Source organism: Artemia sp. Qi Xiang Cuo, chromosome 7 (genome assembly GCF_049724085.1).
Source record: "Artemia sp. Qi Xiang Cuo chromosome 7, ASM4972408v1, whole genome shotgun sequence".
Lineage (NCBI taxonomy): Eukaryota > Metazoa > Arthropoda > Branchiopoda > Anostraca > Artemiidae > Artemia > Artemia sp. Qi Xiang Cuo.
Window position 1 is genome coordinate 43666579 of NC_142800.1, and position 72089 is coordinate 43738667.

At 36.0% G+C, this 72089-nt stretch overlaps 1 protein-coding gene across 1 annotated transcript; it reads left to right on the top strand.

Annotated features, from left to right (window-relative positions):
- Window positions 1–9402: 9402 nt before the first annotated feature.
- LOC148950308 (leucine-rich repeat-containing protein 58) lies at window positions 9403–53638 on the top strand. The gene is made up of 6 exons (XM_089091550.1): window positions 9403–9540; window positions 21060–21624; window positions 24054–24270; window positions 29108–29297; window positions 38042–38242; window positions 53567–53638. The coding sequence occupies exons 2-5, from the start codon at window positions 21083–21085 to the stop codon at window positions 38221–38223; spliced, it is 1131 nt and encodes a 376-aa protein (XP_088947676.1). The 5' UTR covers window positions 9403–9540; window positions 21060–21082; the 3' UTR covers window positions 38224–38242; window positions 53567–53638.
- The last annotated feature ends 18451 nt before the right edge of the window (window positions 53639–72089 follow it).

A 72089-nucleotide genomic window follows, 5' to 3' on the forward strand; every position in this document is an offset into this window, starting at 1 on the left:
TTTTAATCGAATGAGCTCTTTTTGAAGTTTCTACGACAACGCGTTCTATAAAAACCTTAAATGCCCCCAGGGCATAACTTACAACCCTTGCCCTGAGGGCTTTTGGGGGGGGGGGGGTCATCCTCAAAAACCTAATTTCCGAAAATTAAAACTACGTTGAATAAAATAGCTATCTCAAAACTTTGATTGGATGTGTTTGGGGAAAAGGTGGGAGTGAGAGGGGAACCTTTGCCCTGAGGGATATGGGGGAGTGTCCTCCTCAAAAACATATTTTCTATTTGGAAATCAACTACGCTGAACAAAATGTGATTGGATGTGTATGGGGGAATGATGGGCAGGGGGGGGGGCTAGTTGCCCTCCAATCACTTTCGACTATTAATAAGGGCACTAGCTCTTTGAATTTCTAATCGAATGAGACTTTTTTGAACTTTTTATGACAACGCCGTCTCTATAAACCGTATTTGCCCCCAGCCTGTAGAATATGGCCCTATACTTAAGGGCTGCGGGTGATCTTATACCTACAGACCAAATTTTATACTTATACTTTGACTACGGTGAAGAAAATTGCTATCTCAAAATTTTGATTGGGTGTGTTCGAGGTAAGGATGGGTGGGGGGGTAGTTTCTCTCCAATCACTTTCGACTATTAAAAAGGGCACTAGAACTCTCGATTTCCAATTGAATGAGCCCCCTTTGAAGTTTCTGTGACGACACCTTCCATATGAAGTGCCTCTGGGGAAAAAAAATAATAATAATAAAACATCGGAGCCGTATGGCCTTTACTATAGGCAACGCTATAGCGTTGCCTCTGATTTGAAAAGTAGTCAGAAAATGAGGAAACCTATAGGGATTTTGGTATCGAAAATGGGAATTTCTAGGGATTTCCCACTTGCCTTTTAGGGATTTAAAAAAATATGAAGTGGAAACACTGAAGCTCAGTGTAACATCAACCAGGGAGAATTTTGCTCTTATTGGCAGGTCTAGTGCATGAAATACATTATAGTGAGAAACAAGTTCGACTGTTTTCAGTATCTGAATCAGGTTATGGTATGTTAATTTTACATTTTAAGCTAGATTAAGCAATTGTTTGATACTTGGTCTAGGCCATCCCATAGGGCAGTGCCGAAGGAATTCAGACCTACAGAGGTCTAAGAACCTAAAATCCCGTGCAGTGGCAGATCTAGGTGGGGGCGCGCGCCCCCCTAACGCAATGGCATATTTTGGGTTGGGGCTGGAACCACTCGCTCCGGTTGGAGTTGGGACACTGTAACATTTTAATTTAATTTTTTTTTTGTAGTTGGTTTTTAATATTTGAGTTATAAATAAGTTTTTAATTGTTAAGACTGTTTCTTTTTCTAAACAAGCTCGAAACAAAGTTTCAGTTACTTTTGTGTGGTCTCTATTAGATTTTACTGATGACGCATACCACCTAAAAGTATTTCATTAAATTTAGATTTATCACGAGAATCTGTCCATATTACCACCAAAGCCAACTGGGAGGTGAAAATATTTATTTTGTATTAAAAAGAAGAGAAAACTTAAAATCGTAACTTCTTTAGGTTGTTAAAATAATATTTCAGGATTGTGCTGTCACAAAAGGGCTGAAAAAAATAATATTTAAACTTCTCTTTACTGTTATAGATTTGTTTTCGATTCTTGTTATGGCACAGAGGCGAAGAAATTGATGTTACTTTTTTAGCAGGCATAAAATTTGGGTTTGCTTTTTTTTGCAAAGCGGGGTGGTTTTTACAACATTGTTGCTTTTGGGGGATGTGTATACTACTACTACAACTAACAACTCATCGCAGCACCAAGCCGCCTGAGGCCAACACAGCTACGCACGCTCCTCCTCCACCCCAATCGATTCAAAGCCTCCCTTTTTACACCCGCCCACGAAGTTCCCATTTCCTTTAAATCTTTCTTTATGACGTCCTCCCACCCTAGACGGGGACGACCTGCTTTCCGTTTAGCCCTAGATGGTTGGCGAAAAAGAACAATCTTCGGCAATATGTCATCCTTCATCCGCACAACATGCCCTAACCACCTCAACCTTTCTTTCATTATAGACCTAGAAAGCGGTATTGAACCACATTTTTCGTATAGCCTATTGTTTGAAATACGGTCAGTCAGCCGGGTACCCAGAACAATCCTTAAGCAATTTCTCTGGAAAACACCTAGCAAATCTTCATCCGCTTTTCGGAGCGTCCATGCTTCAGAGCCATATTGGACCACTGTCATCACTGTAGCTTCTAAGATTCTAATCTTGGTTTGCAGACTTATCTTCCTATTCTTCCAAACTTTTTTTAACTGTGAAAAAACACTCTGAGCCTTGACTTTTTTACATTTAACATCTTCACTGCTCCCACCATCTTTACTAATAATACTACCTAGGTAAGTGAAGCTGTCCACCTGATCGAGCTTTTCATTACCCAACGTCACCTTTTCATCTTCACTTATTCATAGCCATAGTGACTTAGTCTTCCTAACATTAATTTTCAAACCAATTCTAGCACCCTAAACTCACAAAACCTCTAAAACTTCATTCATTTTGCTCACACTTTCATCTAGGAGGCTTAAATCATCAGCATAATCTAAGTCCAGTAAACTTTTTCCTCCCCATTTGATTCCGTGGTCTCCCATTGCCTTTCCTGTGCTCCTTAAGACAAATTCCATCAAAATAATCCATAAAAAGGGGGATAAAACACAACCCTGCTTAACTCCTCATTTAATACCAAACTGTTCACCTCATTTCCTACCTCAACCACAACAGTGTTATTCTCGTACACAGCCCTAATCACTTTAATGTATTTGTCTGGTATACCATACAAGGATAAATCCTTTACTAAAGCTCCTCTATCAACAGAATCGAACGCTTGCTCATAATCTATAAAACTGAGGACCAAAGGTGTTTGAAAACTTAGGCACTTCTCAATTATTAACCTAAGAGTGAAAATTTGGTCAACACATCCTCTACCTTTTCTAAAACCGCACTGCTCTTCTCTTAAAACTTTGTCTACGGCATCTCTCAGTCTAAAAAGTATCATATTACTAAGTAATTTGCTACCTACAGAGAACAAACTAATGCCTCGATAATAACGAAATTCCCTCTTATCACCTTTCTTATACAGTGGTTTAATTATATTTTTCCTAAAATCGTTAAGTGGTTCCCTTTTTTCAAAATCATATTCATAATCTTCAATAACTTATTTTTAACATCAGAGACATCATATTTAAGAAACTCATTTATCACCCAATCAGCACCTGGAGCCTTATTATTTTTAATCCTTTTAGTACTGTTGCTAATTCCTCCTCACAAAACAAATCTTCCTTCACATCCTAGGTATTACAAACTTTTTCATTTTCCTCTATATTTTTTCCTGCAACTCTATCTCGGTTAAGCAAGTTCTCAAAATGTTCGGTCCATCTCGCTTTAGCTGTTTCCTTATCGCTAATTCCCACCCCATTCCTATCTTTAACTGGGACAAGTCCGGATTGACTACTTCCTCTAAATTTGTTAACGTGCCAGTACAATATTTTACTATTATGCCGTCTAGCTGGATCTTCTAAATCATAGGCAATTTTATACATGTCCTCCACTTCACACCTCCTTCGTTCATATTTCAATGCTTTCTCCACTTTCTTTACATTTCTTTGGTTTTCATGCGATCTATCACTCAGATAATTCTTCTACAAGTCCTTTCTCCTTTCTATTAAACATAAAGCTGTTTCATTAATATTATTAGCTGAAGTTCTGTATTTCTTCACTAATACACCTTCAGCAAATTCACAGATTATTTTTCTAAAATTATTCCAACCATCTTCCACATTATAAAATTTTAAACTCTCAAGTTTAGTATTCAACTGTTCCTGGAGAGTTTCTCTCAAATTCTCATCCTGGAGTCTACTAACATCATAACTTCCCGGGAGGTAATTACCCTTCCGATATTTCAGCTTTAAATTAACCCTTGACACTACTAGATGGTGATCTTTACTTTTAACATCAATAACAGCACTCCTATATACCCTAGTTTCTTTTAATGATCCTGCCAGTCTTCGCTTTACTATAACATAATCAATAAGGTTTGCTGTCTTACCATCACGTGAATACCATGTTAGCTTATGAGCCATTTTATGACCAAACACCGTATTGGTTATAACTAGATTTTTATACCTACAAAATTGCAAAAGTCTGTATCCATTACTGTTTTCTTTTCCTACACCAAATTTACCTAAGCTGGGAAACCATCTATCCTTATTTCTACAAACCTGGGCGTTAAAATCTCCGAGAAATAACGTCATATTTCTACCTGGGACCTTGTCTATTTGCTCCTGTAACTGTAAGTAAAATTCATCTGAGTCACTAGTATCTCCGTCAGTTGGTTCTACAGGGGCATATACTACAATAACTGATACCCTGAACTTTCTAGTCATAAAATGAGCAATTAGTATTCTATTATTAATATCTTCCCAGCCTAAACAAGATTTAGCGGCATCCTCATTCATCATGAGCCCTGCTCCCTGTCTGCGCACTCCATCCTTCCTGCCTGAGTAAGCAAATTATATACCGCCTAATGTCGTGCTGTCTACCCCTGGGATATGAGTTTCTGATATTCCTAATAAATCCAGTTCGAATCGTCTGAATTTGTCAGTCAAAATGTCGGTACGATAGTCATTTTTTAATGTCGTAACATTCCAACTTCCAATTTTCATGTTCTTTAAATCATTGAAATTTTTTTCGCCTCAGGAAAAAGGCGAAAAAGGGGATTTGTATAGTAGAAAGTAAATGCATAAGAAGTGCAAAGATATTATTAATTTACATTTTGGATTTTGATTAGCAAATAGTGGCCACTTTACTGCCTATTTTCATCTGATTAAAGCTCTGTGTTATATGACATATCACCGCCTCTGTTCACCTTAAAACATTAAAATAAAGGCCAAACTCTGTAGAAATATACTGAACTTTAATAAAGGTTCGAGTAAGTATGCACTTAAAACTAAGTATATGATTCGAAATACTCTTTCAAATGTCGAAGTAATCATTTAAGAAAAATAGATTTAAAAAAAAAATTGTTTATAAAAGAGGGCAAATTATTATGTGTTTATTTTTTTATCTAGCCGGTATAGATGGGTCTCTGAATTTCCAGTTTAAATCGGTGGAATAGCATCGATTTTTTTCAAACATTTACTAATGAAATATTGAAAAAAAGAGGAAATTCACCACTTGAGTTCACAACAGAAACGGAATTCAATTACAATATTATTTCAGAATTTCTCACCTTCTCAATACCAACCAGTCACAAAATATAGTTATGTTTATGTATATGAACTGCATATATTTGTCCATGAAATTGTATATACTGCTATATATACAGCTGAGGATTTTAATACTTATTTTGGTACATGCCATCCTACCATTTTTCCACGATTAGTTGTCTATAAATCAACGTTTTTTCAGGACTGTTTTCTTACTTAATGCTAAATTTGAACCGAATATCATATTTTTATTTTTGTGCTCAACAGAAATATCGAGATTTAAACGTTTGAATTGAATATTTAAAATTTTAAAACATTCTAATTAAAAATTTACCACGGCCTGAAACCATGAGAATTGTAGTCACCGATCTATACCCATCAAATACAAAAATAACAAACACATAATTATTAAAATACGTTCTAAGACCACACTGGCTATACATGATGTATGAAATCAAGAAAGAAAAGGATATAATAAATGAAAAATAAAATCAAATAGGTGAAAAAACGAGGATTTTGTCAGCCAGTAGCAAAATATGAAGACGAAAAGCAAGCAAACATTTCGACAAGGACGTCCGCCAAGTCGTCCTCAGTACTCAAAAGGAAAAAAAAATCAAACCTTTCGAAGTGAATTGACAAGAGGAGAAAAGATACTGAATAAAAAAAAAATAATCGTCAGAAAATTATGAACTCTAATATTCAATGAAATATCTCCTGTATCTCTATTTATAGCCAAATTTCTGTTTATATATATATTTTTTTATCTCAATTACCTATTGTGGTAGGCCATTTACGGAAGATATTAAAGTTGCCTCTTCAAAAGGAACTAAATGTTCAGGATTTTCAAAAAAGGCAGTACAACCATTGCCTCTCTGGAGTATGTGGTAAGTTCTGAATTCCTGTTCTAACCTCCCAGGGAGCGCCTCCTTATCACCAGGTCAAAGTAATGTAAGATTAACAGAGTTAGAAGAAAATGTTTTTAATCTGGAAAAAGTTTTTGATGTTGAAATTAGTAATGAATCAGTTGTAAATTTCCTAGAAGCCGATATGAAGAGGTATGTAACGTTACTAAGAGACACTCTGACTCTCAGGTCACTGTTCTCAAGCTTAACTGTCAAGGGTTGTGCTCTTCGTTTTCTGATGTGACGTATTTTTGCCAACAGCTGTAGTTACATGTAGTGAGGATTTGCAAAAATTATCAAACGAGACACACTGATACCCTTTTAGAATTACCTGGTTATTCTTCCCAATTCCTGAACAGATTTACAATGAATAGAGGAGGATTGGCTATTTACACGTATCAAGAATACTCATCCTGCATCAATAAGGAATTAATCCGGAATATCGAAGGAGTTTATGAATCTCTCTCCTTGGAAATAATTTTACCTTCGCAGAAGAAAATAGCACTCGAAGAAGTATACCTTCTACCGGCAGGATCTGTCTCTTCGTTCTTGAGAATCTTAGGTCAAATATCTGATCTCCTGGAGAGACAGGGGAATGAAGCCATCTTGATTGGGGACTTAAACACCAATCTAGCTCTTCCTCTATCATCGGGTGCGATAAATCTTCTCAGTATAATGTCTGCTTAGAACATGTACCCCTCAACTACGATACTTATTCGAGTAACTACCACCTCCCACTCATTGATTGACAACATTTTTTCGACGCTGCATCCAATATCAGTCTCGGTCTTGCTATCTGACACTTCTGATCGCTCCCCTCTGCTTAGGAATTTTAAAATACAGCACAAAGGTCCTAAGTCCAATGCTACGCCTACGTAAATGGGAATGCTACATCGGGGCCAAAAAACGTTGCACATGCACTGGGATCATTTCTTGCAGAGGTGGGGGAAAAAAAAGTAAATTCCGTTGAAAACCCCAGTGAAGAGTTTTAAAGATTACCTAGGCCCAGCATGCACCAAGTCAATGGCTCTCGCTCCTGTCTCTTCACCTGAAATTCTGTTGATTATACGAAAAATAAGAGGAAATTCTGCTTCTGGATCTGACCAAGTGCACACTAATGTGTTAAAAGCAGTTGCTTCGTCAATCATAGACCCTCTTACTTACCTGATCAATTTCTTTCTGCAAAAGGGTACTTTCTCAGAACGGCTGGAGAAAGCTAGAATAGTTTCTTTGCATAAAGGAGGTTCTCGAGGTGACCCTCCGAATTATAGACCTATTTCCATTCTTTCAGTTTTTTCAAAGGTTTTTGAAAAACCCATGCAGCAGCAGCTACTCCAGTTTCTGGAAAAATAAATGAGTTTCTTAATATTCATCAGTTTGTTTTTAGACCAGGACACTCCACCCAAGATACACAAACCACTTTGAGTTTATGGATCAGCAAAGTTCTGGATTCTGGCCTTCTACAAACAGCTGTCCTGATTGATATCAGAAAAGCATTTGATAGTGTGTACCTTCCTACTCTCCTCGGGAAACTGGAGCATATAGGAATAAGAGGCGAAATTCTGGATTGGTTCAGATCGTACTTAAGGGACCCCAGGATTTATTTGGGAGAAGACCGAGGATCCGCAATAATTTCTTACCGCTATCGTTTGTCCACTGATGCTGAAATTGGTTTCCGAAATCGGCTACGTGTGCCCAACCCTTAAATTCTAACTATTACACTAGTTTTGACTTTTTCTCCATTTTGCAGTCAATGAATCTAAGAAATGTAAAGTATTTTAGACAACCTTACTAATTCTTGACTTAAGCGGCGTTCACAAGCGTGTCTAGCTATAATCCCATGTCTAGCCAGAATTCAATGTCTAGGCAACGACCGTTCACAAGTAAAATTCGGCGCTTAGCTAGACACGCTAGACAAGGCGCTTGGCTAGACATTGAGTTCTTGACTCTAGAACTCAATGTCTAGGATTGTCGATTACAACCAATCAGAATGTTTCAAGTTCCACTATTTTAATCATTTATGTTTACATTTTTAAACTGAAATTTAATCTTTGTTCTCTCATTCATTGTTTTTTTCATTTTAGTCAAATAAGCAGCACCAGACATAATAGTGAAACACACTATGGCAATTGTTTCGCTTATCTCATCCATTATCTTGTGAAAGTAAAAATAGGGATTATAATTTTGAAAATTTTGCCCGCATAAGCTCTCTTGATTGGCCAGAAATAACAATTTGAAACTACATTTGTAGTTTCAGCTCAGCACCGAATTTTACTTGTGAACGGTCGTTGCCTAGACATTGGATTCTGGCTAGACACGTGTCTAGACATGGGATTCTAGCTAGACACGCTTGTGAACGCCACTTTATGGTTCGTTTACACATTGCGGAAATCCTTCCGTTTCTGTTCGAAATAAGGCTAAAATAACGCTGCGCTTTAAGGCAAAGATTTCAAATTATTGCAACAGCGTAATGTATGTTCTTACCCTCTTCTGAAAGCTGTTGAGGAATAGAAAGCCATATGAAACCCTTTTTCTTAGTTTTCTTACAGCCTGGGTGCGCAGGATCATACAAGCTTGGGTAGCCTTTAAACAAAGTTATAAGATCGTGTAGTTTTTGATATTCCGTACTCATGGTTTTATTCATTTAAAAATCTTGCCATGATTCCGTCCTGATTTGACCAAAACGTTGTGGAAAGCTAGAGATATTTTCTAGCACGAAAATGGACGGAATTTCCGCATACATTGCTAATGGTTCGTCTACACATTGCGAAAATTCATGCGGATTTAGCAATCCGTGCGGAAATTCCGTCCGTTTTCGTGCTAGAAAAAATCTCTAGCTTTCCGCAACGTTTTGGTCAAATCAGGACGGAATCTTGGAAAGATTTTTAAATGAATAAATCATGAGTATGGATTATCATAAACTACGCGATCTTATAACTTTGGTTCAAGGCTACCCAAAATTCTATGATCCTGCGCACCCAGGCTATAAGAAAACGAAGAATAATGGTGTCATTTGGCTCTCTATTGCTCAACAGCTTTCAGAAGATGGTAAGAACATAGGTCACGCTGTTGCAATAATTTGAAATCTTTGCCTTAAAATGCAGCGTTATTTTAGCCATAGTTCGAACAGAAACGGACAGATTTCCGCAATGTGTAAACGAACCATAAATCCGCATGAATTTCCGCAATGTGTAAACCAACCATTAATGACTGACGCTGGTTCAGTCCCCGCACGGCATCTTGGCCGTAAGCTCTTTAGAACGGCACAATATTCAAAATGTGTATCTCGTTGAAAGTTTTACTGTTAAATAATCAGTTGTAGGAAAAGGGTCGCAAGGGCATCAGTGTCAAGACGAGACCAAAATCAACGACAGCAGTCTTAGAAGGTACTTTATTTGGTAAAATTCTACTTTTGACTATCTTAGAAAGGGGTTAGGTTAGGAAAATTAAACTTTCAGGGATGGGTCTACAGGCTAAAATATGTCCTGCGAAGATATTTTGAAGTAACTACCCCCACTACTTCTCCCTCTAGAGGGTCCTGACCTTTAAAAATCTAAGAGCTATAGAAGTGAAACCTTGCAAAATAGATCTTCTGCTTAAATGAAGTACAACAAAATTGTTTTCAGCTTCACAACTTTGCTAAATCCCAATTTATAATGTTTTAAAGATATACAAATACATTTCCTAAATTTTGAAATAAAGTATTGATAGGACTATGGCTTAAAATTCTGCTCAAATATCTGAAATTGCATTTTTAGAGCTAAAGCCAGAGAAAAAGAAACTGATAGGCTAGGCTAACTGAAAATTAAGGTAAAATGTTGGGTAAAATTCTACTTTGGCTGTCTTAGAAAGTGGTTAGGTTAGGAAAATGAAACTTTCTAGGATGGGTCAACGGGCTAAAGTATGTCCCAGGAAGGTAATTTGAAGTACCTAACTCCACTCCCTCTCCCTCTAGAGGGTCCTTAAATTTGCCTACAATACCTATTGAAATTTTGACAAAACAATATTTTACACTTATTTTCAGCAATCAGTTTCTTTTTTCTCTGGCTTTAGTTCTAAAATGCAATTCCTGTTATTTGGTAGAATTTTAAGCCATATAGATATTTTTTTTTCAAAATTTTGGAAATGTATTTGCATATCTTTAAAACCTTATAAATTGGGATTAAGCAAAGTTGTGAAGCTGAAAATAATTTTCTTGTACTTCATTTAAGCAGAAGATCTATTTTGCAAGGTTTCACTTGTATAGCACATATATTCTTAAAGGTCATCAAAGATCAGGACCCTCTAGAGGGAGAAGGAATGGAGGTATGTACTTCAAAATACCTTCCTGGGACATACTTTAGCTTGTATACCCATCCCTGAAAGTTTCATTTTCCTAACCTAACCCCTTTCCAAGATAGCCAAAAGTAGCTAAAGTAGAATTTTACCTATAATTTAGCTAGGATAAAAGTGAAAAAATCATTTGATGCTTTTTTATGCTCTTTTGTAATTTATATAAAATGGAGTACTTATGCATTATTTGGTACACAACACTATATACTGTATAGGGAAATGCTAAAGGAAAACATTCAAAGGAGGATTTGCAATAGGTAAATGGATTGCAAAGCATAGTTTGTCTTTGTGTTTACAATATTTAAACTATTGTTTTTGGTGTTTAGGGGAAAAAAAGGTACCTAGGTTAGGTTAGGATATTTTCATCCTATTTTATTTCATTAGCATGAACCTAACTTGACTTCTTTTGTGTGTACCATATAATGCACAAGTACCTAAAATACTGTTGGGGCCCCTTTAAGGGCTCAACATGCAATAAACCCCAGAAGCAATTATTGATTTATGAAAGAGCATAAAAAAAAGGCATCAAATGACATTTTCACTTTCATCATAGCTAAATTATATGACCCACTAAAAATTTACCTTTGCTGATTGAGAAAACTAGAAAAACAAAGTTTTTATTAAGGTTTATTATGGGGCTGATTATGGGGCAGAAATCAGATAGCCCTAGACTAGAAATAAGTAGTAGGCTTGTCATTAGGTGCTCCTTTCAATCCTCTTTCTAAGTATAACAATCACTGATGTTGCAATCTCACCCTCCCATCCCCTAATGAGGCCATGTATAGCCCTAAACTAGGCTATACACTAATATATTTTTAGTTTTCTTAGGCCTAGTTGTTTTGTTAGCTGAAAAATTAACACATCACTAGATACATTTTTGATAAAATTGCAACTGGGAAGTTCTTCTGAAGGAAACATGCCAATAAAATAAAACTGTTACTGTTAGATCCCTTATTTTATGCTTTTTCCTAATTTTATGGTCAAATTCATAACAATACCCCCCTCCCCCTCACACACACAAGAGTACCTGATATAGCTTTTGAATGTATAAAAATTTAAAGAAAATATTGAAACCCTTATCTTATATTATGCATCATCTTTGTATTAATTATATTTTTGTGTTTCCTTCCATTGTTCTCCACATTTTAAAATCATTTAAATATCCATAATTCTGTTTTAGTCACTCAGATGAACCTGGATTCTATTAAGTTGAGAATCTGGTTACCAATTATGTGATACATCACAAGATGAAAAAACAACAAAGAAATACATACTGTAAGGATATATACAGAACCATCAGGGGCTGCATTGGCAGAAAATCAACCATGATATTTAGAAAAAGCATCACATAAGGAATCTAAATATACTACTTTTATATTATTAGAATGTTTCCATCAGAAGAGCTGTTCAACTGTAATTTTAGTGCTCTTTTTATGATGTTCCCAAATATACCCTGCTAATCATTACTGTTGCAAATTCCATTTTGAGTCCTTGGTAAAAGTCTAGAAGAGCATCATCAGGGCCTCAAATTAAAAGAAAGGATACATAGATAAATGTTAGCATAAAGGTAGTCATTTTAAATCTTGTTGCCAGTCACTCATAACATCTGTCAATACCTAATTGTCCAGGGATTTTTTGTAAGGGAAAGAGTGGTTTTACACATTATTGGAGTTAAGATCTTTCAAGGATTTTTAACCTGTATAATTGAAGAGATGCAAGTAAGGAGATAGGGTCTAAGGTGTCTGCTCCCCTTTCACACTCTGCCCATCTTTATACACAGGGCTGTTCCTAGGGTTGGTGGTGCACAGGCAAAATTAATTATGGTCCCCCTCCCAACTCAAACATAAATAAAAAAATCCCCAGGGTGGCTTGCCCAAGTCCCTCCCCCTTGAATGGCCCTGTGTATACACATGGATACACAACTTTTTTCAGTATGATAGTTTTTACTGCACAAATTATGTGTTGACTGCTAATTACCCAACTATTTTTTTCATGACTTCTCTAATTACCCTGCTCCTAATACTATTATTCTGACCAGAACCATTCTCTAGTTGTCATATTCTTTACCAAATGTTTCTATCATGGCTGTTCCTAGCATGATCATATAGAAAGCAAAATTCCATTTTATGCTCATTAAGAAAATCAGGATAATAAACAAGTATGGCCAGCTTCAATTTTGTGAAATCATAGAGTTGGGTTTACAGGATTAATTTATTATAGAATAAGGATTTAATTTTTAAATATAAAAAATGACTTACTTTGGAGCAATAGCCTTTTCGACTCAATTGTGAAACAAATTTAAACAATGCCTCTTCTAATTCTGAAGCTAAAATAAAAAATAATTGAACAGTTTTTTTTTTCTATGAGACCCTTATTAAGAACATGTGCAAACCAGAAAAATTTCAACCTCACTGCAATCTGTATGTCCTAAACATCAGTAAATGGAATTGAAGTTTGTTTAAAAAGGCACTTAAATATAAACTCATTCACTAGCCAAGATCAAGGATATATCAAACAGTTTGTGATAAAAACTGTAAGAAGTCAGCAACCTGGCTCAATAGTAACCAAAACTCTAAAAAACAGAATTTTGATACCAATAGATACATCAAAAGAATCGGATTTTTATGCTGATTTTAAATATTAAGTTTTATGAAGTTTAGTCTTACCCACAGTTTATATAATTATCCAGTAAGTTTATCGCAGATCATTTCTGGTCTTCATTCTCGGTACGAACAAAAAGCTCCTCCCACCTCTTTCTGCATTAGCGGGTTAGTCTGTTTCCGATTGTTTCCAACAAAGTGCATTATTCGTAATAGCAGGTTTCCATTTGTTTCTGATTAGATCACAGTCTGACTTGTCTACCCGTGAAAAGATCTGATTCCGCTTATCAGGGCTGTATCCAGGTTTTTTGTTCAGGGGTGTTTTACTAATTTTTGACTTTTTTTTTGGGGGGGGGTTTACATAATACGGCCTTGCCGCTTATGTTTCTATCTGCGAAAACGTTCTCTGGAGCACTCGCACCTTGGTCCGGGTTTTATAATGGGTGAGATAGGAAAAGATCATACTGGATAATTATATAAACTGTGGTCTTACCCATCAAAAGTTTTAAGCCTGAGAAAATGTGCCTTATTTAAAAAAAAATGGGGAAACACCCCCTGAAAGTCATATAATCTTAATGAAAATCACACCATCAGATTCAGCATATTAGAGATACCCTATTCAAGCTCCTATCTGCAAAAATGTAGAATTTTGTATTTTTTGCCAGAAGAAAGATCATGTATATGTGTTCATTTATTTTTCTTTTTCCTAGGGGTGATTGTATTGATCCAGTGGTCCTAGAATGTTGTGAGAGAGCCCATTAAATGGAAATTAAATTTTCTAGTGCCCTTTTTAAGTGACCAAAAAATTGGAGGGCAACTAGGTCCCCTCCCAAGCTTATTATTTTCTCAAAGTCACTGGAACAAAATTTTGAGATACCCATTTTGTTCAGCATAGTAAAAAAATCTAATAACTATGTCTTTGAGGACAACTTAATCCCCCACAGGCTGCAAGTTATGAACTTTGCCCATTGTTTACATATGGTATTGGTTATTGGGAAGTGTACATACATTTCAGGGGGGATTTTTTTCTGGTGGGTGGTGGGGGGAGGGGGTTACATGGGAGGATCTTTTCATGGGGGAAGAGAATTTTCATGAAGGGGGCACTGGATTTTTTAACATTATTAAAAAAACAATCAGAAATTAAATAAAAAACAAGTTTTTTCAACTGAAAGTAAGGAGCAACATTAAAACTTAAAACAAACAGAAATTATTACATAAATGATGGGGTTCATCCCTTCCTCAATACCTTGCTCTTTACGCTAAAGTATTTTTAGTAATTTCAAAAGAGCTATTTATTCTAATTAAATGGCCTTTGTGATTCAGGGGTCATTCTTAAAGAATTGGAAACTTTTAAAAGAGGTCATTATTCTAATTAAATATCCTTTGTTATTAAGGAGTCATTCTTAAACAACTGGAACAAAAATCAAACTTAGGTTACTATAAGGTTATTATTAGTTAAAAAATAAGTAAAGTTATTACGCTAATCTCATATTAATTATTTGTGTACGGTGAGCCAAATTTAAAACCTGCATTAATTCGAAAACGTTTGGAGATATAAAAAAAGTTTTTTTTTTAACTGAAAGTAAGGAGCCACATTAAAACTTAAAACAAACATAAATTATTCTGTATATGAAAGGAGCTGTCCCCTCCTCAACGCCCTGCTCTTTACGCTAAAGTTTGGCTCTTTCTAACACCTCTACTTTTTAAAACAAGCTGCGTATATTTACTACAAATAAAAACGTTTGTAAATAAAATTAAAAGTTCAAGTGCCTTTTTTAAGTAACCAAACAAATGGAGTGCAACTAGGCCCCCTCCCCCATCCCTTTTTCTCATAATCGTCTGATCAAAATTTTGAGAAAGCCATTTAGCCACAAAAAAGTAAAATTAATATGCAAATTTTGTTTAATTATTCATCTATGGTGAGCCAAAATCAAAACCTGCATTAAATTCAAAAACGTTCAGAAATTAAATATAAAAAAAACAAGTTTTTTTAATCGAAAGTAAGGAGCGACATTAAACCTTAAAACAAAATGAAATTATTCCGTATATGAAAGGGGCTGTCGCCTCCTCAACACCCCGCTCTTTACGCTGAAGTTTTTTATTGTTTTAAAATGTAGAGTTGTGAGAAAGAGTCAAACTTTCATAAAAGCTTTCATAAAAGTCCCCTCCTCAACGCCTTGCTCTTTACGCTTAGGCCTAAGTTTTTTATTGTTTTAAAATGTAGAGTTGTGAGAAAGAGTCAAACTTAAGCGTAAAGAGCAAGGCGTTGAGGAGGGGACAACCCCTTTCATATATGGAATAATTTCTGTTCGTTTCAAGTTTTAATGTTGCTCCCTACTTTGAGTTAAAAAAACTTGTTTTTTCTTATTTAATAAAAAACTTGAAACCATCAAGCACAAAAACCTAAGTCTTTTTATTTTTGTACCTATCTTTTACTTGTATTTTGTAATGGATTAGAAATGAATTCCTGATGAAAATTACACCATAAACTTCAGTATACCAGAAAACCCCTTTACAGAGTTTTTAAGACCTTGTTTATAGAAATTAAATTTGCGTTTTTTTTTTCAGAATAATGTGTAATGAGCCGCGTTTATACATTTGTTTGTTTCCCCCCCAAGAGGTGATAATATCAAGTCAATAGTTCTAGAAAATCATCAGAAAAATCTATGAGGCTTGATAAATTGGTTGCCTTGCAACTCAACCCTGTTGAACTCGAGCCTTATTCATCTCAACTCTCTGCATCCAAACTTCCATACAAATAAACTCCATTCAAATCAACCTCTTACAATCCAACCGCATTCAACTCAAACCTATGAACTTAGCCTCATCCATCTGATCCTTCATTCAAAACAACATCCATTTAGCTCAACTCCCATGAAACTAAGCCCCATGTATCTCACTGCCATTAATCTCAGCCCCTGGAAATCATTATCTATAACTCAATTCAACTCTTCCTGATACACAACTCCAATTCAAATCTAACTTCCTTAACTCAACAATAGAACTGAAAAAGGTAACTCAGCCTATTTGATCAGAAGTTTGACCCAAATGAAATGATTTTGTTCATTGGTCAATTCTGGTTTTCTGGCCTTGTTTTATCCAAGACAGGTACAGAGGAATGTTTTAACTAATATGTTTATATGATCATGAATAAGAAAACTATATTTGATGAAATGAAGCCACTTTTTGTCATTAATTTAAAAAAGGCCTATTTGTATATCATAGGCCATATACAAAACTTTGCTGACATTGTTGGTTTGCATTATTTTTTAATATATATTTCTTATCAACAGTTGTTTTACAATGCAAAAAAAAGAAATAGTAACATTTTGCTTATGGCCTTGGGCTATTTCCAGCCATTAGGGAATTGGGAAAGCAACTGTTATGAATGGGAAGAGTGTTGTATTTCTATCTATCAGGTAGCAAATTAATCAGAACTTTGATAAATGTACCAGCGAATGGCTAATCTAATCAGTGCTCTTATCAGCTTTTATTCAGGACTGGTTCCAACTTATTCAAAGGCCGGTCATTGTTGGCTGGAGTGTATACCCATCCCCCCAACTGATGCCACTGGATTGAGTTGCATGGGATTAGATTGGATTCGGTTGGAGTTGAAAAGGATTGAGTTGAATAGAGTTGATTTGAGTGGAGAATAAGCTGCATGAGTTGAATCAAATGGGGGTCGAATTAAGCGGGATTTGAGTTAAATGGGGTTGAGTTGCAAGGGGGTTGAGATGGATGGTATGAAGTTGACGGGGGTTTGAATTGTACAGGGTTGAATTAAATTGGGGTTGAGTACCATATATACTGATAAAATTATGTTTCTAAATATCCATGAGTCTTGGGATGAACACAAAAGGTGTCTGTTTTTTAGGGATGAGCAAGGAGTAAATTAGTCCCTAATCTCCCGTCATTCATGGGAATATTTTTTGATTCAGCCTATATATATATATATATATATATATATATATATATATATATATATATATATATATATATATATATATATATATATATATATATATATATATATATATATATATATATATATATATATATATATATATATATATATATATATATATATACAGGAAGGTGGCCCATGCTGGGCATAGGTGCATAGTGAGTCATTGAGCTTAACTGCCATCTATTCAGGTGGAAACAAGTTGCCTGATCCATGTGATGTTGCTTACAATTCGGTTTACTTCGTTATCCTTCTTTGAAGATAATTTACAAGCTTGGTTTTTGCTAACTATTTTTAAAGTTTTTGCTATGCCCTAGAAAAATATTTTGTGCCCATAATTTTTCATTTATCTCTATTTCGATTGATCCAAGAAGAGCTTTAATTGACTTCTTAGAATCCTTGATGATCAGACATTGTAAGTAGCTCCATCGTTTCCTTTTGTAATCAGCAAATCTCATCAGATTTTGGTTTTAGTGGCTAGAGAGCGGGTGGTGAATACTGCGCCAGTGAAAGGTGGTACATAGTGAGCTACTAGCTCACTAAGTACCATAGCATTATTTACCCTCTAAAATTTATTCTTGCCTTCTGTACCTAACAAATTGCTCAGCAAAAGATTAAGAAAACAAGAAAAAACAAACAAAAGTACTCCCGCAAAAATTACCCACGTCTATAAAGAACTTAGACTTTTAAGCCTGTCCCAGTCCCTATCATCAGCCGTTCTCAAAATAAGGCAGATATGATCATTTGATGACCTGGACATCCTGATAACCCGTGACAAATGTCATAAAATAGTCTGCAAAGTTACTTCAGCCGAACGAGGACCTCTAATGATAGGAACAGTTGCTTTGAGTGGAAATTTCTTACTGCCTTATCTTGTCTTTCCAAGAAAGAACTTCCATCCCCACATGCGAAATGGGAGTCCAAATGGGTCAGCTGCTGGAGCAAACCCGTCTGGATGGATATCAAACCGTCTGGATGGATATCAAACCCGTCTGGATGGAAGGATTCGACCCCGATTAGCGTGCTCCTAGGTGATACTGTGGTGAGCTCAAAGCCATCTCTCACTTACCTTGGACTGCCGATCGCTTCAGATCTGCGGTCTACTCGTGAAGCACTGGTTGAGCATTTTTCAGAAAAGGCACGCAAAGCATACGGACTACTTCTACCCTGCAAACGTATGTATAACCGCCGTATACTCGGAAGGCTTTATTCCGTGTTCGTTATCCCGCATGTTCTGTCACTCTCGCCATTTTGGTCTCTTTTCACCGAATCAGATAAGCGTTCAGTCCGTCAGGTTTACTATAAGTATGCAAAATATCTGTTAAGTGTTACGCCATGGAAGAGAAATTCAAGAGTTTCGAAAAATTACAGCGTTGCGGACCCGACTACTGCAGCTACTGAGCGAATCGTCCGATTTCGGTGTTCGCTCAATCCTGATCATGATATGTACCAAGCTATCGTAGGCTAGTTTGATTACGAGTTTAGTATGCTGTATATAGATTGTTATTGAAGTCTTGTTGTTTCTCTTATTGCGTTTTCTTTTTCTCTTTTTTTTCTTTTTTTCATTACTCCGTTGTGTAACCTTGTGTTATTTATGATGGGAAATAAAAACCATTCATTCATTCAAAAAAGCTACTGATTCTCGATAATAATGAATCACATGCTCCAGTAAGCGCTATGAACATAGCAAAGGAAAATGGCATTGTCCTTCTTATCATTCCTCCTCATAGAAGCCGTAGGGTACAACCACTAGACTTCAGTGTTTTTTCCCATTCAAAGCTCACTACAACAGAGTGATGGATCGTTGGATGCTAAGCACTCCGGGAAAACGAATACCATCTACAATATAGCAGGATTGGTTGGTTTGTCCTCCCCATGTGCATTCACCCCTTCCAATATCCAGAGTTGATTTGCCAATTCTGGTATTTGGCATTTCAACCCTGACGTCTTTACTAAGGAAGATTTTTGTCCTTGTATGTAAATGACAGACCAAGCATGTCGTTTAATCATATGGCTAACGAAAATGACAAAGACGAACCTCAAGAACGAAAATGTCAAAGACGCATACTTGGGCAGCCTAAAAATGGGTATTACAGGCTTTACTGGTAGTGAACAACCTTCTTTTCCATTATCACTCCAGTACAAGTCAGAACTTTTGCAAAAGTTGTTCCTAGAAAACAATCTACGAGGGAAAGGAAGTCTGGCTCAACCAAAGTATCAATTGATACTTCATAAAAAAACAAATTGAAGCTGAAGAGAACGATAAAAAGGGGGAAAGAAGCAAAGTTGCAAGGCCAAAAGTAGTCCAGCAAGTAGTGGTGAAAAAATATTGCAATATGATCTGCAGTGATCAAAGTTTTTCAATGAATGAATTTCAATTAATCTCTTCACCTAGGACAGGAATAAAGTGAGGACAATTCTAAAATCTTAAAAAAGAAAACCAAAAGTTTGAAGCTTAGGAGATATTGTTGTTAGAAATCGGGCTTGCTTTAATAATCAAATACCTTTGAAAAGACTTTAATATGAAAAAACAGCAAATTGTTTGCGGACTTGCTTTAATTACAAAAATCTTTGAAAAGACACAGTATGAACAAACAGCAAATTGTCTCAAATTGTCTGCAGACTTGCTTTAATTACAAAAATCTTTGAAAAGACACAGTATGAAAAGGCAGCAAATTGTCTCAAACTGTCTCCGGTTAGAAGACAAGCAACAATGAGAATCCATATTTAGAAGTCTGCTGCATAACGAGTACCAGGGCCCGGTATAATATATATATGTATATATATATATATATATATATATATATATATATATATATATATATATATATATATATATATATATATATATATATATATATATATATATATATACTATCTTTATAAGTGAGTAATAATCAAGGAGGCACACTTGTGCCTCTTTAAAGAGGCGACCCACCACTATGTTAAGCAATTTCCGGTCCTAGCGGCCGCAGAGAGATGGTGGTGATCGCATTTTGTAGCCTAAACTCAAACTAAGAAACATACAAAAGTTCACCCCCCTCCGACTTTATCTTCATGGGGGAAAGTGGGCTAGAAGTTTCGACCCTCCCACCACAGCCCCCCTTTAAGGTTGTCCAATCGGGCAGAAATTTAGAGGATAGGCTTTCCTGGGGCCTGGGAGCTTATCCTCAAAATTTCAGCTCAATCCGATCACTCCTTCCCTGTTTTCCAAAAACTAAATATAGCCACTTAATGTATATCAAGTTATTTTTTTTATTAGCCACGCCTACAGGCCACAGTTGGCAACGGATCCGGGTGAATGAGGACTCATTCGAAGCGGAATTCGACCTGTTAGGGCCTTTTGATATTTTCAGACCAAAAAAATTATCCCCCGAATTTACATTTACAAAAAACCTCGTTTTCCCCTAAGAGCCCATGTTAATTTTTGAAATTCCTAAAAGCATAGTATTTCATTATTAAATTAGATCAAAATAACCTGAAAAGACCGACTGCAAGCTTCCAAAAATTCCAGCTTCCTCCTGTGGGAAAAATAGTATAAAGCATGCAAAAAAACTGTGTTTTTCTAAGATTTTTTTTTTGGTTCGTTCAGAATTATGGAGCTTTAAGAGCAGTACCACGTTTTTTGTCAGTGTTTCTGGGTTCAACAGGGACCTAAAGAAGCAAAGTGGATCGATTAAATTTGGCAATGCTTTTCATCCGCAAAACAATAATTTTGACTTAATCAAAGCCAAAATGTCGTCAATCAAAGATTTGAGAACTATTGAAAGGGTATGTTGTTTATTTAGCCTTTCAGTCTCAGAAGAAATACTGGCGTGCAGTATACCAGTCATCCCTAAGAATATAGCTCATAAAAATAAATCGTTACTGTAGACTGTTTATCAAATTAAACTAATGGATGTAGAGTATGGGTATATTTGGAAATTATCTACAGGGGGTACCAGGGAGTATTTGTTTGCAGCTATGAAGTTAATTCTTTGTTTGATTTACTTCTCTTTTATCTTTGCAGGAAAGTCAGTTAGTCCCATTCTGATGGCCTCTATATATTCATCCGACAGTAGTGATACTCAGGAACCAAAGACACCAAACCGTAGTCTTGATTTGTCGTATCTTCGTCTAGATAATCTTGCTATGGGGAGAACAATGGAACAAATAGCCTTAGTTCCTAATGAATCTCCTGAGCCATCTGAATGTCAAACTCAGCTAGTATCAGAGAAAACAGGATTATATGAAACACTCCTACTGCTCCACAATGATTTAGTTACAATGCCAGTAGAAGTCTTGTACTTCCATAATTTGAGACTTCTTGATCTAAGCTCAAATTGCTTAACTTTCTTACCGGGTGTGATCATCGAGTTGAAGCATCTTACCTCTTTGATAATCAAGAATAATTGTTTGGATGAGAATGGCCTACCCAAAAACTTTGGTCAGCTTAGGCTAAGAGAACTCAACTTGAGTGGAAATCATTTCGCCAGGTTTCCAGAACAGGTCTATGATATGACTACTTTGAAGTATTTGTATATTGGAGGAGGCAGTATAACTGGATTTTCTGGAAGAATTGCCAAACTGCAAAGGTTTTACATATTCTTTATATATAATTAATATATTTTTTCAGCAATAATGAAGAAAGACTTTCATTAGGATGCTTTATATAAAACAGTTGATTTGTCATGCTCACTAGTCAGTACAAAATCATTTACCTTTAATCTTTGTTACAAATTGTGCTCCAGATATTGAAATTAAATTTAGCTGTACTTAAATGTATTGCTGACGACTACCAGAATCTTTTCAAGATTAAAGTAGCCTACTTTTATTTTAGGCATTGCATAATGTATGTACTAGTTCCTGGCGACTAAAAACTTTGTTTTGATGTTAAATAGATTGTTTGACTCACAGTCTATTGATATTTAAAAACAGAATACCATTGTAATATGCACTCATTGAAAACTTATAGAATTAAGATTTCTACATAAGAAAAAATGCCATCCCATTTTTAAGCGTCCTGAAGTAGATGTTTTCGCTGGACAGGCAAACACTAAAAGCTCCAAAAAAAAAACTGAAGGTTCTATATAGGTAACCAATGATTTAAAAAAAAAAGGTAAAGATGGTAGATGTAGTAAAGATGTTAAAAGCAGAAAAGCCGAGGCCGGGGGTGTTTTTTCGCAATTAAAAAAGTTTAGAAGAACAGGAAGGCATGTCTATGAACCATGGTTATAATATTGGAAGCTACAGTGGTCAAGTATGGCTGTGAAACGTGGACGCTTCGAAAGACAAAGCAGTATTTATTAGATGTTTTCCAGGGGAATTGTCTACGGATTGTTTTGGAACCCGTCTGACTGACCGTATTTCAAACAATGTTCTGTACGATTTTTTTTCCATCCCACTTTCTTGACATATAATGAGAGAAAGGTCGACATGGCTAGGACACGTCTCGTGGATGAAGGATGACAGATTGTAAAGGATTTTCCTTTTCCGCCATCCTTCTAGGGCCAAGCGGAAAGCAGATCGTCCACGCATTTTGTGGGAAGATGTCGTAAGGAAAGGTTTAAAAGAAATTGGAAGATTTTGGAAGGGTGAAGAGGGAAGCTTTGAATGGATTAGGATGGAGGAGAAGTGTGCGCAGCTATTTTGGCCTTGGGCGGATTAGTGCTGCAGTGAGCTGTTAGTAGTAATTGCAGTAAAATTGTAAGCAAGGAAAAGGGCATGACATAGCCTACTTACATAGTTCTTCCTTGGCCATATCTGGCGCATAGTACGTTAAAAAAAACTTGCAGACAAATAGCATGACAGCTGTGGCGTGGACATCTTCCCACTGTGATGTGAGTGACTAATGTGCTCATCGGAGATCATGGTAGTATGTGCGACTAAGATTATATTTTGGCCTCCCTCTCTGTTAACGCCTACATGGCTGTCATTGCTCTTGTTCAAGATAAGTCCATTTTTGACAGCTTTGACATCTGGAAGATAGAATTGTCCTACTGATTAAAGACCTAAATTTAGATGGAAACATCTAAAAAAAAGACAAAGCAAAAATATAAACATTCGCAATGACAACACCTTGTGGTGGTAACCGTAATTAAAATGCCGTTTTGTATTTTTACTAATTTTTTATTATTATTTGCTGTGAAACTGAGATCCATAGCCCATTCCCTTTGGTTGAGCTTGCTTGATCGACTGGTCTAAAATATTTCAGTATAAACAATTTAGCCATCAAGGTATTTAGCCCTCAAGAACTTTTAGCGTTTGCCCTAATGTGTCTGCTTCGCCTTAGAAACATAAAAAAGCCTGTTTATGAAAATAATTGATTGTCACTGATAGCCTGCTATTACACTCTTAAAAAATGTAGTGTTCTGGCACCTAAGATCGACACACTGGCGAACACTTTTTCATCACACCCTATTCAGAGCTTCTACTTTAACCACCTTGCCTTTTTTTTGTAATCTCCTCCCAGTAAACCAATGAATAGACCAAACCTGTTCTTATTTTTCTTATCTTGTGTAAAGTTGAAGGTGTAACATGAATCCTTTTGGTTAAATCAGCAGAGTAGGTTCTATTCTATAAACGAAGTGATTGAAAGATGACTCTTATCCTTGGACCTAGATTCTCAAATCCCTAAAACTTCCGTTTTTTATTGATAAATAAGTGCTAGTCTTTGTTATATCATGAGAAGAGTATCAGATCTGAGCAAGGGCTTAATTCAGTCCCTTAATACTAGTAAACAAGGCTAAGAAAAATAGATATTGACAATAAATAATAACTTCTGAGGTTTATAAGAAAAGAAAAAAGGTAAGCGAAAAGCAAAAATTCAGAATCATGCTCAATTATCAAATAAATTTACGTAGGTATAATTCTTATGATATAAATTTACGTAGCTGTGCCAAAATTACCATAACTAAAAGAATTGTCAATAATTTGAAGGCTAATTTCATATTTTTCTTCGTAAACTTGTTGAAGTTTGAAAAAGTTCATATTTTCCCGAGTTTGATGTTTATTCTTTCCACAGACTTCAGATTCTTTACCTGGGTGGTAATCAACTCCAGGAAATACCAGCTCAAGTGGGTCTTTTGTCTCACCTGCAGGTACTAAACCTGAGTGAAAATCATCTAGAAAGTCTACCAACATCTATTGCAGCATTGAAGCAACTCAAATCTTTACTCCTACACAAAAACAGGTTGACAACATTACCTCAAGAAATTGCCAAGCTTGGTGGTCTGATGGAGGTATGGTTTCTTCTTTTTTCTTTTAACATCCTTTTATTTAGTGTACAGCAATTGGATACATCCAAGTTGGTGGTAAGTATAATAAAAATGATTATGGATGTGCAAGGCCGTATCCTGGGGGGGGGGGTTTACCCGGTTTGAACCCCCCCCCCAAAAAAAAAATTTTTGACCGAGTCGAAAATAAGTTGACAATTAGTAAAACCTAGGTAAAAATCAGTAAAATTAGTCAAAAACTGAGTCAAAAATTAGTACCCCCCTCCTCCCAAAAAAAAGTCAAAAATTAGTAACCCCCCCCCCCCCTGAACAAAAATCCTGGATACGGCCCTGTGGATGTGTAGATCTTTAAAACTAGGCATTTGCATTTGTTTAAAACATGGAACCTTCCTAAAATAAGCACTTGGTGGAAGCGGGGGGGGGGGGTCGCTTACCTTTATGTCTCTTCACTTTTCCCTTAATCTAATGCGCAAAGAGAATAAAAAAGTTAAAAATCACAATAATGGCACAAGCACACAGTTTGAAGTATTAAATTTGTTTATTTCACAAATTAATTGTCATGAAGCAAAATAGCCTTTTTAAATTAATAAATTGCGATTTTTTGGCTGTGCTAAGGTTTTTTTTTGCAGTGCGATAGTCTTCTGTGTGTGTCTGTGGGGGAGGGGTATTTCAGAATCCGGTGTACTGTCTTTCTTTCTTGTGGGTACGGTACTCCTGTAAGTGTATAATTCTGCACTTTATGCTCATGTATTTTAAGTGGGTCAGTGGAGGGATGGAATAAGTTTGTTCGTTGACAGATTCACTGGCAAAATCATAACAATTATCAAATTGTTCGTAGTAATGAACGGTAACTACAAGGGCAATCATTGTCAATGGTGATCGAAATTGTCAAAGACAGGAGTTTGAAAAGAAAGAACATATAAAATCAAGCCACTTTTTGTACTGACTCCGAATATAAAATATACTAAGCTTGAAGTCAGCTTTCAAACTTGGTTAGCATATCAAAATTTGCTTACTTTTAGAAAAAGGAGGAAAGGCACCCCAAAAGGAGTGCTATCTTGATGTTGAAAATTACAATATTAATTTCAAAATGTCAGACCTCAGCCTTCGTATGTATAAAAGTACATTTTTTTTAATGATACGGCCACATTTATCTAGAAGGGGATGTGGATATTTTTTAGATTATATGGATGGTTATGTGTCTTCTGCATCTAGCTCAGTCGTGAATACTTATAATGTGTTTGGTTAATTTGGTGGGGGAGGGAGAAAGTAAGGATGGCTGGTAGTGAGTGAGTAAGTAGGGTTTAAAAGGTGACGTTTATTCGCACAAGTTTCTAAATTTTTGGTCTGTTGTTAATTTGTTTATTTAATAAACCCCTTTTGTATATATTAAAAAAAAATGTGAATTTCTATTTTCTGTTGTTTTTTTTCTCGCAGGATATCGTAACTTGTTTTTCCCAAAGAAAATCTGAAGCCCCCGCCTTTTTTTAAATTAACAGATTATACCCCGCCCTAACGAACTCTCGATTCGTTTTTGTCCTTGCTGCGCCACAAAACAGCAATTTTAGCCTGGATAGGGATAATATACTATTGATCATCAGTTACTATCAAAAAGTGTTGTATAGTACCTCTGTTTTTCTGATGGCAGACTTCAGTGGGGTAATAAAATCGTCTCTAAATATATCAGTCGTCTTTTTTTTATTTTATAACGCGTCCCCTGCAGAATATTAGCTTGAGGTAAACGATTTTTAAGTTTTTCATCTATAAAGCTTTTGTTCATGCCTTTTCAGCTATGAAATGTGTCCGAGGGACAGAAAACTAATTGGTGAAGGCATTAATATGATTTTGTCAGGTTATTATTTCTTAGTTTTTACAGGTCTCTATATTAGACGGGAAAAAGCCTATACATGATTGTTTTCAGGGTAGGGTAAATCAGATAGGGGGGTCTAATCACTTCGGTGGCTAATTCGACCGATTCATTAAGAGACAATAAAGATAGATTGTAGGGAAGTCTAACTCAAAAACGTAAATATGCAGGGAATGGGCTATGGAATGAGATGGCTAATGTGTGCAGTCCGTTTCAAATAACCGGTTTGTTTAGACAGTTATTCGTAAGGTTCATTTGCCTAAGTTAGTTCATTTTTTGATTTTTTTTGGTTTTTTTTTATTATTATTTAAAGTATTGAACACTCGCTAACTATTAGAAGAGGTCAGCGAGTTTTTCTGTATTAAGAGAGTGCCGAAGCCTCAAAAAGTGTACTTTTGTGTTCAAACTCTCCAAATCTCGGCGAAAGGTTCTTCAGATATATATGGAGGGGATAATATATCCCATAAACTCTCTTCTTTTGATGGGATATGTTTGGACTAAGCGTTCAATATGGTTGCCGACGAGGCGAGAGTTCCTTTTTCATTGTGGAATGATTCTAAGTGTCATACGGAACACTGCATTTATAGGACACCCAAAAGAGAGGGACCCCCCTTCCCTCAAGAGCAAGCTTTGTCAAAAGAACCCACAATCCCTTGAAGAATTGAAAAAATCAAAGCCTGGAAATTCAGTTTTGATATTTCAGGCTCTCTCTTCTCCAGAATTGTTAACAAATTAAAAAGAGACAGAAAAAGATTTTCGTATGAAATGAAGAGTGTCGTTAGAACTTGAAGTAAATAGGTATAACCATAAAATGAGCGTGGTTGCCATACCCTTGAAACCCTTAATGATTTCGCCAAGTTTCATTTGCGCTTTACTGAAAAGTTAGTATGGTTTAAAAAATAGAGCCTGTTGAAAATTGATAATGTTTTATTTATCTATGGTCTATCAAAAATTTAGACTAAAAATTCTCCCGTTTCAAATCTTCGGAAAACCCTATTTTTATACCAAGTTAAACAGTCAAATAAGTATCTTCGTTAACAAAAAACAAGAAACAGATTTCCAATTCAGATTCCGAGCTAGTCACTTTACAGATTATGCTTGCGCAACTTTCTTAAATTTCATTCATTCGGCAACAGATTCTGGTCTTATAATCGCAAGTTTATTTTTGGATGTTCATAAGGCTTTTTATTCTTTGATCCATCAGATTCTTCTTTGGAAACTGTCGCATATTGGTATTAGGCCAAACACCTTCTCCTAGTTCTAATCATATCAATACTGCGGTCACTTTCTGCCAGGCATAATAAGAACGGCGACTGGTTATGGACAACAACTGCACCTCAAAACCGCTCCTAAGACTACAGTCTATCTACATTCTTTCTCAAAGTTAGTATGATTTAGTCTACTAACTAAATCATACTAAGATAGTATGATAGTATGAATAGTATTCAGAAGATAAAAAAATCTTCGGAAAACCCAATTTTTATAGCAAGTTAAACAGTCAAATCTTCGTTCTTGTAATATTGTGATAAAGAGCAGAGATTTGTACCAAAGTGCGAGTTAAATTTGAGCATAAAAAGCAGGGGATATGAGGTTAGCTGCAGCCCTTCTCTTCTCTCATATTTGAGTCATTTTTGTTCATTTTAAGATTTAACGCTGATCGTTTCTTTGACGTTAAAAATTAGTAAATTATTTTAAATTAAAAGTAAAGACAAAAATAGAAGTCAGTTTTACGAAACGGAATTTAGGAATTGAATGCTTTGTTAAAACAGTAGAATAAATTAACAAGGAATAATTCCCTCTCTTTACTTTGCTTGTAAAATTGAGAAATTAATTTTAGATAGTGAAACCGGTGATATGTAATGGCTTCAGTGGGGGTAGGGAGTGCAATGCTCCCCTCCCCTTGATTTTGAAAAATGCATCTTATTTGTGTTTTCATTGAAAAATTGAAAAAACATGAAAAATCTAGCCATGCCCCTAGATATTGAAAAGCAAATTTTAACCCCCCCCCCCGTCCTAGGTTTTCATGAATTGACGCTAGTGGTGATATTTTACAAGAGGAAGGTTTTGTTTGAAAAAGTGTTCTGGAAACGTCCCCACTGTTGCCATAAAGCTTAAAATCTCTTTTGTTTTGCTCATAAAGGTTCACTGAAAGTATTTTGGGTTTCTCTAAGCTAGCAAGTCATAATTTGTGAAAGTGGTTTTCCGACATATAGTTGAAATTATTGCTCAATCTCTCCTTAGAATTTTTCTCTGAAATATTTTCAGTGGGGTGACTAGTAGTTCATTAGCATGTACTATTGTGTGGTCTACTGTGTACTACATATTTGTGCATTTATATGCACTGGAACTATTGGAGTGAATCATTGGGCGGTCGAAACGTATTAGAATAATAATGATTTAAAGGTGCTTATTAGGTTTTTAAAATTACATCACAGGATTTTCTATATAGTTTGAAATCATGCAGAATTTTGTTGTTTTGTTAACGTCATATTATATTGGTAAATTCGGCAACTTTTGAAATAGATCTGCCCATGGAGAGAAAATTCCTCTCAAAAGTTTAATACCTTCGCTGTTTTTGATTTGCCCAAAGTTTAAGATGTTTTAATAGAGATAAAGCTTAAGTAGTAAGCCAGTGTAGTTTCTAAATATTTAAGACTGTAGGAAGTACTATTCGGACTTTCAAAGTTGTCCCTCAAAGAAGGGGGGTGTTGGTTCTGTCTGCTGGTAAGTTAGAAACATTGTGGACAACCTGCAACTAATTTTGGGATTGTAAAGCAAATTACTCAACTGCCTAGAACCTAGTTATAGGGGTAATGGTATACTGGTAGAACTTAATTATATTGATACTGATCATAAAAAGTATCATTTTAGACTTTCAGATCTATTATACATGATATCATGAAAGAGCCTAGTCTTTAACATCTCTCCTCATGCGTCTATCAGGCTTCTTAACAATTCTAGTTATTTTATTTTTAGCTTAGTCTTCGAGATAATCCCTTAGTTGTCAGATTTGTTCGTGAAATGATCTACAGCCCTCCTTCGCTCATGGAGATAGCAGCTAGAATTGTCAAAGTAAAGAATATTCCTTTTAATATGGATGATATTCCCTCACATCTGAAAGATTATTTGCAAAGTGCACATCACTGTGTGAACCCAAAGTGTAAAGGCAAGTTTCCTTTTTATTTATTCTCACGCTATGAATTCTGCTACTGACCTTCCAAGGTAAAAATAATCAATGATTTACTGCGGACGTCAGTTTAAGGGTGTGCCATGACTTATTCTCTGTTGAATCTGTGCTGTTGTGTTATAAGCCTCTTCTGTTTACTGTTCAAATTTAATAGGGGGAAAGGGATCCTGCAAATCAGATGTTGTGGGATTATGAACCGCTTTGGGACAATTTAAGGACCAAAAATACGCGTTATACGGAAATTGGTGTTAAAATTGGACCTTTAAAAACACATGTATGGACAGGAAAACTGGCAAGTTTTGGTTTAAACAATACTCGAGAAAATGGGAATCGCCATTGCCCTTGCATAAAAACATTACAACTTTCCTCTGAATTTTTAGTTGTCTTTTACAAGCTTTGATGAAGCCAATGAAACATATATATATGTATATATATATATATATATATATATATATATATATATATATATATATATATATATATATATATATATATATATATATATATATATATATATATATATATATATATATATATATATATGTGTGTGTGTGTATAGATAGACCCCGCCGCCGCGCCGATGAGGCAAGACCGGTGGCGGCGGGGCCAAAAAAGGCATCGGTGGCGCGCCACTCGCGCGATCAATTTTGACCGCAAACATTAATGTTTTCATCAGTCTTTCTCAAATCACAGCTTAAATTTTACTTTCTTTACACATTGACAGTAAACTTTCATAGGATACTCCACCTAGTAGCTACTGGTAGCAACCAAACTGTCATATTCTTGTAAAAGTTTCTTACCTGCCATCACACTCCCTTTTGTATTTTTTTTAAGCATTCATAAAATGTTCTGTGTGACCCATCTATTCTTTGAATTAAAGAAAATAATCGACTTCTTGGCATCCCTGCTTTCAATAAAAAATTCAAGATATTATCAATTAAATATTATATTTCCCTACCCCCCCCCCCCTCTGGATACCACCTTGATAGGATACCGTCTGTGCTGTAAATTAAAAATATAATAAATTTTTTGGCATCCCTGCTTTAAAAAATAAATAAATTTGAGATATGACGATAAAATGAAAGTTCGAAATATTAATAAAATCCTATTTAATAGACAGTGTGTAATATGCTTCATAAAAAATATCAGATATTTCGGCCACATATGTAATGACCGTCATCAGTAGTAAAACTGAACTAAAACAATTGAGAACAAAAGTTTATATACAAAGCAATATTCTTGAATAAGATTTTCTTTATTTCAAGAGTTTCACGAAAATTTTGCTTTAAACCCCGACACCTAGAAATCAAAGAGACATTCTCGAACAAAATAAAATGGTCTGGAAAATTGAAATTATGTTCTGAAAGAGGTTAAGTAAAATCTTCAGAATTAGAATCTTGCTTTAAAGCCGAAGAAATAGAATCTTTATGTTGTAATAATCTCATTTCCAAACTCTGGTTAGTACGTCCCACATATGAGCTTTCGCAAGTACATGGGATCTGATAAACCCCACTTTATTGCCGCAATGAAGTTAGATCCTTCCCAGAATTTAGAAAACTACCCAAAGTATTATTACTCTTTAAAGCTACCCTTAGACCATTGCTTTGTAAAATTCTTTTAAGTTTTTCACTTAGCCCGGGTACATATGTTAAAGAACAAAAAACATCCTTTTCCCGAGTTGTCTCCAAGACTTCTTTAGAAGTCTTTAGAAAGCTTTTTCTTCTTCTTGAAAAAGTCTGATTAATTTACCATTCTGGATACCTGTTGCTTATTAATTTCCTTAGAAAAGACAACTCCTCAACAAATTTTGGAGAGCAAATTCTTCTTTTGAAAAATCAAAATAGTCTGGATTTTAAAATTTACAGAAACCGACAAATAACAATAGATTTATGTCTTCTAGTTCCGGTCACGCTCACCAAGTAAAAATTGGTTTGATCATTTCTTTAACTGATCGGATCTTTAGTATATGCTCTCCAAAATTTGTTGAGGAGGAGTTGTCTTTTCTAAGGAAAATACTAATAAGCAACATGTATCCAGAATGGTTAATTAACCAGACTTTTTCAAAAAGAAGAAAAAGGTTTCTAGAGATTTCTAAGGAAGTCTTGGAGAAAACTCGGGAGAAGGATGTTTTTTGTTCCTTAACATATGTACCAGGGCTAAGTGAAAAACTTAAAAGAATTTTACAAAGCAATGATCTAAGGGTAGCTTTAAAGAGTAATAATACTTTGGGTAGTTTTCTAAATTCTGGGAAGGATCTAACTTCATTGGGGCAACAAAGTGGGGTTTATCAGATCCCATGTACTAGTGGAAGCTCATATGTGGGACGTACTAACCAGAGTTTGGAAATGAGATTATTACAACATAAAGATTCTTTTGCTTCAGCTCTAATGGAAGATTCGAAGTTTAAAGATTTTACTTCAGCCCTTTCAGAACATATTGTTAATTCCTCAGACCATTTTATTTTTTTGGATAATTTCCCTTTGATTTCAAGGGATCGAGGTTAAAAGCCAAATTTTCGTCAAACACTTGAAATAAAGAAAATCTTATTCAAGAGTATTGCTTTGAATCGGGATACAGGTGAATATGGGCTGAACTTTATCTATGATAATTTATTAAAATCTGACAGAGTAAACTTCAATTCACTCAATGTAGTTGATCTCTGTCCAAATGTTATATCATTGAACGCTAATGAACCGAATCCAAGAAGGTCAAGGAGGCTAGCTTCCGCCTTTGCTTAGAAAAGAATTAGAAATTTAAACAATATGTAGTTTTATTTGATTTAGTATATAAACTTTTGTTTTAAATTGTTTTAGTTTAGTTTTACTACTGATGGCGGTCATTGTATATGTGACCGAAATATCTAGTATTTTTTGTGAAATTTATTATACACTGTCTATTAAAAAGGATTTTATCCCTATTTTGAACTTTTATTTTATCGTCATGGAAAGGCTGTGTGGTCTCCAAAATAATCTACCTCATATTTATGGGGATGATTTGATCGAAATTGTTTATAAATATATAAACACTTAGAAAAAACATGCAAATGTTAACAACCAACGAGTTTTTCTTCTACGGTGTATGAAGCTGAGAATCGCGACATCATCTAGAAACTCCAATGGACATTTGAACCCTTTCAAGGAAGAAAAGTTTGAACGAAGCTTACATTTCAAAACTTTAAATCACATTCTTAAGGATAAAAGTTGAAAAGAGCTTTAATAGTGAGAGATAAACTTTCCCTGGAAAATCTTACATAAAAAAAGGTTAGTGTAAGGGACTTTTGTTTTATTCAACAAACAGGAAAAAAATCACTTCAATCATGACTTTCGCCTTTCCAGAGAAAGATTGCTAAAAAAGTTTTTGAAATTATCAACAAATAATGCGGTAATACCTTTGTCAATTCTTGGACCAGGTGTGGTTATTTTTTCATGAAGAACTGTAGCGATGCAAGAACAATCGGTGGTTAAAAGACGTCCGAAATTTTGTTTTAAACCAGATAAAGCCCCCGTGGAAGATATTATCTCTTCAACAGAAACATATTTGCATAAAAACGCAAACCTAACAAAAGATGTTAGCTTAGTAAGAACTTCTACCGTAAAACCCCTGTCTAATTTTGTATAGAAACTGGAATTTCCTATTACGACCATCAAAGATATTAGAAATCTTAACAGCTTGAAAAAGGATGGTCCAATTACCATTACAAGAGCAGATAAGAGTAATACTTTAGTTGTGATAAATACTGAGGACTACGGATAAAAATTAAAAAGTTTGCTATATTATGAAAAAATATACACGACGCCATCGTATAATCCGACAGACTCTTTTACGGATAGGTTTAATAGCGAAGTAAAGTGTTTAAGTGATGAAGGAAAAATTACGCTTCAGCTATATTACACAACACTGCTAAGCAGTTTCTTGTGCGCTAAATTATATGGACTTCCCAAAATTCATAAGCCTAACCTACCATTATGACCAATTGTGCCAAGTACAAGGTCACTAACAAGTGTTTCGAGCAAATGGTTAGTGTCAATCTGTAAACCACTTTTGTCTACACAAATATCATATATGATATTTATGTATATTCATGTTAATGTATTCATGTTAATGTGTGTTTGTAATTTGCTCTGTTGTAATTTTTCTATTTTCATATTTTTTGTGTGTATATGGCTCTTGGGCTTTTTGAAATACACGATCTATCTATCTATCTATATTAAGAATTCTTCGAATTTGGTTGAAAAACTGAAAAAAGTAGAAATTTCTTCGAGTTCTTTGCTTTCAATCTTCGACATTGCATCAATGTACACAAATACTGATGTAGAAGCAGCCGAAACTCTTCTAGAAGGAAAGCTGTTACGAAATTTGGATTTGATCAGTGGCAAAACAGATTTGGAAGTTTCTGTAATTATGTATTTAGTAAGGTGTTGCAATAAGTTCTCTTATTTTTTTTCAATTTAGAGGGGAGTATTTCGAACAAATAAATGGTTTACCTATGGGGGCCCCTTTATCCCCTTTATTAGCTAATATTTTTGTGGAGAATATTGAAACAATTGCGTTAGATTCATATTTGTTAAAACATATTTTCTGGGGCCGGTATATGGATGACATTATTTCAGTATTTGATTATGGGGAGGAGGAATTACAAGGACTTTTTGAGCATCTTAATTGTTTGGGGGGGGATTGAAATTTTACTTTTAAATTCAAAGAGAAAGGGAAAACTTTCTTTTCTTGATGTTATTATTTTGAAAAATCAAAATAGTCTGTATTTTAAAATTTATAGAAAACCGACAAATAACAATAGATTTTAGTCTTATAGTTCCGGTCACGCTCGCCAAGTAAAAATTGGTTTGATCATTTCTTTAACTGATCGGATCTTTAGAATTTGCTCTCCAAAATTTGTTGAGGAGGAGCTGTCTTTTCTAAGGAAAATACTAATAAGCAACATGTATCCAGAATGGTTAATTAACCAGACTTTTTCAAAAATAAGAAAGAGGTTTCTAGAGATTTCTAAGGAAGTCTTGGAGACAACTCGGGAGAAGGATGTTTTTTGTTCCTTACCAAATGTACCCGGGCTAAGTGAAAAAATTAAAAGAATTTTACAAAGCAATTGTCTAAGGGTAGCTTTAAAGAGTAATAATACTTTGGGTAGTTTTCTAAATTCTGGGAAGGATCTAACTTCATTGGGGCAATAAAGTGGGGTTTATCAGATCCCATGTACTTGCGGAAGCTCATATGTTGGACGTACTAACAAAAGTTTGGAAATGAGATTATTACCACATAAAAATTCTATTTCTTCGGCTTTAAAGCAAGATTCTAAGTCTGAAAAATTTAATTCAGCCCTTTCAGAACATATTTTTAATTTTCCAGACCATTTTATTTTGTTCGAGAATGTCTCTTTGATTTTCAGGGATCGGGGTTTAAAGCCAAATTTTCGTGAAACTCATGAAATAAAGAAAATATTATTCAATAATAATACTTTGAATCGGGATACAGGTTAATATGGACTGAACTTTATCTATGATAATTTATTAAAATCTGACAGAGTAAAGTTGAATTCACTCAATATAGTTGACCTTTGTCCAAATGTTATATCATTGAAAGCTAATGAACCGAATCCAAAAAGGTCAAAGAGGCTAGCTTCCGCCTTTGCTTTGAAAAGAATTAGAGATTTAAACAATATGTAGTTTTATTTGATTTAGTATATAAACTTTTGTTTTAAATTGTTTTAGTTCAGTTTTACTACTGATGACGGTCACTGTATATGTGACCGAAATATCTGGTATTTTTTGTGAAATTTATTATACACTGTCTATTAAAAAGGATTTTATCCCTATTTTGAACTTTTATTTTATCGTCATGGAAAGGCAGTGTGGTCTCCGAAATTATCTTTGAGATATTAACATTTAAATATAATACCTCCCTACCCCCCTACCCCTCTGGATACCACCTTGATAGAATAGCGCCTTGATAGAATAACCCCTCCCCCATCTGGATACCACCTTGATAGGATACCGTCTCTGCTTTATATTAAAAAATAATTAACTTTTTGGCATCCCTGCTTTAAAAAGTATATAAATTTGAGATATTAACATTTAAATATAATACCTCCCTAACCCCCCTCCGCCTCTGGATACCACCTTGAGAGAATACCGTCTCTACTTTGAACAAAAAAAAACTTTGTGGCATCCCTGCTTTCAATAAAAAAAAATTCAAGGTACTACCCCTTAATATAATAACCTCCTATGCCCCCCCTCTGGATACCATCTTGATAGGATACTTTCTCTGCTTTTAATTAAAAAAAATCAACTCATTGGCATCCCTGCTTTCAAAAAAAAGAGGTATTATCATTTAAATATGATAGCTCCCTACCCTCCCCCCCCCCCCTCTGGATACCAGCATGATAGGATACCGTCTCTGATTTAAATTTAAAAAAAATAATTAACTTTTTGGCATTTATTATTTATATTCACTTTCAAGACTTAACAGAGCGATAGTGTATCCGCTAGCCATGACAGTCTTAGATCGTTAAAATCACTAAGAATTCTTATTGCAACGTAAGGATACTGGAAATATATCAATTTGACACATAGCTGCAAAAAAAGGCACTAGGTCTTTCCGGAATAGATCCCTGCCGATAGTACAGCAAACCAAAGACCGCTGGTGATACCTCCTTTGGTAGGTACTGTGGTCTAGTCCATATTCACTGAATTTAAAACTCAGGATTCCGAGGAAATTTAGTGTTGAGTTGGCAGTTCAGGAATGATGAATGACAAAGCAGATTGACCCCACCTCTATGACTCACATGGTTTCTACTTTTGTCAAACACTGGTAACATGTACAAATCATAACCCGAAATGTCCACTTGAGACTCAGTAATTTCTTCCAGTTTATTTGTGAGAGATCTCACATTTGAGAGAACTTTAAGAAACGAGTTTTAAGAACAATTTTCTCTACGTCATCGTTTAGTAGTTGCCTGCATGGGATGGCTGTAATATAACAGGGTAGGAGCCTGTTTGTGATTGGAATCAGGTGTTGGTTTACTTTGTTTGGAGGTAATGGGTTTTGATTTGCTGTGTACGGTGATAGTGGGATTGCTGCAAGCCATTTTTGGTCACGAACAGAGCTTCTGGTTCAACCTATGTGAGGCTGAGGTAACCAGGGTTGTTCGGATGGAGTTGATGTGGGTATGCTCATGGGAGGGGGAGACCTCCGAAATTCCAGTCGCGTTTGGACCGCGACATTGGCCGTACCACTGTTAGTCTTGCTGTTTTGCCTCATAAGATCAGTCTCAGGTCTCACCTTAAATCTGCAGGTATTGCACGCAAATAGAAAAGCATGGCTAGTGGGCTTTTGGATTGCTAGTGTGCAAGCGAGGCAAGAGAGGCAGGATTGACACGGGGCAAGACAGTTCTTCTAGTGTCCGGTAATTCAAGTCGCTACTGTCCCTGTTGCTACGTCAGGAACAGAGCTTAGCAACATTAGGTTATTAATGTCAGAAAATTTTTAAGAATTACTTACCAAAAGAATAGGATTAAGTATTGCACCAACACTTATTGAACTTCCTACTGCTTTCGTTATTGATTCAGCTTTGGGCAAAGTCACCAATAAAGTCAAGTCCCTTGGTCAACAGGTCGGACTGATGTATGATTTTCCTAGTCCTAATAAGGATCTTAGATTTCCAAAGGTAAAATGGGACCATTTATTGCGTTTCGTACAGACAATTCCACCCGTTTTACTGGTCAATTTCTTCGAGCACAGAGCTGCTTAACGAATTTTTACTACTACAATAAAAACTGCATAAGGGAATCTTAACGAAAGTCTTTTAGGTCTCCTCCAATTTGGTTTGTTTGCATCTGAAATTATAGTTTCACAGTTAAAAACTAGTTGGTTTAAAGGCTAATCACTAGGTAGCCCCTGTCTGACGTCTGTGTCATATCTCAACCAAACTTAGTCAGTAACAACATTTGATGTGTTATTTCTATTTTTTGAAGTCCGAGACCGATTCGGCCTCTGTGTGGAGGATGAAGGGTAGCCCTAGTTCCTTGTCGTGAAGATATCTTTCAGAATGGGTTGCCACATCTCAATCAATCTTAATGGGCTAGTGTCCTAATTGTGTCTGTTGGAACTCCAGGGCTGCTCCCTCTATTCTTGTTATCAGTGCTTCTACTGGAAGTGGACGTTAAATCTCAACTGATCTTGATGAGAAGTAAGAGCTACTGTCCTAGTTGTGCTTTATGGTATTTGAGCGCAATCAGATTTCAACAGAGGAGAGAGAGCTCCTAGATTCTTGTCCTAAGGACATCTACAAAAAGAGATTATAAATCTCAGCCATTTGTGGTTCAAGGTAATAGATACTGTCCTATTTGAGCTTAAATAAATTATTATATCTAACTGCCTGATTGTTCAATGTGAAGTAGCAGTTATGGTCTTTCATAAGTCTAGTTTCGATTGGGTCTGTGCGGGAGAGTAGAAGAGGATCTCTAGTTTTTGAACAGAAGGAGTTACATTACAACCATACTTTGTGTGAAGTAAGAGCTAGGTTTTTAGCTGTGTATTTTTGTTGTCTACCTTGATTTGACCTCAGCACGAGGGTGGAAAAGTCAAACGTAAGAGGCGTAGCTGCTTGTGCTGATCACCAATTGTGACCCATGTGTCGAAAATTCCATGGGCCCTTGGCACAGGTGGTCTATTTTTTTTTTATCGTCTTAATAAACTTGATTATTTTTCAGGTGTATTTTTCGACACAAGAGTCGAGCATGTGAAGTTTGTAGACTTTTGCGGGAAGTATCGTATACCTTTAATGCACTATCTGTGTTCGCGTAAATGTACGACAACTCGACCAGCTTACAATAAGGATTCCTCCGATTCTGATTCTGAGTCCCAAAGGTTAAAGAGAGTGTTGCTTGGATAGTCTATATATTTTGGTCTTGGTAAGCTTTATTATTGTGATTTTGTGGAAGAGCTAAGTTGTGTAGTGTAAGAGCATATCCTGCACATTAGGAAGTCTACTAATTGCTGTTGTGTAAGTCTTAAGTGTAAACCAAAAAATTTCTGGGTGACAAAATTGTCAATATTGAAGAAGGGTAAGATGCATTAGTGATGACGTTTTATTTTCACAATTATTGAAAGGAGAAATCAATTACGAGAACTCGTAGAAAGAACACTTCTCCGTCTTCTTGCATCAGCACATGCATATGCCATCGGCAGAATATGATTTACTGAATATGTATCACCTTTTTATGTATCATATGTTTCACCTTTTTCTATATCACCATTTTTTCGTATAAAAAGTTTTCTACGCTAAGTAAAAATTTAGCTTGAAAATTTTTACTTTTGACTTTTTTGGTTAAAAACTATCGCTGATCTTGTGACTGAAGCTGCACATCTGTACTAATTTTGGTTGAAAAAAAGCAAACTAAAAAAGTAAATGAGTGTTTGGTTAAAACAGTGATTCTCAAAGTGGTCCAGGTGAACCCCCGGTGTCGACGGGAGACTCGAGAAGGGTCTACATTGCCGAGACAAAAAAATGGGGGTTCGCAATTCGTAAACGAGGGTCCGCGAAAATTTATCTGTTTTCGTTAGTGAAGAACTAAAATGTTGGCTTGACTATCAACACAGGAAGATAATACGCGTTTATTTGCGCAATTGTGCAATAAAAATGATGAAGACTCCCAACGATCGCCCTTACGTAATGAAGTAGGCTGGTAGTAAAGATTCGACTCAATTTTGGAATTAGTTTTAGAGTTTCTGGAAATCAAATATTCAGATTTAAAAGAAAATTTGATCAATTCAAAAGCGGACATCGCGTGTTTGATAGATTTGTTCAAAAACTTTAACTGTATTAATAGACGATTACAAGGGGGACACCCTTAATTAAAAAAACAAATGGTGTAATTTTAGCTTTTTCTGAAAAATTGAAATTTAGGGGGGAAAAAATATTTGTCAGCGCGAATTTTCCCGGTTTTCAAACTTGTCCCGGTTTGCAAATTGCACTGCATGACGACTTCAAAATCTGATTTGAAGACACTGGTTCCATTTTAATTGAACCACCGTTTAACTGAACCCCTGTAGCTGAACCACCGTGCAACTGAACCACCGTGCAACTGAACCACCGTACAGCTGAACCACCGTGCAACTGAGCCCCCGTTTAACTGAACCATCGTGCTACTGAACCCCCTTTAACTGAACCCTCGTGCAACTCAACCCCATTTAACTAAACCCCCGTGTAACTGAACCACCATGTAACTGTACCCCCGTGAAAGTGAACCACCGTGCAACCGAACCCTCGTGCAACTCAACCACCGTACTTATATTGGGTAAAACACAAGTTAGAGTCTTTATATATTCAACCTTGTTGGAATTGTTTGCTTTTTTAAGTCTTTATATAAATTACTGTCAAGATGATGCATAAAAATGCTCTGTTTTGTTGTCACAAAAACAAAGAAAATCGGACGTCATAAACTCTTAAATCCAGATTTATTTCTCTTTTTTATGTCTGTTAATGGGGGTTCCCTTCACCCTGTCACTTTCTGCGGGTTTAAGCGTTTACCTCCCTCCCCCGTGGAAAATTTTCCCTCCTCCACCCACGGAAACCTCATCAGCTGGAAAATACCCCCTCGCGGAAATTAGGGTTTTCAAAATTTAAAAATCTTCTTTGAGTTTAATTGAGAAGTTCTAAGGGAAATGGAAAAGAGGAATTTATGTGTAAAGCTTGCCCCCCCTCCGTGCAAATACTTTCTTCTCATGAAAGATCCTCCAGAAAACCCCCACACAAAAAATTTCCGTATGTTTCCCAATGACAAATACTATCTGTAAGCAATAGGCAAATAAAAAAAAAAATAAAAAGGAACTGAAACTTCTGCAATGGGGTTATCTGATTGTTTTGTAGCTAGGAAGATAGGGAGATACATCAAAGAGTGCATTTTGATGCCAAAACATCTCAGCTCTCATTGAGCCTTCAAATAAATACAGAATTAGCTCTAAGGGAGAGATGACAGGAGGATGGAGGTAGAAATTGTTTGATAATCCCCAGGCATTTTTAGTCTTTTTTTATAAGCCAAAAGTGATTGGAGACTAACCAACCGCAAGAATTTTTTTTTTTTGGGGGGGGGGAAGGAGATTTTCCAAGGGTAGGTATTTTCTGGGAGGTGTTATTTTCCGCGGGGTATTTTCCTTAAGGGATGTTTTTACGAGGGGGGGGGGGTAAACGGCACCGTCTACATACTTTTTTTTACACTTTGCTTGTTTTATTTTTTTTCATTTTGTGGTATTTTCTACGCTCGTAGTCGTTTATCGTTTGGTTTGAAAAAGGTTAATTACCTACTTCGGTGGAACCGACACAAAAGCTACTTTCTCTTTGTGTTTCGAAACTTTTGGTTTGATTGTTTTTTCTTACGTAGATGAATCAGGCCTTTCCTGACTTTGAGAATTTAGATAACAAAAATCACTTTTCGTTGCGCTTTTTTTAAATTAATTTGAAAAGATTCTTTCGAAAAACAATTTTTCAAATAAAAATGAATAGCCTTATTAAACCAAAGACTAGCATAAATAAATTCCTATAATAATTCAAACCCAAAATGATAAGAAATTACTACAAAAAAAAAGAAACCCAAAACGAACAGAAGTTAAAACAAACGATCATAGAAAGCATGGGGGTTTTGGGGAAAACAAAAAAGGGGCTATTGAGTTACATGCTGAATCTCCGTTCTAACAAACCGCCATTTAACTCAAGCCTCCTTTAACCCAGCCCTCATTTAAATCAAATCCTGAACGTAAGTCAAGGCCTAAAAATAAGTTTGAACTAAGGCTGATTAAAAGCTAAAAATCTATTTCTCGCTTCATTTGCGGTTTCCAACTTGTATTACTCATCAGTGTAATCCCTAAACCCTCCAAATTGAATGAAACTCAGGGTTGCTCCCCTGGCCCGGAAGAATTTACTAAATCTGAGAGGAAAAATTTACTAAATCGTATCTGTTTTCACTAAACGTCCCAAAAAAATTTTTGCACACGCGCACCATCGAACATCGATTTCTACTACACGAGGATAATCAATAGGATTTTCAAAGTCTTTTTTCTTCTTTTTTTCTTTTTTTCTCTTTTCCTCTTTTCTTTCGTTTTCCTTCAAATAAACCTACTGCTGTCCTTGTCACTCGATTTTTTTTATTGTTATTATTAAAACTACAGATGTCGCTGCATGGGCTGACAACATCGATTCGCTGGAGTTACGGGAAGCGGAATATTTCTTTTCCCGTTGATTTTGAATTGAAGTTATCAAGTGTTTTGCAGTAGGTTGCATAGGTTGCATCAAAATATGGCTAATTGTAGACAGAGAAAAGCCAAGACAGATAGTTCAAGTAATTGAGAGGCAAATGTTTAAATGGCTGGGGCTGCACAGGTAAATGGCGGGAGTATGCATGACTCTTTTATTGGACACATACTTGTCAGGTTGGTTTTGGATGGTATACTTGTCAGGATGCCTGCCTAGAGTCTCAGGCATCATGTTGACCAAGAATTTAAAATTGACATTTGACCGTTAGATTGCCTGTAATGAGAGGCAAACAAGGCACGCCTGCCTATGGTCTAAAAAGCGTAGAGCTTCTTCTGATTGGTTGAGGGTAGGAGTGGGTTTTCGCAGTACAGAAGCAATATCCACCTTGAAGAGTCTCTTTTTTATGACTCCTTCATAAGTCAGTTAGTAGACTATTTTCGTTCCATGGGGATCGGTCACGACTGTCGGAGAAAGAGAAAGAACAACTTTCTGTGAATTTTCACCGATCGGTAAACGACTGTCCTGTTTTTTCAGATCACTTCTTTCAGACTTGAACGAGTCGGACGACATTTGTCTGTTTGCGCTTGCAAGAAGTGAATTCAAAAGGGCAACAGTTGTCTCACCATTCCTACAGTATCTTGCTGGGAGAAACAGTTCTACCGGAAATGGATTGCGAGCGACACCCCACCTAGTAAGCCTTGTCTGTATTTGGCGGCTTTTTTTGCCATCTCCTGACGAGACAATGTCCTTGCACTGATGAAACACTCAAGCAACTCGAATGCATAGATCCTTCCCTATCTTTGGGCAGCTCCGAATATTACTCAGTAATTTACTGTCTGAGTAGACAGAATTTTACTGTTATAGGTAGTTTTTGATGCCCAACAAGCAAGAAACTGCCGTCAAGACAAAACTTCAAATGATTCTAGCATTTTTTGACCCGAATACTTACTTTTCTGGTAAATTTACTAAAACACTTACTAAATTTAAAAACATTTTAAAAATTTAGTAAATTTGAACTCGATTTACTAAATCAGGTCTGTTTTCACTAAATTTAGTAATAATTTTACTAAGTGTGGCAACCATGATGAAACTTTCAGGATTGAGCCTATCGCCAAAAGTATGGCCCAATGAAGTGTTTATTTTGGTTTTATTGCAAACTATGAACTTTTCATTAGGACTTGGGTAAGGATGTGCCAAGGGGCAAATAGACGCGTGGATTTTACAATTACAACCGGTTCTCAAAGCTCTTTCCGTTTTTACTTTTGAAGTTATGTAAAAGCATTTTATTGGGTACATAAGTACATTTTCCATAAAAACTTTAAGAATTGCTCTATCTTATGGAGATGTCGCAAGTATGTTACATATAAATGTTCAGCTACTATAACAACAAGAAATGAACAAATTGTGAGGCAACCACGTGACCACTTACACTCTGGTGATCCATTAAACATTCAAAGGAATCAGGTTCTAGCTGAAATCAAAGGTGCAGCCGCAGCAACAAGTGTTTCTACTAGAAATGTCCTAGGTGTACTCTTGAGAAATTTAAATGAAGAGGTAATGCCCAGACTACCAAAAAAAGACTACCAAATCAACTATTCACAGGGAGAGGCGGAACAAAACATTTGAGCAAAGAGCACAGTCGTGCACTTTTTCTATTCCCCAAGAATATAAGGATTTAGTTCTGATTGACTCAGGAGAAAATGATGACAAAAGAATTTTGGTTCTGGGAAACAACAATATGGCGAAACTTCTTGAAAGATCGGAATTAATGCTCTGTGACGGAACCTTTAAATGCGTACCACGTGTATTCTTCCAACTTTACACTATACATGGAAAAATAGGAGATGCTTGCCGCCCTTGTCTACATTTCCTTCTAACTAACAAGTAGAAGAAACCTACAAAAGGATGGTTGAATATTTTAAGCAAGTAGCTCCTCTAACCAATCCGAGTAAAATATTGCTGGACTTTGAGGCAGCAGCAATTAATGCATTTAAGCAAGGCTTTCCAAGCGCTCAAATATCTAGATGCTTTTTCCATTTTAGCCAGAGCATACAAAGAAAAGTTTGTGCCATAGGTTTAAAAAATGAATTTGAAACTAATGTCCACTTTAACATGCTTGTGAAAAGTTTGTGTACTATGGCATTCGTTCCAACTGATGACATAGTAAACATATTTGAGTTATTATGTGGGCAGTTTCCGGATCGTGATGACTGCACAGAGCTACTGTCTTATTTTTGACGAAACACACATAAGGGGAGTCCAGATACATAGCCGTAGGACAAGACCTTGATTCCCACCTGAGCTTTGGAATCATACAAACGATGCACTAGTTTGTGAATCAAAAACAACCAATGCTACAGAAGGCTTTCATCATGCTTTTAACGCTATGTTCTCTTGCTATCACCCAGGTGTTTGGAAATTAATTGAAGGAATAAAAAGTGACATCGGCATTCAAAGATTAATGACCATTCAAGCACAAAACGGCGTAGAAGGTATTAGAGGCAAATACAACGCTATTGCTGAAAGGTTGTCTATGAAAGTTCAGGGATATTCTAATGAAACTGACAAGCTCAAATATCTTCGGCAAATAGCCCAAACTCAGCATTAATTTCATATTAGCGTATGTTTGATATGAAAAATTATGTGAAAAGTTTCATATGAGTGAATAATATGACTAAATTCATACTAGTAAACGGAAAAGTAGTTTATGTCATTAAGTCTTTGTGTGATTCATAAAGTAAACACATAACTGAAAATATTATGCTCCTCTTTTATTATTAAGGAATGTATACTACTAGCATTACTACTACTACTACCAACTTACTGCAGCGTCAGACTGCTTAAGGCTAACACAGCTACACACGCTCCTCCTCCATCTCAATCGATGGAGAGCTTCCCTTTTAAAACCCTCCCAAGAAGTTCTTATTTCCCTTAAATATTTCCTCATGACATCTGTCAACTCCATTAGCTGATAACCTGGTTTTTATTTGGGGTACTTGTCCATTATTCACAAAACCCCCAAGTTGATACAATTTACAGATATTCGGGTTGAAACAAGTGAGACGCTTGGGGGATAGATAGGATATGTATTGTTTGGGCAATATATTTTCATATTAGGGGTGTGGGTGTTAAATATAACGGCGGTGCATGCAAAATGTAACCTAACCTTACCAAAATACCAACTCTATGTGTTAAATATTTAACTAAAACAAAACTACAATGTAGTTTTGGTAAATTTTTCGTTGTTCATATTATTGACTTACGAATAAAGTAAACATACCACTCGTTGGCTTTTTTTATGCTCTTTCCAAATATAATAATCATTTTGGTCGGAAATGAATTTTACCCCCCCCCCCCCTATATATACCAATTCAGGGTATATATTTGCACATTAGGGCGGTGAGGGAAAGTTTAAACTTACCTCTCATTTACATCAGAAATAAAATTAATATGACAAGAAAATATTTGTAATATAATTCGTTTTCAGTTAAGCACCAATGTCGCAGTAGGCTTTTGGTTTTTATTTACAGATGAGGAAGGAGGCAGTATCCAAACACTTGTTTGTAGTGAAACTATATTCGCCTTGAACAACTTTCAAAAGGGCTAATAAATTAAACTGAATATTTGATTTATAATGATATTAATTGCTGAAAGCTCATCAGTTAAAATTTTTACTATTGTTTTAATGTTTATTTTCAAAATCAAGTACAAAAGAAAATATTTGTCATTAAATTGGTTTTCAGTAAAGCGCAAATGACGCAATAGGTTTTAGACTTCTACAGTGAGAGAAGGAGGTGATACCCAAACTCTTGTTTGTAGTGATTTTTGTTCGTTTCAAGCTTGATTTGCATATTCAATTTAAGTTTCATTCGTTTTAAGATTTATTTATTAATTTACATTAATATCTATTGTATGTTTGTTTGCATTAATTTTTATTTAATTTCTGTTCGTTTTGAGTTTCATTTATACTTCAATAGGAAAATATTTTTTTTCGTTCTAAGCTTGCTTTTCATATTCAATCTAAGCATTACTCGCTTTAAGATCTATTTATTGATTTATATTATTACTTGTTGTATGTTTTTTGCTATGATTGTTTATTTAATTTCTGCTCGTTTTGGGTTTCCTTTTTTTTTTTAATAGTAATTTCTGGTCGTTTTGAGTTTGAATTTTAACAAGTATTTGTATCTGCTGAGCTTAAGTTTAAAATGGCCTTTACATTTCTTTGAAAAACATATTTTTCGGAAATTTTTTTTTTAATTAATTTTTGTACGTTTTTGATTGCAAAAGTGTCAAGTTTTTAAAAATTCCTTTTTTCAAAATCAACATTTTTCAAAAAAATTCAAATGTTCATCAAAGTATCAAAACTGGTATCAAAGGAACAATATCGAAGTGAAAAAATGGGTCTGTGTCAACCTCGGAGTTTTTATTATCTGATGTTGGAACTATTTCTAACAAATTGGCTATCTCAAATTTTTTATTTGATGCCTTTTGGGAAAAGGGGGCGTGGGGGTGGGGGGCTAGTTGCCCTCCAATCTCTTTTGACTCTAAAAAACTTAACTAGAACTTTCAATTTCCAATCAAATGAGCCCTCTCTGAAGTTTTTAAGAGCATCCCTTCAATAAGAACTAAATATTCCCCCAGGGCATAACTTACAACGCCTGCCCTCGGGCACCGGGGGCTGTGTCGACCCCGGAGTTTTCGTTATGTGATCTTTGGACAATTTTAAAAAAAAGGCTATCTCAAAGTTCGAGGAAAAAAGATGGGTTCGAGGAAAAAAGGGCATGGAGGGTGGGGTAGGTGCCCTCCAATCTGTTTTGACTCTTAAAAAGTGAACTAGAACTTTCAATTTCTAATCAAATGAGCCCTCTTTGAAGTTAATACGAGAATCCCTTCGATAAGACCCATATATGCCCCCATGGCATATCTTACAACGCATGCCCCTGGGCCCTGGGGGGCTGTGTTGACCCCGGAGTTTTCGTTATATGGCCTTTGAACTATTTTTTAAAAAAAAGCTATCTCCAAGTTCTTATCGGATGTGTTCGAGGAAAAAAGGGCGTGGAGGGGGGGGGGGCTATGTGCCCTCCAATCTCTTTTGACTCTTAAAAAGTGAACTAGAACTTTCAATTTCCAATCAAATGAACTCTCTTTGAAGGTAATACGAGCATCCCTTTCATAAGACCCATATATGGCCCCAGGGCATATCTTACAACGCATGCCCCGGGCCCTGGGGGGGGGTTGTGTCGACACCGGAATTTTTTATATGATCTTTGAACAATTTTTAACAAAATAGCTATCTCAAAATTTTCATCGGATGTATTTGGGAAAAAAGGGTTTGGGGGGGGGGTGGGATGCTGGTTACCCTCCGATATATTTTGACGCTTTAAAATTGAACTAAAACTTTCAATTTCCAATCAAATGAGTCCTCTCTGAAGTTTGTACGAGCATTCCTTCCAAGAACCATATCCCTTGCCCTGCCCTGAAGACTGTAACTTATAGCCCTTGCCCTGAAGACTGCGGGGGGAGTGTCCTATCTCAAAATTTTTATCGGATGAATTTGGGAAAAAAGGGTTTGGGGGGGGAGTGGGAAGCTGGTTACCCTCCGATATATTTTGACGCTTTAAAATTGAACTAAAACTTTCAATTTCCAATCAAATGAGTCCTCTCTGAAGTTTGTACGAGCATTCCTTCCAAGAACCATATCCCTTGCCCTGCCCTGAAGACTGTAACTTATAGCCCTTGCCCTGAAGACTTCGGGGGGAGTGACCTGCTCAAACATATAATTTCCAGAACTTATAACTACGTTGAACAAAATGGCTATATCAAAATTTTGATTGGATGTGTTTGGGGAATGGTGGGCGTGGAAGGGGTGTTAGTCACTATCGACTATTAAAAAGGGAATTAGTCATTTACATTTCCAATCTAATGAGCCCTTTCTAAAGTTTCTACGACAACGCTTTCTATAAAAACTTTATATGCCCACAGGGCATAATTTACGACCCTGAGGGCTGTGGGACGGGGGGGGGGGGTTGTTATACTTAAAGACCGAATTTACAGAATTTTCAACTACGTTGAACAAAATGGGTATCTCGAAATTTGGAGTGGATGTGTTGGGGGAAAAGGTGGGCGTGAGAGGGGGATTAGTTGCCCTCCAATCATTTTCGACTATTAAAAAGGGCACTAGCCCTTTGAATTTCCGACCGAATGAGTCCTTTTTGAAGTTTCTACAACTAAGCTTTCTATAAAAGCCTTTTATGCCCCCAGGGCATAACTTACAACCCTTGCCCTGAGTGCTGTGGGGGAGTGTCCTCCTCAAAAAAATAATTTCAATCTGGAAATCAACTACGCTGAGCAAGATGGCTATCACAAAATTTTGATTGAATGTATTTGTGGAACTGGTGCGCGTGGAAGGGGTGTTAGTTGCCTTCCATTCACTTTTGATCCTTAGAAAGGACACTAGAACTCTCGATTTTCAATCGAATGAGCCCCCTTTGAAGTTTCTACGATGACCCCTTCCATATGAAGTGCCTCTGGGGAAAAAAAAATAATAAAACATTGGAGCCGTATGGCCTTTACTATAGACAGCGCTATAGCGTTGCCTCTGATATATAGGATAGCGCCGTACATGCCAATTAGCTGGAACCCACGCAAGAAGTGAAGTTTGCTTAATGCTAATGAAATAAAACAAAATAGCACGAAAATATTATAGTTTAGAAACAAATTTTGGTTATATGTATGCACATTAGGGGGGGGGGGGTAAAGCATAGCATATATTAAATACGCAACCTAACCGAGGTACCTTTCCCCCCTAAACCCCCAAAAACTAAAGTTTAAATATTCTAGACGCAGTGACAAGCCATGGTCTGCAATCCAATTCTCTATTGAAAGAAACCCGTTTGACTAGTTTCTTAAGCATCTTCCCTATATAATATATCGCGTGGGTTCCAGCTAGTTGACAAGTACCGACATCGCTTATATGCCCTTTCGAAAACCTGCGTGAAAATAATATTTTTGTTTAATTAAAACATCCTCTAAAGGTTCCTTAAAAGTTTCAGTTTAATACTCTTAGCGTTATTAGTTACAGTGATCTTAGTAGTTATATTAGTATCATATACATGTAGCCTTCTGGCTAGTTTGAAGTCCCCCACCCACAACTTATCCCGAAAGGTCTAACTTATTAATGGAAGCTGTTCTTGAGATATTGTTGTGTAACCCTTTTGAGAACGTGCATAATCATAGTCAATTTGATTCAGTTCAATATCCACCGAAATATTCCTTGACAGCTTCACCTTAATACCCTTAGCTTGCACATTAGCAGTAGTAGAATTAGTAGCAGTATGCACATAACACCTTTTATTTTCTTCAAGACACCAAACTGTCTCTAGCATATTGCTGATGCGCCCTTTGGCAACCTGTATACAGATGGCGTGATGTGATTCAGTTCACCTTCTACCCTCAATATTCCCCGAAAATTCCACCTTCACACCGTTCATTACCGTTAGGTATAGGTGTAAGGGTAGTCCCAATAATAGTATTAGTAGTAGTATTAATAGTAATAGCACTAGTGCTAGTAGCAGCAGTAGTATTATCATATTGACTTTTGTTAAGCCGAAGATTCCTCTCATCAAATTCTAGAAGTTTCAACTTAATTCTTAATACAATTAGCTGTTGCTATCCCATTGCCGATATATCCTTTTGATAACCTATATATCAATGTAGTTCCTTAATTTTCATTTTAGCTTACAAGTGGTTGCAATAGAAGTAGCAGTCGAACTAGTAGTTGTTGTAGTAGCAGTAGTAAATGTAATTAAAATAGTAATAGCATTAGCGTGCACATGGCCGGATTTCAAGCTTTGACGTTTAAGAACCAAGCGTTTTTGCCGCTCCGTTTTTGCAAGATTTTCGGGGTTATTCCCAAAAATTCGGGGCTCATGGAAGCAGTTAACAGAACACAACTGATGAGCGAAAAGTGATGAAAGAGAGGGGTAATACTGAACTCTCAGCTACCATTCTTGGGGGAAATCTGACAGTTTATAAGTGACCATGGAAGTCCTGTGTTGTTTTAAAGTCGCTTTTCTGTGAATAGGCAGCGTGGCGGCAGAGTGCACCTGGCGACGATAAATAACATCAGTCCAGTTTTTGTCAGGAAAAAATTACTCAGTGATAATTTATTGCTCCCCCTGGCATTATGCGCCCCTAGGTCCGGACCTAGGGACCTAGTTGTAAATCCAGACCTGAGCGTGCATATATTTCCTTTTGGTGAATTGACTTTCCCTTTAAGTACTCTCTGAAAGTTCCAACTTAATGCACAAATCCCTTTTTGAGATACGTCATTTTGAAAATCTGCATGCACATAGTGGCTTTTGATTTAGTTCAAGTTCCACCTCAAATACCCCATTCTCTCATATTTTCAACTTGATAGGCGAAGTCTTAATAGTGCTAGTTTAATAGTAGCAGAGGTCGTAGTAGGAGCAGTAGTAATAATAATAGTGTTGAATTAGTAGTAGTAGCAACAGTAGTAGCAGCAGTATTAATTGCAGTAGTAGCAGGTAGATGCCCCAGAAGTTTCATCTTAATACGCTGGGCTGTTCCAAAAAAAAATTGCTGATGCACCTGTATCAGCAATCTGTATGTTATTGCAAGTTACCAATTGTTAAAATGTAAGGTTTTTATAGAAGGGATGGTCGTAAAAACTTTGAAGGAGGCTCATTCGATTGTAAATTAAAAGTTCAAGTTAAATCTTTAAGATTCAGTGGTAATAAGCTGAAAATCAGCCTCTCCATGTTAACCGAAATCCCCCCCCCCTCCCAAATACATCTGATCAAAATAAAAATTAATATTTTGTTCAAAATAGTCTAAAGGTCAAATAACCATGTCCTTGGGGTTAACAATCCCACCAGCAGCATCTGGGGCAAGGGCTGTAAGCTAAGCTAAGTTGCTCATTGCTAACACATAGGGTTTTTGTAGAAAAATTTTTGTATGAACTTAGGGGGGGGGGGGCTCATTCGAATGGAAATCAAAATTTCTAGTGCACTGTTTCATAGTTAAAAGTGATCGGAGGGCTTCCACCCCACACTATTTTTTCCCCAATTACATCCGATCTAAATTTTGGGACGGCCATTTTATTTAAAACATTTCAAAGGTTAAATAACTATACCATAGTTAAATAACTATGGTTCATAACCCTCAGCCTCTGGTGCAAGGGCTGTAAGTTATACAAATTGCCTATTGTTAACATATAAGTGGTTTTTTTTTTCAAGAAAAGATGGTATGTTTTGATCCTATAAATAAAAAATGCATGCAGCATTAGGGTCAAACCTTAGGGAAATGTCAAGAAGAATGCCAAACACAATCAAAAAGCGTTTATTCCTTTATTGGTTGTGAAAAGGAAATACCAGGAACATTTACAATGGCTGATGGTATCGGCCGTCACATTGTTTGGAAAACATTTAGGAGCCTCTTCAACTAAATCAAGAGGTACAATGTGCATCCAGTTTTAAAAGACGTATCTGCAATGTGTCGAGAGCAGCTAAGGGTATAAGCATGAGGGTGTGAAGTTAAAACCTTCATGGCAAGTTGAAGGAATGTCGAAAAAAAAGGCTGGAGTGCAACCAGTCCCTCTCCCTAGTCCTATTTAGTTGCAATCTTCTCAAAGAGATCTGATCAAAAATTTTAACCTAGATTCACAAAGGGCCAATAAATTTAACACATATGCTTATTACTTAACGTCCAAAAGATCTGATTCATCTGAAAACAGAGTAATAAATCAGATTTAATGGTTTGTGACATCGGTTCTTCTTTTTCTTTTGCAAAAATAAAACAAAGCTTTTTCGTGAATACTTTTGACAGGTGTTTATATCATGAAATTAAGAAACAAGCAATTTCAACAAGGTTGAACATGTGAAAATTCTAACTTGTGTTTTACCCAATGATATTGCCTAATATTTTTGAGAACTGAAAATCTGAGTTCAGTGGTTTAGTTGCACGATGGTCCAGTTGCACGAGGGTTCAGTGGCACGAGGGTTCAGTTAGACGGAGATTCAGTTGCACGGTGGTTCAGTTCCACGGTGGTTCAGTTGCATGGTGGTTCAGTTGCGCGGTGGTTCAATTTCACGGTGGTTCAGTTACACGGGGGTTTAGTTACATGGGGGTTCAGTTAAATGGGGTTGAGTTGCACGGGGGTTTAGTTACACGAGGGTTTAGTTAAATGGGGTTCAGTTGCCCGGTGGTTCAGTTACACGAGGGTTCAGTTGCATGGGGGTTCAGTTACACGGTGGTTCAGTTGCAGGGGTTCAATTGTTCGGGGTTCAGTTACACGGTGGTTCAATTACACGCACACCGAAGACATTACGACGATGGAAATACCACCATGTATCACAAATTCATTTGATGACACAGAAGTGGTTATTGTGATACTACTAAAGGATTTGCTCGAGCTTAGCAGAAATGGACAGCAGAAGGTGAAATTAGAAAAGGGGTATTAAATGTTTTGGCTGCAGACAGAAATACCAAAAAAAAAGTATCCTGGACTGCGGGGAATTGTGATATAGTTTTTGATAGCGTTTCCCTCGTCAGGTGTTGTCGATTTTTTTTTTTTTTTCGTAACAAACCTTTTCACAAAAAATGAAGCAGACCAAATATCACAGAACGGGGAGCTTCATGGTTATTTTTAACAAAACTGAAGCCAAATATTGGTAGTTTGCTGTCAATCCGTGCATCCCTCCCATTAAAAGTATGACTATTTTGTGATTGTCATTTTAGAAGTTACGTGACGATATTGAGGTTTAATTTTAATTTTGCTACCACTGCTATCATATTACAATGTATGTCATATCATATAACAATAAAAACAGTAAAATTAACAGGGTAATAATTAAGTATTTGAATAAATATGAGCCAAGAGAATACACTATTGTCCTTTTTTATATTTTTTACCACTCCGAAAGGGGCTTTCTAAATAAGATAAGTAAGGTTTTTTGGTTTCTTATCTTATGAGTAGATGTAATAAAAGGTAAAGTTGGATGGAATCCCTTTTTGGCTGGCCAACTTTTCGCTTGCACTCACTGCACAACCAATTAATTAATTATAACCAATCAATTATCACTTTCCTTTTCGAAAACTGTCAATTCGTGGTTGGACCTAAGCCGCAACAGGAATATCCATAGTTAGATCTAATCTTCTCAATCTTTCTGAGTTTTGGAAGTATGGTAGAAACTTAGCTGCACGGGGTCCACCAGAACAATCAAAATTTTGAAAATAGTCTATGAGAAAAAAAGGTTAGGAATCTCTGAGTTAAAACATTTTGGATCTATACGTCTAAATGATAAAGCTTTGAATACCTATTTTAAGCTGCAGGTTACAGCTATGCTAACTGTAATGAAAGGCCATACCCAAAATGACTTCTTCTTTTTCAATGGCGATCACGAGACGATAAAATTTTTTTTTTTAAACTGAGCAGGATCCGTAGTCAATGGAGACTAGAAGTTTCCCACTAATTGATTAGATTGCCGTGAAATTTCTCATTTAAACGGTCTTATCTTCTATATTTGGGCAAACGTTTCGCCTTTTTGTTTGTAAAATATATCGGGGTCAACCCGATAAAAATTGGCGTCAGCTCATGCTAATGGTTGATTTTTGCGTGTAGCTGCTACTTTAGATACTCTACTCTACTATAGTAATAATTTTGATTTAAAAGGTAAGAAGAAATATAGGATTTAAGAATTGTTATTCTTCCTTTAGATTTTAGTATTTTAATTATTTAATCAATTTAATTAACTGATTAGTCACAGTGACATTCAATCGATGAATATCCTCCAAATGTTAAGTTTTTTAGTTTATAATTCGCAGTAAAAGTCTTATTAACACTTATGTTATTTATTTTTAATTTAAAAACTGTATGTATAGTAACGCTGTGCAGCTTCAATGTATACAGTTCATTTAATCTTTTCCTTTGCATTTTGCGCTTGCCTAATTTTTGTTTCTTTTTCAGTTTTTTTTGTCGTTTGGATGTTATTCTTCTCTTTCTTGGATGTTTTTCAGAATTACGGGCGAAATTGTCTCCTTTTCTATTTTGTCAAGTCATTTTTTTGGAATAAAAGACTTGACTCCGAATTTTCATATATTAGCATCAGGGGTTCCCAACCGGGGATGCGAAAAAAAGGATTCTCAAAAGGTGATTTTAGAGAAATGCGTCTATACAATTACACAGAGGGTATTTATGTAAGGTTGTGTTGCACCTTTTTTAAAGGAGGTGCAATATTCTCTTGTTATATTTAAAAGGAGGTGGACTAAGCCTCGGCACTGCTTCTCATTTCCGAAAAACAGAAAAGAAAAAAAAAAAAAAAAACAGATGAAAAAAAAAACGAACAGAAAAAGGCCCGTCAAAAACAGGTTACCTGTTTCTGCTTTCTGTTTTTTGGAAAAACAGAAAACAGCTGTCTTAACATATATAATTTTTTTCGCTTATTTTCTTCTCTTTTAGGATGTCACACCCTATCATCTATACTACTACTACTACTAAGAATTCGTCGCAGCACCAAGATGTCTGAGGCCAACACAGCTACGCATGCTCCTCCTACCTCTCAATCTATTCAAAGCCTCGTTCTTTACACCCTTCCAGGAAGTTATCATTTCCCTTAAATCTTTCCTTGCGACATCTCCCCACCCCCTCCGAGGACAACCTTCTTTTCGTTTAGCCCTAGGTGGTTGGCTGAGAAGGACAATCTTTCCGTTCTCTCAGTATTACCCTAGAAAGCAGGATTGAACCACGCTTTTCGTATAGCCTCCTCTTTGAAATACGGTCAGTCAGTCGGGTACCCAAACCAATCCGTTGGCAATTTCTCTGGAATACATCTAACAAATATTCCTCTGTTTTTCGAAGCGCACATGCTTCAGAACCAAACTTGACCACCGTCATCACTGTAGCTTCCAATATTCTAATCTTGGTTCGCAGACTTATCTTCCTATTCTTCCAAACTTTTGTTCACTGTGAAAAATACCCTGGCCTTGGCTATTCTACTTTTAACATCTTCACTGCACCAACCGCTTTTACTAATAATGCTACCTAGGTAAGTGAAGCTGCCCACCTGATCAATCTTTTCGTTACCGAACGTCACCTATTCATCTTCACTTAGTCCTAGTCTTAGCGACTTAGTCTTCTTAACATTAATTTTTAAACCTATTCTAGCACCCTCAACTCGCAGAAACTCTAAAAGTTCATTCATTTTGCTCACACTTTCATCTAGGATGCTTAAATCATCAGCATAATATAAGTGGGGATAGAACACAAACCTGTTTAACTCTTGATTTAATACGAAACCAACTACTAACCTCATTTCTACCTTAACCGCAGTAATGTTATTCTCGTACATAGCACCAATCACTTTAATGAATTTATCTGATATACCATACAAGGATAAGACCTTCGCTAAAACTTCTTTATCAGCTGAATCAAACTCTTGCTAACAATCTATGAAACTGAGGGCTAAAGGTGTTTTGATGACTTAGGCACTTCTTAATTATTAATGTAAGAGTGAAAATTTGGTCGACATATACTCTACCATTCCCAAAATCGCACTGTTCTTCTCTTAAAACTATGTCTACAGCATTTCTAAGTCTAAGAAGTAACATCATACTAAGTAAATTGCTACTTACTGGGGTTGACACGGCCCCGCAATGCCTGGGGTCAAGGGTTGTTAGTTGTATGAGCTTTAAAGAAGGCTCATTTGATTGAAAATCCTCAAGATGTTGAACAACAGAGTATGAAATAAAAGGAACAAACTTTTCTTTCAAATACAAAAGCACAATAGCTTTGAATGAAATAGAGAACAAACTAAAATTCATAATTCATCCAACCTGCTCGCGATATTCTGACACTCAGCTTTTTTCACTTGAAAAGCGACAAAATACGCCATTTTCCCCCAAAAGCGTCCGATAAAAATTTCGCCATTTCGTTCAAAATAGTTCAAAGATCAGATCACAAAAATGCCAGGGTCGACACAACCACCCAGAGCCCGAGGGCGCGTGTTGAAAGCTATGCCCCTTGAGGAACTAAGGTTTTCACGGAAGGGATGTTCGTATAAACTTCGGAAGGGGCTCCTTTGACTGCAAATGGAACGTTCTAGATCCCTTTTTCAGAGCCCAAAGTGATCGGAGGGCAACTAGACCCTCCCCTCAATGCCGTGTTTTCCCCAAATACATCCGATCGAATTTTTGAGATAGCTATTTTGTCCAAAAAAGGCAAAAGATCGTACGAAAACAACTTCAGGGTTGACACAACCCCCCAGAGTGCAGGTGCAAGGGCTGTAAGTTACGCCCCGGGGACATATAAGGTTTTATGGAAGTAGTGGTCGCATAAACTTCAGAGGGTGTTCATTTGATTAGAGTATTGAAAGTTCTAGTTCCATTTTAAGAGTCAAAGTGATTAGAAGGCAACTAGCTCCTCCCCCCAGACCCCTTTTCCCCCAATGAATTAGGTCAAAATTTTGAGATAGCTATTTTGTTCAAAATAGTCCACGTATCATATAATAATGCCTCTGGGGTTGACACGGCCCCACAATGCCTGGGGTCAAGGGTTGTTAGTTGTTCCCCGGGAGCATACAAGGTTTTATGGAAGGGAAAAGGTCGCAGAGATTTTAGAGGAGGCTCATTTAATTGGACATTAAAAGTTCTAATTCCCCATTTTAAGAGCCAAAAGTGATCAGAGGGCAACATGCCTCTTCCACACCCTCTTTTCCCCAAAAGTATCCAATCGAAAATGTGAGATAGCTATTGTGTTCAAATTAGTCCAAATATTATATAGCAATGCCTTCGGGGTTGCTACAACCTCCAGAGCCCTGAGGAAAGGGCTGTAAGTTATGCTCCAGGGGGTAAATAAGGTTTTAATGGAAAAGATAGCCGTATGAGCTTTAAAAAAGGCTCATTTGATTGAAAGTCGGAAGTTCTATTTCCCTTTTGAAGAGTCAAAAGTAATTGGAGGGCAAATAGCTCCTCCCAAGCCCTTTTCCCCCCAAATACATCTGATCTAACTTTTGATATGGAGATTTTGTTCAAAATAGTCCGAAGATCATATAACAATGCCCTCGGGGTTGACACAATCCCCAGGGGCAAGAATTGTAAGTTATGCCTCAGGGACATACAATGTTTTTATGGTAGTGGTGGTCGTATAAGATTTGGAAGAAGATTATTTTATTGAAAATTGAAAGTTCTAGTTCTCTTTTAAGAGTCAGAAGGGATCGGAGGGCAAAAAACTCCCCCCCCCCCACGTCCTCATTTTACCAAATGTATCGGATCAAACTTGTGAGATTGCCATTTTGCTCTAAATAGTCCAAATGTCAAATAACTATGGTTCCTGGTTTGACCCCCCCCCCCAGACCTCGCGGTATGGAACGGATGGATTGGAAGGCAAGGCTTATAACTCATGCAAGTTGCCCATTGTTAACATGGTTGTTGCAGAAGGGGTGGTCTTATTAACTTTGGAGGGGGCTCATTCGATTGGAAATTGAAACCTCTAGTTCTTTTTTTGAGAATCAAAGGGCAGCCAGCCCCCCCATCCACTTTTTTCCCAAAGGTATCCGGTCAAAATTTTGAGATAACCACTTTATTCAAAATAGTCCAAAGGCAAAAAAACTACGCTTTGGGGAATGAGCCCTCCCTAAACCCCCGGGGAAAGAGCTATGAGTTATGCAAGATGGTTATTGTTACTTTGATACTTGGTTCACTTTGATGCTTGAATTTACTGATTTAAGAGACAACTTTGATTTACGGGGCATAGGCTGTAAGTTATGCAAGTTGATTATTGTCAATTTGATACTTTCTTTGCGACGACTACTACTAACAACCAACCGTAGCACCAAGCCACCTGAGGCCAACACAGCTACGCACGCTCCTCCTCCATCCCAATCTTTTCAAATCCTTCCTCTTTACACCCTCCCAGGAAGTTTCCATTTCCTTTAAATCCTTCTTTACGACATCCTCCCACCCCAACCGCGGGCGACCCGCCTTCCATCTAGCCCCAGACGGCTGGCCGAAAAGGACAATTTTTGGCAATCTGTCATCTTCATCCTTAAAACGTGCCCTAGCCTTCTCAAACCTTCTCTCATTATAGCCCTAGAAAGCGGAATTGACCCACACTTTTTGTACAGCCTACTGTTCGAAATACGGTCAGTCGGCCGGGCAGCCAGAACAATTCATAGGCAATTTCTCTGGAAAACATCTAGTAAATCTTCATCCACTTTTCGGAGCGCCCAGGCTTCAGAGCCATATTTGACCACTGTCATCACTGTAGCTTCCAAAAATCTAATGTTGGTTTGTAGAACTATCTTCCTATTCTTCCAAACTTTTTTTTAACTGTGAAAAAAAAACCTGAGCCTTGGCTCTTCTACTTTTAACATCTTCACTGCTCCCACCGTGCTTACTAATAATACTACCAAGGTAAGTGAAGCTGTCTACCTGATTAATCTTTTTGTTACCCGACGTCACCTTTTCATCTTCACTTATTCCTAGCCTTAGAGACTTAGTCTTCTTAACATTAACTTTTAAATCTATCCTAGCACCCTGAAATCGCCAAACCTCTAAAGGTTCATTCATTTTACTCGCACTTTCATCTAGTATGATTAAATTATCAGCATAATCTTAGTCCAGGAGATTTTTTCATCCGTAGCCTATTTGATTCCGCGGTCTCCCATTTCCTTTCCTGTGTTCCTTAAGACAAAATCCATCAAAATGATCCATATAAAGAGGGGATAGAACACAAACCTGCTTAACTCCTGATTTAATACGAAACCAGCTGCTAACTTTATTTCCTACCTAAACCGCAGCAGTGTTCTTCTCGTACATAGCACTAATCACTTTAATGTATTTGCCTGGTATACCATACAAAGATAAGATCTTCGCTAAAGCTCTTCTATCAACAGAATCGTATGCTTGCTCATAATCTATAAGACTGAGGACAAAAGGTGTTTGATAACTCAGACACTTCTCAATTATCAACCTAAGAGTAAAAATTTGGTCAACACATCCTACCTTTTCTAAAATTGCAATTTTCTTCTCTTAAAACTTTGTCTACAGCATCTCTCAGTCTAAAAAGTATCATATTACTAAATAATTTTCTACCTACAGAGACCAAATTTATGTCTAGATAATTACGACACTCACTCTTAGCACCTTTTTTATACAGTGATAAAAGTTTTCCTAAAATCGCTAGGTCCTTCCCCTTTTTCAAAAAGTCATATTCATAATCTTTGGTAACTTGTTTCTAACCTCAGAGCCACCATATTTAAGAAACTGTTTTACCACACTATCTGCACCTGGAGCCGTATTATTTTTTAATCCTTTTGGTACTATTGCTAATTCTTCCTCGCAAAACAAATCTTCCTTCACCTTCAAGGTGTCACAAACTTTTTCATTTTCTACTATTTGTTTTACGCTACATTTTCCGCTGTTCCCATTTTAATTACACTGACGTGAATATCGACATTCTTTCACATCTTGGTCATTTAATCTTATTACACAATCACTCAGTTATTAGGATGAGAAAATACCCACTTCGCTTACTCGCATAGTAAGTTAACATTCTCTCTCATGAGCATAAGATTATCATTTGTTTAGTGACAAGTGACAATAGTCAGTTAGTCACCTCAGCAACTTTCAATTTTGTCAGTATTGGGTTTGAATCTTGTTCTGTCAACAGTCATACTGAAACTATATGGAAAAAAGAGCTAGCTGAAGTCAGGAAGGAAAATGTATAATAGAAACAGGTAACTAATAATAAAAGCTATTTTCTTTATAATTTCTTTTTTAATTACTGATTATAAGATGATGTACTTGTCAATTAACTGGTACACCCGCGAGAAGTCAAGTTTGGTTAATGCTAATGAAATAAATAGGCTTATGATGAAAATATAATAGTTAAGAAACAAATTTGGGCTAGATATTTGCACATTAGGGGGGGGGGGCTAAGCATAGTTTATATTAAATACGTAACCTTGCTCTTTTTATATGGGATTATGAACAGCTGATATTGACAAAATATATAAAAATGTAAAAATGAGCCATTTTTTGGTTATATCTAAGCATTAGCATTGAGGAGGGGGGGGGGGTAGTTGAGCCGGAATTTTCGATTTTATACTAGACTTTTTCCAAATATCATGGTCACTATTTTGACATTATACCCCCCTACCCATCTGAGGTCCCACATATAACTGTATAAATACATTTCATCGTTATGTCGAATCTTGCGATGACATTCTTTCTTGTTGTATTCTTTCATATTGTAAAGTAAGAATTTTATTGGTTGATTTTTTTTTTTATATTACTAGGGCTATATCCCGGACCATTAGGGGGGGGGGTGTATTTTCAGAAAAGGGGCCATGATATTTATAAATAGTATAAAATAAAGAATTTAATGGTACTGCTTGTGTGTTCAGCATGTTCTCATAAGAAAAGGACAATCACTAAATATTTGGCTTTAGAAAAAGACAATTAGACTAATGCCCATTTTTATGAAGAAGATCTTGTATCTGTATAGGGTAGGCTTACAGTCTATTTAAAAACTGATTCATAGGGACCATGCAGGCTGGAATGGGGGCCAGCCTCCTGAAAATGTAAATTTCTTCGAATTTCTCGCCATTTCTTTATTACATTATAGGTTTTTATTATCCCCCCTATTTTTTTTGTTAAATCATTTCCAGTTTGTTTTTATTAACTCACTGATCTTCTTGTTCCATCTTCCATTAATTTCTTTGTCACACGATTTTTTTTTTTAATTTGTGAACTATTTTTCAACCACTTCTGATTCTGAATGTTCAGTTACTTCCCACTTTTATAAGTATAGCACAACGGTAAGAGCACTTCCCCAGGTTGTGTTAACTTAGGTTGTAATCTTGGATGAGACATTACATTTTTTTTTAATTGGAAAATTAAAATATAGAAAATATTTTTTTCGAGAATCTATAAATATAAGTGAAAATTCGGGGCAAAAAATCGTTTCGTTTTTATATAATTTGATCTCTTTTATATAGTGCTAATTTGGTTGATGCTAATGAAATAAAATAAAATAGGATGAATATATTATATTTTATAAACAAATTTGGGCTATATATTTGCACATTATGGGGGGGGGTAGGATTGTAAAGCATAGCATATATTAAATACGAAACCTAACCTAACCTAGGTACTTCCTCCCCCCCCCCTAAACCACAAAAAAACAACAATTTAAATACAGTTCTTGCCTTTGTTTATATCCCAGAAGGCAGCGTAAACCTGTTTTTCATCACGCGTCTCGGTCTATTTCGTGACTGGTTAGCATTGTCGTATATAAAAGAGTCCGTTTAGTAAAAGAGTACCGGATTTTCTTATCGATAAATACATCACATATATTTGTTTAAATACATTGAAGTACTTCATATAAATAGAAAAAGAAAATACTACCATTTAAAATTGCTGAAAACTAAGTTCCTAGCAGTATTTACCACCCCAAAGAAATTTCGTGGCGGGGCTGATGAGGGCCTGCCTCGCTTTTTCTACCTCTGTGCTGGTAGATAATTCCATTAAAAATAAAGCCTAATTTCATTACAAATAAAGAGAATCAACTTGGTTGAATCCAGTAATGCCACCGTATGGCATTACTTTTTTTGCAACTGGGAAGCCTAAAATATAGTTATTGACACTTTCAATCAATTAGCTTCTCTGATTTTTAAATTGATTGCAAATTTGTCCTCTTTGGGGTAAAGTCGTTGTTTCGTGCCCTAAAATGGCAGAAAACAAGATTTTCCTCTGGTCCAATCTATGTGGTCACTTAAAAAAGAGCTTTAAATTTGCGTTTGAATGAGCTACCTCCCAATTATCTTGGGCCTTCGGTTTGATACAATCACCCCTGAGAAAAATCAAAACTAATAAACATGCATCGACGATGTTTCTTCTGAAAAAAAAAATACAAGGTTTTATTTTAACTGAAAGTAAGGAGCTACATTAAAACTTAAAACCAACAGAAGTAATTCCGTATATGAAAGGGGCTGTCCCCTCCACAACGCCTCGCTCTTTACGCTAAATTTTGACTCTGTCTCACAACTTTATTTTATTTATTTATTTTTTTTAACAATAATAAACTTTAGCGTAAAGAGCGAGGTGTTGAGGAGGGGACAGCCCCTTTCATATACGGAATAATTTCTGTTCGTTTTAAGTTTTAATGTTGCTCCTTACTTGCAGTTAAAAAAACTTTTTTATTTATTTAATTTCTGATCGTTTTTTAAATAATGCAGGTTTGGATTTTGGCTCACCGTACATGAATCATTAAAACGAAATTTTCGTATTAATTTTACTCTTTTTGGCTAATTGGCTTTCTCTAAGGTTGTTTTATTTTATTTACGAACGTTCTTATTAATGATAAATATACGTAACTTACGAATTGACTTACGTAAGGAACTTCTATATTCGTATATTTTTATTACGTATATTAGGGGGGTTTGCCCCCATAGTCATTACTTTATAGCTTACTGCGTAGTTCAATTTTTTTTTCCAAATCATTGAGAAGAGCCCCTTAATCTCAAAGGCCGTTAAATAAACTAAATTGTTCTTATGAAAGTGCTTAAAAAGAACTTTATTATAAAGAACGAGCACTTGACTAGGGAGTGATCCTAACAACACAAGTAATAGTTTCTGTTGGTTGCAAGTTTTCATGTTGAAAAGTTTTTCAGTTGAAATATTGTTATTTTTAATTCAATTTCCGATCTTTTTTTAAATAATGCTGGGAAATCCAGCGCTCCTTCATAGTACTGTTCCTTCTCCCCTTAAAACTTCCTTAATGGAAAGATTTTCCACGTAACCCCCAATCCAAACCCCCCCCCCCCCCCATTACCAGAAAAAATACCTGAAAACATCTATATACTTCCCACAACACTATATGTAAACATTGGGCAAACTTCATAACTTGCAGCCCTTCCCCCAAGGACTGTGGGGGATTAAGTCATCCTCGAAAACATAGTTATTACATTTTTCGACAATGCTGAACAAAATGGCTGTCTCAGAACTTTGTTCTGGTGAATTTGGGAAAAAATGAGCGTGGGAGGGGGCCTAGTTGCCCTCCATTTTTTTGTCACTTAAAAAGGCACTAGAACTTTTAATTTACGTTCGAATGAGCCCTCCCAAGGTATTCTAGGACAACTGGGTCGATACGATCACCCCTGGGGAAAAAAAAACAAACAAAAAATAAATAAACACGCATCCTTGATCTTTTCTCTGGCAAAAATACAAAATCTCACATTTTTGCAGATAGGAGCTTTAAACCGCTACAGTAGGGCTCTGTGATACGTTGAATCTGATGGTGTGATTTTCATTAAGGTTCTATGACTTTTAAGGGGTGTTCCTTCCTTTTTTCGAAAATAAGGTAAATTTTCTCAGACGCGTTACTTGATGGGTGTAACTAAACTTGATGAAACTTAAATAATTGAAATCAGTCTAAAAATCTGAGTCTTTTGATGTATCTGTTGGTATCAAAATTCCTTTTTGAGAGTTTCGGTTACTATTGAGCCGGGTCGCTCCTTACTTACAGTTCGTTACCACGAATTGTTTAAAAAAAGCGAAATTCCACATTTTGAAGATTGGAGCTTAAAACCTCTACGATAGAGTTTTCTGATATGATGTATCTAATAAAGGATTTTCAGTAAGATCACTTGCTTTTTCGGAGGTCTTTCCCCTTTTTTCAAAAATCAGGCAAATTTTCTCAGATTTTTGGTTTTAGATGTATTTGGAGGGTAGACTAGCCAATAGAGCCAACATACCTTTATAAATATATTGTTCTTAGTAATACATTCCTAGGGCTCCCAAAGTTTCACATACATACATGCAATTCCTTTTTCGTGGTCTAAGAAGCTTCTCAAAGTTTCATTATTAGTAATCTACATTCGTATATTGTAATTTGTTGCTTGATTCGTTAGTTTATTTTATGTTTTATTTTTCTAATAATTTTATATATTATTCATAATATATTTCCTAGGTTATTATTAAAATTTATATTAATTTAGTATTAACGCGAAGAACCCACTTGGTACTTTTTGTCAAAAATAATATTTAAAGTTTCACATTTCCTATCTCTAAATCTGCACCGGCCATATTTCAAAAACTCCTTCATCATACATTAACTCCTCCTCAAAAAGTCAATTTTTCTTCACTTCTAAATTGCCAAAATTCCCTCACTATTTTCAGAGGGGCACTTGCCCCGGGGCGTAGAAACTTTAGGGGTGCAGAATTTCAAAAAATAATCTAACGGATATAATCTTTTTATATTTTTTTTTTTATTAAAATAAAGTAGAGTGGGCAGTTGGCAGTTTGCTAGTGAATTGAATCCGAAAATTTTCATTTTCCCATATCTTCATAGCCATTCCTTTAAAATATTAAATAAAAAAAAACAAGTTTTTTAAACTGAAAGTAAGGAGCGACATTAAAACTTAAAACGAACAGAAATTATTCCGTATATGAAAGGGGCTGTCCCCTCCTCAACGCCTCGCTCTTTACGCTAAAGTTTGACTCTGTCTCACAACTTTATTTTTTAAAACAATAAAAAACTTTAGCGTAAAGAGCGAGGCGTTGAGGAGGGGACAGTCCCTTTCATATACGGAATAATTTCTGTTCGTTTTAAGTATTCATGTCGCTCCTTACTTCCAGTTTAAAAAACTTGTTTTTTTTATTTATTTTCTGATCATTTTTTAACTAGTGCAGGGGATGTTTCCCCCCTCTTTAAAAAATCAAGTAAATTTTCTCAGGCTCGTAGCCTTTGATGAATAATGTTAAACTTAATAAAATTTATATATTTAGAATCAGTATTATAAACACATTCTTTTGATTTATTTATTGACATAAAAATTCCGTTTTTAAAAGTTTCGATTATTATTGAGCCGTATCGATTGTCTTTTTATTGTTTTTTTTTTATTACATATATGTTATTAAGTATTTGATGGGGTTCTCCCCTTAGTATAAACCACGCTCTTTAATTTAAAAGTTAAAAAAAATTTTTATTCATAAACCCCTGAATCACAAAGGCCGTTTAATTAGAATAGATAGCTCTTTTGAAAGCACTAAAAAAAAAACTGTAGCGTAGAGAGCGAGGTATTGACTTGGGGGAGAACCCCCTCACATACGTTATAATTTCTGTTCGTTTTAAGTTCTAATATTCCTTCTTACATTTCAGTTGAAAAAACTTGTTTTTTTTTTATTTAATTTCTGATCATTTTTTAAATAATGCTTGGAAATCCGGTGCCCCCGTCATAGAAATGTCCCTTACCCCAAAGAAACATTCTTCACGGAAATATTATCCAGATTAACCCCCTCATATAGCCCCCCCCCCTCCAGAAAAAATCCTTCCTGAAAATGGTTGTATACTTCCCAATAACCAATAAATAATGTCCGCGCCAATAATGTGGGGGCGCAAGTCCGGCGCCCCCTTCATGGCAATTTCCCTTCCCCCATGAAAACGACCTTCAGCAACTGAGCCGCCCCCCTCCCCACCGATCCCCCCTTACCACCCCCTCCCCGAACAAAAAACTCCTTAAAACTTCTGTATACTTCCCAATAACCAATCCTATATGTTAACATTGGGTAAAGTTCATAACTTTTAGCCCTCCCTCTGGGAACTTCGGGGGACTAAGTCATCCCAAAAGACATAGTTATCATATTTTCGACCATGCTGAACAAAATGGCAATATCAAAATTTCGATCAGGCGACTTTGGGGAAAAAAATGAGCGTGGGAGGGGGCCTAGTTGCCCTCCATTTTTTTGGTCACTTAAAAAGCGCACCAGATCTTTTAATTTCCGTTCCAATGAGCCCTCCCACGATATTCTAGGACCACTGGGTCGATACGATCACCCCTGGGGAAAAAAAAACAAACTAACAAACAAACAAATAAACACGCATCTGTGATCTTTCTTCTGGCAAAAAATGTAAAATTCCACATTTTCGTAGATAGGAGCTTGAAACCTTTACAGTAGGGTTCTCTGATAGGCTGAATCTGATGGTGTGACTTTCTTTAAGGTTCTATAACATTTAGGGGGTCTTTCCCCCTTTTTTGAAAATCAGCCAAATTTTCTCAGGCGCGTAACTTTTGATGGGTAGCACTAAACTTAATGAAAGTTATCTATTTGAAATCAGCATTGAAATGTGATTCTTTTGATGTATCTATTGGTATCAAAAACCCGTTTTCTAGAGTTTCGGTTACCATTGAGCCGGGTCGCTCCTTACTTACAGTTCGTTACCACGAACTGTTTGAAAAGTATTTAGCAATGAAAGTAAAATACTGTGATGATTTGGATCCCATTCAGTTGTTCTATTTTGCTTCCATAAGGGGACTAAAAACAGCTAATAGTTAGAGCCTGAAATCCCTTTTGGGCATTATTGTAAAACATATAATATACCATTCGAATCACTGTTGAAAACGCTAAGTAGGAAATAGGTACAAAAAACTTAATAAAAAAATGCATCAAATTTTTGTTTATATCCATTTTTGTTACGTTTTTACGAGTCTAACATACATTTTGGGGTGGGGTTTGGGGGTTGTTGAATAGAAATTATTACTTATATGAGGGGGGTTGCCCTCTCCTCAATACCTCAATCTTTACGCTAAAGTTTAACTTTTAGTCCCAAATTCTATAAGAACGACTCCTGAAACACAAGTGTCGTTTAATTAGAACAATAAGAAGTTTTTTTAAAGCACTAAACAACTTTAGGTACTTTCTTATTGTCAGGGCCTCTCTAAAAAGTCAAGTTTGGTTAATGCTAATGAAATAAAATAAAATAGGATGTATATATAATAGTATAGAAACAAATTTGGACTATATATTTGCACATTAGGGGGATGGGGGGTGAAGCATTGCATATATTAAATACGTAACCTACCCTAACCTAGGTACCTTCCCCCCCTAAAATCCAAAAAAACACAGTTTAATATCGTATACGCATATCATTGCCTGCTCTACAACAGATAAGACGCCACAAAACGGGTTTTATCATTGCCAATCTATAGTGTTTAAGCCGAGAGGCCCTGATAATGCGAAAGTACCCAACTTTAGTATGAAGAGTGCGGAAATGAGGAGGGGGTGCCCCCTCTCCTCTCCTATCAATCATAATTTCTTTCCGTTTTAAGTTTTAATGTTGCTCATTAATTTAAGTTGAAATAACTTTTTTTTTAATTTAATTAAACAAAAAAAATGACCACACATAAAAGCAGTGCTCAAGTCCTTTCTCAAAACTACATAAAAACTAGAATGCCATAGGAAATTTATGGGATCGAAGAATTTTTAATTTCCTTATAGAAAAAAAAGAATTTCCATGAAATAGAATATACACTCTCGACAGAAAAAGCAGACGTTTATGCTTTTTGCATAATTAATGCACGTATTGAATTGTTAAATCAGTGTATAAATAAGTTGTGTTTACATTAGAGTACACGTGATTATGGTTGTTATTCGCCGAGTTGTCCGTAATCGTGTCAGCTAGCACGTGGCGAGATAAAAATTATCTCGGGGGAAGTTGTGGTTAGTGGATAAGGGGTGCTCGAATACATTATCAGTTTATTTTAGGTTGATTATTATAATTCCTAGATCCTAGCATTCTGACTAAGTTGTACTTTTTTTTCTGTGTGGCAGAACTTATATTGCTATCAAGAGTCACGTAAGAAAATGTGTCTTCATTGAACACTCAGTTATAATTGGAAAGAATCAAAGTTTTTTTTTTATACTTTCGTGTTGTAGGTGTTACAAGTAAGTTGCCATATACTGAGTGTCAAGCTGGTCAAAATTGTCACTAATTTTGTCTGGTAGAATTGTAAGTGGGTGGTTGTTTTACGAGTTCCTTTTTTTGATACCATCGGGAATATACGACAGTTTTTTTTCCCCATCGGACGAACATTTAAGCGAAATCTAGTATTTTCGGTAAAAGGTCCGGCTTTGTCTAATGGTTGAGATAGAAAATGATCGCATTGTTTATATCTTTCCACAGTGCTCGGGATTATCAAAATGGGTAGCCTACAGGATTATATTTGTAATAGCGCTGCATTTCGTGTTGCCAACTTTAGCAATTCAACGTATGCTGGCATATACTCCATGGATTGCAAATTTCCATTAATGTAAACAAATCCTCAAAACTGCTTCAGAACATGCTAAAAAGTCACTTCGTCAACTAAAATTCTTTTGTCAAAAATAAAGAAACAACAATGTTTAAGAAGAATCACGATTTCAGTCACCTTATGATAGCGATGAGGAAAGAGCTGCGGCTGCTAACTGAACATGGTCACGGTCGTTCCCGCGTGTCGTAAGGAAATTTCATTATTTAATTTCAGTCTTTAATTTTTTTTGTCTTTTTAGATTGGCGAATTTTATAGAATGTTGGTTGAAAAATTCCTTTTTAAGAAATTTATTTTCCGCAAAAGTTATTCGGGTATGTCAAAATTTTTTATATAAACACAAAATGTTTATATACAAACATTTGTGTTAATCTCCCATCGACTCGCCAAAACTAGCGAAAATTAGAATGCAAACCGTGCAATATTTTTAGCTCTCATTTTTGGTTTCTGATTTTTTCCTTCTGAGTTCTGACATGATTTTAAAAGAGACAAGAATTGTGCATTCCGCAATCCAAGTACGATGAAATAAAAAAAAAAATACACATAAATTACAAGCAAAAATTTGCAGTTTCTCAGTGGTGCCAACTCTCAAAAATGTAGGTAAAGGGAGGGATGAGGGTACATTATTTTTCAAATCCAGAAGGGGGGGGGGCTTTTTTTTCCAAATTTTTAAAAGAAAATACCCAACAGAGGTATTTATAAAATCTAGAGGGAAACCTCCCCCACCAATTGGTGTCATTGCAGTTTCCGCGACAAAATTTTACAAAGATGGTAGTGTTTAGCATCTCAGAGCAAAATTCTCATTGTGACTTCAAAATTCACACTTAGAACTCACCATATCTAACGTCAACTCATAAACAAATTATAAAAACTTATTTGCTTGAAATTCTCGATATTGGCTTTAATTTCTATATGGCGCTATTGGCAAAAAAATGCAATTCGAACATTTAATTTGCATAGGAATAAAACGCGCAAAAATACTTTGAAAATCGGTGGCATGATGTGCAGAAATCACAACTACCCTTGACTTATCTTATAGAAGATTTTTCAGTTCATTTGCTGCTGTTAAACTTCTGTTATTTACAAAATAATCAGCGAGATCTCACAAATCACTACAAAATTTTTACAGAAATGATCAGCATTTCAATGTAGTCCTTTTTTAACAATTTGCTATTCACCTGATTCCTGAACACATTTTCTCGCGTGCACTGGAAAATTTCAACCCATATAAATGTTTTTTTTCCCACAAAAGAGCCCGTAAGAAATCGTCCGTAGTCTGAACAATCTCTGAGGTATGTCGGAACTAACAGTTACTGTTTTACGGTTTTCGGAGCAATAAGAATTCCCTATTTTGAAAACCAACACTGATGTAATTGTTTTGTTTTTAGTATTAATAAATTGATTGGTTTATTGATTGATTGATGAAAGTTTTTTTTTCACAGGAGAAAATTCTCGGTGAGAATTTCATTCAGTATATTTTTCTGATTTTAATTTTTTTTTTTCATATAATCCTAATTTTCAATCTCTTTTCTTCGTTTATATATATATTTTTTTTTCAGTTATTTGTGAAATTTCCTGTTAATTCTTCTATTTTCATAAATGTCTCTTGATCCAGTTTTTTTTTTTTATTTTTTATTTTTTTTTTAATTATGTTTTTTTTTTTATGTGGTTTATAATAGTGTCTTATTTCGTTTTTTTGGCCCTTTACAAGCTGAGCTTCTTGGGCGTGTATAAACCTTACGTTTGTAATTGGTTTTTAGTATTAATAAATTGATTGATTGATTGATTGATTGATGAAAGCTTTTTTTTCGCAGGAGAAAATTCTCGGTGAGGTAAGCGATGAAATTTCACAAAAGTGGTGGCATTTTCAGAGCATTGTAGGAAAATTCCATTTTAATTGCAAATTTTGCATTGCGATTGTAAATTTTCATGGGGAATATGTAAATTCTAATTTTAGAATTTTGGTTTAAGTTTGGGATGCTTGTAAAGGCCACACATTTTTCAGGCTGACTGCACTTGAAGTTGAAAAATATGCTCGATAAAATTACCTGAAAATGGCGGCATTGATTCAGTATAATGCAGGAATTGAGTTTCTGCGACAACCCTTTCTATAAACACCTTATATGCCCCCAGGGCATAAATTAGAACTTTTACCCTAAGGGCTGTTAGGGTGGTCATCCTCTAAGACCTAATATCCAGAACTTTCAACTACGTCAAACAAAATGGCTATCTCAAAATTTTGATTGGATATGTTTAGGGAAATGGTGGGCGTGAAAGGGGCGTTAGTTGCACTCCAATCACTTTTAACTATTAAAAAAGGCACTAACCCTTTCAATTTTCAATCAAATGAGCCCTTTTGAAGTTTCTACGACAAAGCTTTCTATAAAAAACTAATATTCCCCCAGGCGATAACTTACAACCCTCGCCTTGCGGGCTGGGGGGGATGTCATCCTCAAAGACCTAATTTCCAGAACTTACTACTACGCTGAACAAAATGTTTATCTGAAAATTTTGATCGGATGTGTTTGGGAGAATGGTAGGCGTGAGAGGGGGTTAGTTACCCTCCAATCACTTTCGACTATTAAAAAGGGAACTAGCCCTCTCATTTTCCAATTGAATGAGCCGTTTTGAAGTTTTACGAAAACTCTATCTATAAAAACCTTATATGCCCCCGGGGCATAACTTACAACCTGAGGATTATGGGGGAGCGTCCTCCTGAAAAACATATTTTCTATCTTGAAATCAATTACACTGAACAAAATGGCTATCTCAAAATTTTGATTCGATGTGTTTTGGGAAATGGTGGGCATTGAAGGGGTGTTTTGCCTTCCAATCACTTTTGACTATTAAAAGGGCACTAGCCACTCCAATTTCCAATCGAATGAGCCCTTTTTGAAATGAGCCCTACGACAACTGAGCCCTACGACGAATGAGCCTTACGACAACTCCTTCGATACGAAGTGCCTTGGTATGTGAAGAAGAAGAAAAAAAAATAATACATTGTGCCAACATCGTTCTTTACTTAGGCAGTGCGATTGCGCTGCCTATGACTAAATCAATTTTATTTAATCAAACAGTTTGTGGTAACGAACTGTATGTAAGGAGCGACCCGGCTCAATAGTAACCGAAACTGTAGAAAACGGAATTTTGATACCAATAGATACATCAAAAGAATCAGATTTTAATGCTGATTTCAAATATATAAGTTTCATCAATTGTAGTCCTACCTATCAAAAGTTAACCAGCTGAGAAAATTTGGCTGATTTTCGAAAAAAGGAGAAAAGACCCCCTAAAAGTTATAGAAATTTAATGAAAATCACACCACCATATTCAGCGTATCAGAGAACCCATCTGCAGCGGAATTAAACTCTTATCTACAAAAATATGGAATTTTGCATGTTTCGCCAAAAGCAAGATCACGGATGCGTGTTTATTTGTTTTTTTTCCCAGGGGTGATTGTATCGAACCAGTGATCCTAGAAGATCGTGGGAGGGCTCATTCAAACGGAAATTAAAAGTTCTAGTGCCCTTTTTAAGTGACCGAAAAAATGGAGGGCTACTAGGCCCCCTCCCGCGCTCATTTTTTTCCAAAAGTCACCCGATCAAAATTTTGAGATAGCCATTTTGTTCAGCATGGTCGAAAATATGATAACTATGTCTTTTAGGATGACTTAATCCCCCAAAGTCCCCGTGGGGAGGGCTGAAAGTTATGAACTTTACCCAATGTTAACATATAGTATTGGTAATTGGGAAGTATACAGACGTTTTCAGAGGGGATTTTTTCTGGTAGTGGGGGGGAGTGGGTCAGGGGTTATGTGGGAGGACCTTACCATGAAGGAAGTTTTCATGGGAGAAGGGACATTGCTATGAAGGGGGCGCCGGATATCCCAGCATTATTTAAAAAAAGATAAGAAATTATATATAAAAAAACAAGTTTTTTAACGGAAAGTAAGGAGCAACATCAAAACTTAAAACGACAGAAAACATTACGTATATGATTGGGTTCACCCCCTAGTCAATACCTCGCTCTTTAAGCCAAAGATTATTTATTAATTTCATAAGAGCTATTTATTCTAATTAACTGCATTTGTGATTAAGGGGTCATTTTTAAATAATTGGAAAAAAATTCAAACTTTAGCTTAAAGAGCAAGGTATTGACTAGGGGGCGAACCCTCTAATATACGTATTAACAATATAAGAATATAGAGATTCGTTATGTAAGTTAATTCGTAAGTAACGTATATTTATTACTAATAAAAACGTTCGTAAATAAAATTAAACAGGTTTCGAGAAAGCCATTTAACCAAATAAAAGTAAAATTAATATTCAAAATTTTTTTTAATTATTCATGTACGGTGAGCCAAAATCAAAACCTGCATTAATAAATTTAAAAACGTTAAAAATT

Coding starts and splice junctions, on each gene's coding strand:
- LOC148950308 (XM_089091550.1), top strand. CDS start 21,083: ATGGCCTCTATATATTCATCCGACAGTAGTGATACTCAGGAACCAAAG. Junction 24,271..29,107: donor AGCTTGGTGGTCTGATGGAG/GTATGGTTTCTT, acceptor TTTTATTTTTAG/CTTAGTCTTCGAGATAATCC. Junction 29,298..38,041: donor TGTGAACCCAAAGTGTAAAG/GCAAGTTTCCTT, acceptor ATTATTTTTCAG/GTGTATTTTTCGACACAAGA.